Here is a 72,089-nt window from a genome sequence, read left to right on the forward strand (position 1 = left end):
TCGAGAGAAAGCCTGATCTGACCTAGTCTGGTGATCAAATGGCCAAACACCCTAACTGTGGTGCTGGAACTCTCATCCAATAACTGATAGAAGTGGATGCAGAGATCCTTGGCCAGGCCCCAGGTGGAGCTCCAGGAGGGACTGTAAGAGCATGAATTGTTGAGACCAAGATTGGAGAGGCACAGGGACAAATAGCCAAATGAATAGAAGCACATGAATTATGAACCAAAGCCTGTGGAGCCCTCAGCTGGATCAGGCCCTCTGGATAAGTCAGACAATTGAATAGCTTCAAATGTTTGGGAGGCATTCAGGCTGTGGGACTGGGACCTGTCCTTAGAGCATGAGCTGGTTGTTTGGAACCTTGGGCTTACACAGGGACACTTTGCTCAGCCTGGAAGGAGAGGACTGGAGCTGCCTATACTGAATCCACCAGATTTACATGAATCCCCAGGGGAGTCTTGGCCCTGGAGGAGATGGGAATGGAGGGAAGGGGATGCGGGGAAGGTGGGGATGGGGGCGGGAGGGGGGAGGACAGGGGGAACACATGGCTAATGTGTAAAATTAAAATACAAATATAATTAAAAAAAGAAAAAAAGAAAATAGCTAAAACACACAATAATCTACAAATTGCTGCTGCTGCAATATGAGTTGTAAAACCTGAATTTGAGGGGGCTTAGTAGTTAATAACATATGTTGTTCTTTCAGAGAACATTAGTGTGATTTCCAGAAGACCCACCAGATAGTCGATAACTACTTTCCACTTTAGTTCCAAGAGCTTTGTCATGTTGGCTTCCATAGGCACTACACATGAAGAAGTCAAAGTATTGTCATTTGCAGATGATCTGATAGTATACATAAGTGACCCAGAAAGGTCTACTGGGAACTCCTACATTTGATAAACATCTTACGGGAAGTGGCAAAATACAACAATAACTAAAAGAGAAACAAATCATTAGCCTTTATTTATACAAATGCCAAGCGGGTTGAGAAAGAAATCAGGGAACAATACCCTTCACAATAGCCAAAAATATTAAAAAGTATCCTGCGGTAACTCTAACCAAGCAAGAGAAAGATTTGTATGATAAAAATTACAAGACTTGCTGGGCAGTGGTGGTGCATGCCTTTAATCCCAGCACTCAGGAGACAGAGCCAGGTGTATCTCTATGAGTTCAAGGCCAGCCTGAAGTACGGAGTGAGTTCCAGGAAAGGGGCAAAAACGGCACAGAGAAACTGTCTCAAAAGAAAAAAAATTACAAAACTTTAAATAAAGAAACCAAGAAGATATCAAAACATGGAAAGCTCTCCCATGCTCAGGGATCAGTAGGATTAGCATCATACAAATGGCCATCTGACCAAAATCAATCTACAGATTGAAGGCAACCCCCATCAAAATTCTAACACAATTATTTACAGACCATAAAAAGACAATACTCAATTCATTAAAAATAAAAGCCCACAATGGCCAAAACAATCTTTTGGAATATAAAAACTTCCAGAGATATCACCACACCTGATTTCAAACTCTACTACAGAACTATGGTAATAAAATCTTCATGGTATGGGCATAAAAACAGACAGGTTGATCAGTGGAATTAAATTGAAGACAAAGACATTAATCCACTCACATGTGGACATCTGATATTTGAATTTTAAAAAAAGCCAGAAATACACACTGAAAAGAAGGAAGCATCTTCAAAATGTGGTGCAAGTATAATTGGATGTCTGTGTGTATAAGAGCACAAAGTGATCCATATTTATCACCTAGCACAAAACTCAAGTATAATCTGATCAATGATCTCAACATTAAACCAGACACACTGAATTTGATAGAAGAGAAAGTAGGTTATAGCCTTGAAGTTATCAGCATAGGATACTATTTCCTAAACAGAATGTGGATGGTGAAGACTAATAAATGGGACCTCATGAAACTGAAATGCTTCTGTAAGACAAAAGACTGCGTGAACAAGAGAAGGTGGCAGCCATCAAAATGGGGGAAAAAAATCATTCACCAACTCCACATCTGTCAGAAGGCTAATATCCAATACATAAGGAGAAATCAAGAACTGAGGCATCAACAAATTAGATAATCTTTAAAAAATAGAGTACAGATATGAACAGAGAATTCTCCACAGAGAAATCTCAAATGGCTGAAAGACACTTAAAGAAATATTCAACATCCTTAGCCATCAGGGAAATATAAATAAAAACTACTTTGTGATTTCATCTTACACCTGTCAGAATGTCTAAGGTCAAAACACAAGCAATAGCTCATGTGAGAAACAATGTGTAGTAAGGGGACCACTCCTCCATGATTGGTGGGAGTGCTAACATGTATGGCCACTATGAAAATCAACATGGCAGTTCCACAGAAAATGGGAAATAGGTCTAACTCAAGACCCAGCTATACTGCTTGAGGCAATACCCAAATGATGTTCTATTCTACTGCAAGGTCACTTGCTTAGCTTATTCATAGAAGCTTTATTCATAATAGCGAGAGACTGGAAATGACCTGGATATCTCTCAGTGGAAAAATAGATACAAAAAATGTGGCACATTTACCCAATGGAGTATCATTTAACTTAAAAAAAAAAAATGACATCATGAAATGTGCATGTAAATGAATGGAACTAGGAAATACCATCCTGAGTGGGGTGCCCAGACCCAGAAAGACAAACATGGTATGCAGAAAACTGAAACATTTTAAATGTTAAAAAACAATCAGATCTCTGAAGTTTTAGAGAACCAAACCTATTAAGTACTTACAGGGGACACAAACTTAGTCCCTAATTACCTGCTTCAGACTCAAAATACATACAAGAACCTAAGTGAAGCTTATTTCTAAAACTATTTAGTACTCTCAATGACAACTAACATCCTAACAGAATATTTGTGTATATAAATACTAATACTATAGATTTTGAGATAATATTTATACCTTAGGGAATATTTTAAATAGTCAAAAATAAAACCAAAGGATTTTGAGATTTGTAGCAATAGAAATGTCCCTTAATTTTGGTTGTCTTCTCTTCCATAGCAGGTTGCTCTTCTGACAGGTGACAGAAATTTTGGATTTTTCTTTAACAAGCATGTGTGGATTTAGAGAAGAGGAGAGCCATCTTCCAAATCCAAAGTCAGCTTTGATTTTTAATTAAATTTTTACAACAAAAAGACCATTTGCCTTTTATGTTTATACAGAGAAGTAAAAACAAGCATGTGGGAAGATTGGAGTTGTGCTATACCATTAGGCCAGTCTTCCTTCAGACGTTTTCTCTTGATGATTCATCTTTCTTCTTCCAATGTCTCATTTGTCCAGTGCTCTTTAGATTCCTTAGTTGGATGCTTTTGTTCTTCTGAAAAACATAAACAAAACCCTGCCAAAACCCTAATATTGGGGACTTTTTTTTGGGGGGGCAGGTTATATCCTTGTTGAGGTGTGGTGATATATTGTATATCAAATAAAGCTTGCCCAAGTGTCGGAGGACAGAGCCAGCCACTAGATTAAACATGGAGGTCAGGCAATGGTGGCACACCCCTTTAATCCTACTACTTAGGAGGCAGAAATCTGTGGGAATCTCTGTGAGTTCAAAGCCAACTTGGACAACAGGAGATTGATTAAGTCTAAGAGAGAAACAGAGCCAGGCAGTGGAGGCACACACCTTTAATCCTAGCACTTGAAATCTCAAGCCTTTGCTAACAGTATTTAGGAAGCACACAGGCTATTAATCCCAGCACTAGGAAGGAAGTGATATGGCTGGACAGAGAAAAGTATATATGGAGTATTACCCAGCTATAAAAACAAAAACAAACAAACAAACAACAACAAAAACATGAGATCATGCAATTTGTAGGTAAAAGGATGGACCTAGAAAAAAAAATCACCCTAAATGAGGTAACCCAGGCTCAGAAAGACAAACATGGTTTATACTCACTCAAAAGTGGATACAAGATGTAAAGCAAAGGATAACCAGACAATAATCAGAGTAAACTAGGTAACAAAGGAGACCCTAAGAAGGATGCATGGATTGTCCTGAGAAGGGGAAATACATGAGATCTCCTGGGTAAACTGAGTGAAGTGGTGCTGTAGAAGGAAGGAGATGGGGTATGACACCATGAGGGAATGGGATGGTTGAGCTGGGGACAGGGTGTGGAGTGGGAGAGCAATGAAGGAGATATCTTGGTAAAGGGTGCCATTCTGAGGTTAGGGAGAAACCTGATGTTAGGGAATTCCCAGAAATCCACAAGGATGACCCAAGGTAAGACTACCAGCCATAGTGGAGATGGTTTCTGAATCAGATTGATAAATACCATAACTGTCTTCATAGTCTTCATCCAGTAACTGATGGAAGCAGATACAGAGATCCACAGCAAAGCACCAGGCCAAGCACTGGGAGACCAGTAGAAGAGAAGGAGAAAGGATTATATGAGCAAGGGGGGTGGTGTGTCAACATTATAATGTGGAAATCTACAAAGAAAACTGAGCCAAGCTGGTGGAAACTCACAAACTTTAGACCATCAATGGAGCCTGCATGGTGCCAAACTAGGTCCTCTGCATGTGGGAGAGAGCTGTGTTGCTTGGTCTGTTTGAGGGGCCCCTGCCAGTGGGACCTGATATATTAGCTATTTTTTGGAGCCAGTTCTCTATGGTTTGATGGCTTGCTCAGCCTTGATGCAGAGGGGAGGGTTTTGGTCCTGCCTTGACTGAATGTACCAGGCTTTGTTGAACCCCTATGGGAAGCCATTCCTTTGGAGGAGTGGATGGAGGTGGTTGGGGGGGGATAGCAGGTAGGAGGAGGGTTCAGAGGAGGAATTCTGGTTGGTATATAAAATGAATTTAAGAATTTTTTTTTAAAAGAACACATGGATTGATTTTATGCAAATCAAAACGACTCTGAGATACCACCTTACACCTGTCAGAATGGCTAAGATCAAAAACACAGAAGACAGCTTATGCTGGAAAGGATGTGGAGCAAGGGGAACTCTCCTCCACTGCTGGTGGGAATGCAAGCTTGTACAGCCACTTTGGAAATCAATATGGCACTTCCTTAGAAAATTTGGAATCCATCTCCCCCAAGACCCAGCTGTAGCACTCTTGGAAATATATCCGAGGAATGCTCAATCATACAAGGGCATTTGCTCACCTATGTTCATATCAGCATTGTTTCTAATAGCCAGAACCTGGAAACAACCTAGATGCCCTTCAACTGAAGAATGGATAAAGAAAATATAGTACATATACGCAATGGAGTACTACTCAGCAGAGAAAAACAATGACATCATGAGGTTTGCAGGCAAAGGGATGGATGTAGAAAAAATCATCCTGAGTGAGGTAACCCAGACTCAGAAGGACAAACATGGTATGTACTCATTCATAGTAGGATACTAGATGTAAAACAAAGATGACTAGACTGGTACACAACTCCAGGGAGGCTACCTAGAAAATGGGACCCTAGGAAAGACACAGGGATCACCCAATGACAGAGAAATGGATGAGATCTACATGAACAGCCTGGATTAGAGTGGGAGAAATGAAGGGCAAGGTTTGAGGGAAGGGAGGCTTGGGGGAGCAGGAGATCCAAGCTGGATCAGGAACAGAAAGGGAGAATAAGGAATTGTAGACCATGATGGATGAGGACCACATGAGAACAGGAGTGGGCAGAGTGCTAGAGAGGTCCCTTGAGGTCCACAGTGATGCAACCTCTGTAGACTGCTTACAGTGGTCTAGAGAAAGCCTGATCTGTCCTAGTCTGGTGATCAAATGGCCAAACACCCTGACAGTCGGGCTGGAACTCTCATCCAGTGACTGATGGAAGTGGATGCAGAGATCCTCAGCCAGGCCCCAGGTGGAGCTCTGTGTGTCCAGTTGTCAAGAAGGAGGAGGGACTGTGGGAGCGTGAATTGTTCAGCCCAGGATCGGAAAAAGCACGGGGACAAAAGGCCAATGGAACAGAAGCACATGAATTATGAACCAAAGGCTGTGGACCACCCAGCTGGATCAGGCCCTCTGGATAAGTGAGACAGTTGAGTGGCTTAGACTGTTTGGGAGGCATCCAGGCTGTTGGACCTGGACCTGTCTTTAGTGCATGAGCTGGCTGGTTGGAACCTTGGGCTTACACAGGGACACTTTGCTCAGCCTGGAAGGAGGGGACTGGACCTGCCTGTACTGAATCCACCAAGTTTAAATGAATCCCCAGGGGAGTCTTGGCCCTAGAGGAGATGGGAATGGAGGGAAGGAGATGGGGGGAAGGTGTGGGCGGGGGCAGGAGGGGGAGGACAGGGGAACCCATGGCTGATATGTAAAATTAAAACACAAATATAATAAAAAAGGGGGAAAATTGCTATTGGCACACTAAATTTCATCTAATCACTATTTTGATGAAATGAAGGGAAATTACATAAAATTTTCTACCTGTTAGATCATAGTGTACTATTGGAAATGAAATTCTTAGGCATTGCTTCTAGTGAGGTTCTGTCATAATCCCACTGCAGTTATGGTTTGCTTCTTGTTTTGTACTCTACACATAAACCATTTCTTCCTTCCACCTTACCTGGTTCTCTGCCTTCTACTTCCTCTATGTTCATAATCCAGGATTCTTTATTCTGTTCAAGGCAGGTGACTAGCTCTGGTTTTGACACAGAAAGGCCTGTGAATTAGAAGAGATGTATGATGATCTGTTTACATGATGGATAACAGAGTTAGGATTTAGTAGAGGCTTGTACTCAGCGGATATGAAGTTATAGAAGGAAGGACTCAGTAGTGAAGTCTTATTAGTACATACTTGACAGGTGTTTTAGACTTTTAAGAAATCCGTAATTTTGATTTTGTATACATGTAACTTTCCTTATATTACCCCATTACAGAAATAAAACTGTGAGAATTGGACTGTAAAAAAAAAAATAGAAAAGATGAATAGAAAAAGGACCTTCAGCATTATCAGAAAAAATATAACTCATACATTTTAAAGAATATCAAGTGTTAATGTTGACTAAATTTAGAAAAAGAAAAAGGAAAACCATACTTTATAAACTTGTTTCAGACTAAATGTGCTAATTTTGAAAAAAAAATACCCACATATTCAGTAGCAAATAGAGATATGCAAACCAAGCTTTCTATCAATCTTAAACAGCTTCCTAAGTGTGAAAAAGAATATTTCATTGTACTAATTTATATTTGAAGAACGTTAATGGACTGATATATAAATTTAAAGAAGCATAGTGGCCTGAAATGCACAGAGATAGCTGAGACTTAGGCACAGATAATCTCATCATAGGACAAAATCCATCCTGTCAGTATTGCCAGCGTCTTCATTAAGAAATAAAGCTGAAACCTTGACAAGACAAGAAAAAATGTTGAGAAAGGAGACACGCTTAATAATGAATATTGTATACATGTTCTTATAGTAAGACATAGCCACTAATTGTGAGTATTACAGTGGAGGGAAATGGCACAATTACCATTGATTTACTTAAGTAAAAATGCTGCATGCATGGATCCCTTAATGTAGAGATCTGTAACGCCTCCTCACTGCAAATACCTTATGTGACTTGTGAGAACACCTGCCAGTCCTGAAAAAAAAAACATTATTAGCTATCTGATTTTAAAAAGCTTTCAAGTACCAGTTCTGAAAAGCTAGTTGCTCATTTCTCTATCATTTGATCCAAAATTATATCCATTAAATAGTACTGCATCTCCTCATCACAGAATTATCTCAATTAGAAATGTGAACTGAACTAAAATATCTTTGCCATTTGCATAAAAGTTTACCATAATTGGACACTGACTTTCATTAGTCTCTTTTAAAATTAAAAATAACCATTTTGACAATAAAATAAAATGAAAAATTTATTACTCTTTCTCATTTTCTTAATATCTTTAACCCATTTTAAAATAGGTAACATTGGTGATCGTAAATATAGAAAGACATATTTTATACTAATTAAGTTATAATAAATTATAGCTGTGTATAACTAATAATAAATATTAATATATTTCTACATACAGAAAATTTTAATTAAATACAAAGATATATTTTATGTACATACTTAGTTGATGGTTTTTTTTAAATAAAAATGAAGTATTTTAAAAGTTACTACTAATAGTTCAGATTGGAGCCCAAGATGCACCATGGTGTCCTATGATTTTCCATATTTATATTATAAAGTAAGAGGTCTAGAGATGTAGATTCACATAAAGTCTGTGTTTAAAGTAAGGACACCCAGTTAAAGCCACAAGACAATACTCTGTTTGCTAATACAGACATTTAATTAAATATTCCTTTAGGGGACGCTGTCAGGTAGAGAAGGTATAGCTTTGCACAGTATTTGGAGGTCTTGAGTTTTCAAAAGCATAGGTCTATGTTTCTTCTTACTTGACAGTTGTTCTTAGTACATGGTATCTTTGTCTGAGGAGCAGTTATCAGTATGAAAAATCCTACCAGCTAAACTGTTGCTGACTATCAAATTGATGTTTCCCATATAATGAGCACTCAACTGTTCTTAAGTTCATGTTGCTAATGAAATACTCAGGACCTATGAAATGGCAAAAAAAAAATTAATTTGACTTGAACATGGATAAGATTTAATTGTTCAACTTCTTTGAAAATTTCCATCAAGAACATTCATAAAAGTGTCAGAGTTTATGTTCAAGTCTGAAATTTTACTGTATTAACATTTCAAGAATGTGGCTGTTAATTTTTAAGATAGCAAACTTAGAAGAATTTGTGAAATAAAATGTTTCATGTGTGTTTTTTATGGCATATGAGTTAAAAAGTAAGCTGTCTCTTTGGGGTAATGCTTCCCTTTGGAAGTAAATATAGTTACTGTCTTTATCCATTTATAGTACTGAGAATCAAAGACTAAACCTAATGGGGCGGTGAGGATTAGAGATGTTTGTAGGAAAGTGGATTATCCTTAGAGAGAGCTAATTTCTTCTAATGAGAAGAATGTGATCACCCCTGGCAGGCAGTAGGCTTACTTAAGGCTAAATGAAGGAGACAAACCAGGAAACGCAGGCTAACACTCACCTCTCATTACTTCTGTGTAGAGAGCTACATTAAAGAACGATTCCCACTTTATCTACATTCCTCATTTATATTCAAGTTAGTCTGACTTATGTAATTGACTTTTAAAGATGAAGAAATTGGCTGCAAGCACCTTTATCATTAACGAAAGCTTATAATCCTCAAATTTGTCCTATTAATCCAGAGGCTTTGTTTAAACATTGGGGATAATATTTATCATATTAAGTTAATTCACTGGCAATTTGTAATCCATGCCCTTTAACTCAATACATAAGAAATAAATGAGCAGTTTGATCCTCACCAGTAGCTCACCTGCCTCTATTTCTCAAAATCAATGCATAGAACAGTAGTTGAAATAAGTTATACGAAACATAAAAAAAAAAAACCTTACAAATAATATCAGAAATAGTTCAATTCTCTCTGTCTAGAATGCTTTCTCACTTTTATGTGGTGAAGTGTTTGTTCTATGAAGGGTATATTTGTGTTCTACAATATTCCAATCTGTCAAGTATGGCTGTATTTTGAGGTCATGAAATGCGGTGGCCATGATTGAATGAGTACTCATGAAAGCATACTTGCTTTCGTACTTCCCCTCTATGTATCAGGCAAACATAGTGTTCCTCAAGGCACGAAGATAACTTTCCAGAGAATCCAACAATGGTATCGTGCTCTTCTCAAGCCTCTGGCCTTCTCTATTGTTAGAAATCCAAGATTTGCAGTTCAGTCTATCTAGTTCATGGTATTGTTATGGTAGTTTAAACCATAAAGACATATTTCTCTGCTCTTGATTTTCTTCACACCCATTTCATTGTTTCTATTTAGTTATATTTATCTGTGATGACGTTTTCATTTTTCCATAAATGTTAGGTGTTTGCTATGCTCATCATCTAAGTTTTTTTCAACATGTACAATTTATTTCATCAATTATATTTATCCCATATAGTTTATTTTTCATAACTATTGTTTGAAAATATTCAATTTTATAGCATCAAAACAAAGCCAATATTTGGTGATTTGCAGAGTAAATAGTGAGCATAAATAAAGGAATATATTCCTGTTCCTAAAAAAGGTAACTAGTTCTGCCTCATCTGGCTGACTTTCCATGGCCTTTCCTAAGGTTGAAATTTTATCACTATTATTACTGTTATTCACATCACTATTAAAATATAAAACATGATGCCCTAATTCATGACTTAAATATTTTTAAGTATTTTCACTAAAATAAAATGTACTAATTTTATTCTTAGATGCATTAAAATATTTTGATTAAATTAGGATTTTTAAATACATAAAGTTATATATAATTTAGAAAATATACACAAATTGAATTTAGATAACATGCTAAGCCATATTCCTTAGTGGTACAAAATACTCTGTAGTAAGACACCTTTTATTTTATTTACTTTTATTTATTTATTTATTATTTTTTGGTTTTTCAAGACAGGACTTCTCTGTATAGCTGTGTGCCTTTCCTGGAACTCACTCTGTAGCCTAGGTTGGCCTGGAACACACAGAGATCCTCCTGCCTCTGCCTCCTGAGTGCTGGGATTAAATGCATGTGCCACCAATGTACAGCTGTAAGACACACTACCAGATATGAACACAGATGTCCAATGTAGTGAGAGCAATGAAACATGTAAGATAAATGCAGAGAAAGCCAGAAGAATACAGATACAGGTCCAAATACAGAAGATGCTTTAGAAAAATATGACTTTACCAATATGAGTAATTCATGCTGTTTCCCTCAGAATACCTAAGTGAATTAATAATTATCCTATGTCTTGACATTACAGGTCAGATAATATGAATAGGCCTAAGAAATAGAGGGGAAAATGTACCTGCTCATTCTTTTCCATGCTCAATCCATGCTGAATAAACTTTCTTTCTTTTTTTTTGAGACGTTTTCTCTGTGTTGTTTTTGGTGCCTGTCCTGGCTCTCACTCTATAGCCTGGGTTGGCCTTGAACTCACAGAAATCCACCTGTTTCTGCCTCTTGAGTGCTAGGATTAAAAGAGTGTGCCACCATTGCCCGGCTCAAAATCTTTCTGTCCATTCCAGCTCACTGGTACTAGAGACACAGGAGATCGGGAACTACAGAGGTCTCTGAAGTATATGCTACCAGTTCAAAGACATGCAAGTTAAATTGAATGAATGATTTGATTATTTTCTAACATCATAAAATAGGGCAATTCCTGGGCTACCATATTGCCCCATGATTCAAAATACACACTAGATATAGAAACAATGGTTTTCAAAACAATGGAGATGACAACTATTTCGTGCCACTTTTCTTTAATATTTGTGTTCATAGTCGTATGAAGCTAAAAGCTAGACTCCATCTCTGGAAATATTAAAAACCCAGGTAGCCCTATAGGCAGGCTAAATTGACCCTGAGTCCTAGATTATGTCTCACATGCATGCATATATTGAGCCTGAAAGCATTTAGTGATTTGTTTTAATTAGCACATTCATCATTTTGGCAAGATTCCTTTTTCTCTTGAATGTTTGTAGCTTCCTGTGGTTTATAGCTTTTATTCAATAGCAAACTATTGAAGATCTTTACACTTCTATTTAGGTACAGCCATGTCATAACCAACAGCGTTTCAAAAGAATCATTTCTTCAGTAGGGCATGGTATACACATAATTTTCACCAGAATCAAAAAAAAAAAAAAACAGAGTAGAACATATATACTAACATATATAATCAATGTTAGTGATTTCAATTAAAATCTGCTTAGTAGTATCATTCAGGTGAATTAAAGGCTTCTTGCAAACCCATATCTAGCAAGAGACGTATGTATAAGTTGTAAAGAGAGTGTCTATGGTAAGTAAAGCAGAGAAAAATTCAATTAAAAATTGGCAAAACATGAACAAACTGCACTGATGAATAAACAGATGCAAAAATAAGCAAATGAAATGTTTCTCATCCATCTACATTAGTTATGAGGAAGAAGAAACTTTATCCTTGAAGAAACTCCATCACATGCTGAAAAAAAGTGGCTTTCATACTTGAACACAATACAGGGACAAAGCTCAGTTCTAATCAGAGATTCAGAAAACAAGCACAACATAGAATTTTTGAGAATAGCAATTTGTAAGCATTTAATAAATAAATATAGTATAAAAATCACACACACACACACACACACACGCACACACACACACACACACACACACACACATATACACACAAGAAACATATTTCCCTTTGGTAAAGCATTGCGGTTTTAATTTAAACCAAAGATTTACTTTGGTTTTTAATATTCTAGGCAAAGAAATACAAAAGACTTTACTGTCTTGTTTTGTAGAATTAAATTCAGGAAATTAAAATGATAGACTTTGTAAATATTCATTATCTTATGATATTCCATAAATAGAATGATATTGTTTTTCTAGCTCAGAATTTTTAAACTTTATGTATTTTAGCCTTTATGTGAATGGTCCCTGGAGAAAAAATATATCATCTAAATGAGACTTGTAGTCATTTCCAATAATTTCATATTCAATGTAAGTACTATCTGGACACAAGACTCATATATTGTCATTCCAGCAAAGAAGAGTCAAAGCTGTCATCTCCCTACAAAAACATTAACAGAGAACTCGCAGGATAAATCACCTATAAAATGGACAGATGGCAGTTCACAGGAATGATGCTGTGTTTCTTTGCACTCATTAACAATTATAATTATCAATAAAGGTGCAATTTACCTTTAAAATTTTATAATTATAATATAATGGCAACATTTCTCCTTTCCATTTTATCCCTCTAGCACTTCCCAACACCCCTCCATGCTCTTCTTCAAATTCAAGGTCTCTTCTTTCCATAATTATATATATATATATACATATACATATATATATATACAAAATAATTGTATTCATTTTATTGTACAATATCCAAATCATTTTCAAGGAAATGAAAAATAATCAGTGATAGAAAATATGAAATTACTTTTAATGTTTCTGTAAGAATATATCATTATACCCAATCATACTACCTAAATCATTGTAAACGTTTTTAGAGTATTTATTGCTGTAAACACTCACTGCCTCGGTATGGACAACAATGAATATATTCACACACTAAACTTTATGAAGAAATATTTGTGTGAAGTATGAAATTATTTCGAAACTTTAGTTTCCATAACATGTTTGTTTTTAAGCTCTTCATTCTAATTGTCCTATATTTATTATAAATAATTTTGTAAAGTTGAAAAATTATAATACTGCTGACTTAAGCAGAAATGTTTAGTCTTGCCAATGGCAAATGCTTGCCTAGTGTTTGTAAAGATGTATGGTTTTTTTTCTATTGTTGAACATAAATAAAAAAATATTTTAAATATCACTATAAAAATGTTTAAAATAAATTTATACTAATTACTTAATAATAAGCAAGAAAGAAAATGAATTATTTTAACACAGAAGCTTATATCACAATACCATTGCCAAAAAAGCGTGTTCTTATGATTTATGACATCTCTATTAGTATGTTCACAAATCAGTCCCTGCGTTTATAATTCTACATTTAAGAGTGGCTTTAAAAATTGTCCATGAGTCTTCAATTCGATTCCTTTGGTCCACATGTCGGGTTTTATGCCAGTACCATGCTGTTTTTATTATGGTAGCTCTATAGTAGAGCTTGAGGTCAGGGATTGTGATGCCTCCAGAGGTTGTTTTATTGTACAGGATTCTTTTGGCTATCCGGGGTTTTTTGTTTTTCCATATGAAGTTGAGTATTATTCTTTCCAGGTCTGTGAAGAAATGTGTTGGTAATTTGATGGGGGTTGCGTTGAATCTGTAGATTGCTTTTGGTAAGATCACCATTTTTACTATGTTAATCCTGCCTATTCATGAGCATGGGAGATCTTTCCATTTTTTGAGATCTTCTTCAATTTCTTTTTTCAGGGACTTAAAGTTCTTGTCATATAGGTCCTTCACATGCTTAGTTAGAGTACCCCAAATGTATTTTATATCATTTGTGGCTATTGTAAAAGGGTGATGTTCTCTGATTTCCATCTCAGCCTGTTTGTCTATTGTATATAGGAGGGCTACTGATTTTTTTGAGTTGATCTTATATCCTGCTATGTTGCTGAAGGTGTTTATAAGGACATTTTGCTCAGCATGGAAGGAGGGGCCTGGACCTGCCTGTACTGAATCTACCAGGTTGAGCTGAATCCTCAGGGGAGTCTTGGCCCTGGAGGAGATGGGAATGGAGAGGAGGGGGTGGGGAGAAGGCAGGGGCGGGAGAGGGGAGGACAGGGGAACCCATGGCTGATATGTAAAATTAAAATACAAATATAATTTTTAAAAAAAGATTTAACAAATTAGAAAAAAAAATTGTCCATGAGGAAATCCTTCAGTGAGCTTATATCAAAGCTTAATTTTTATGCCAGGACAGTGAAGCATGATCAAATTATTCTTACCCATTAACACCAGGAGTCAAATATCAGGGAAACAACCTTAAAGATCAGAGATACATAGGTGCAGCCACTAGTCACCGCTTTATGAATTCCCTATTGTCTAACAAAATCTGCTGAGATTACGGTGAAGATGAAGGTAAAGTCTGAGGCTGACTGCTGCTGCAGAATAGCAGAAGCTACTATGTCAAGACAGCTACCTAGTGTGGCAGCAGTCAGATGAGGGGGTCCAGGAAAAGCCCACAACCCACCACCAGAGAGAGCCTGCTGTCTGAAAAATGCACACAGGGGATGGTGGGACATTTAAATTCAATTTGTCTTTTTTTGGGGGGGGGGTAATTTTTTCCTTGCTGTTTTCTCATTCTTTTCTTCTGCATGACCGTGTTTATTCTTGTCAATGTCTATTCAGGGCATGCAACAAATACTTTAAAATTTAAAATGGCACCACTTCCCCTTTCCTTTCTTCCCTTCATCCCTGACATGTCCATGCCTGCTTTGTCCCTTGAACTTACTGAGTTAAGTGTCACATATGAGACAAGCCCCTGGATGGATCTACTGAGAATTTTTTTCAGAAAGGTTTCACTGAAGAAGGAAGACTAACCCTGAAATTTGCCCAAACCAAAAATAAATAAATAAATAAATAAATAAATAAATAAATAAATAAATAAATAAATGAGAACGTGAGCTCAACACTATATCCCTCTCCTCCTTCCTAATTTGGAACACAGACAGAATATTTGCCTCGTGACCCTCCTGTCATGCCTTTTCCTCTGGGATGGACTATGCCTTCCCAGATTGTGATCCATAGAAACTCTTTCTTCCTTATGCTGATTTTCTCAGGCATTTTCTCACAATACCAAGAAAAATAACTGCATGCATGTCATAACTTGCCACCCACCACACTGGATGGTAGGGGCACAGGCCTTTAATCCCAACACTCAGGAAGCAGATCTCTGTGAGTTCAAAGTCTACAGAGAATTCCATGTATTGGTGATATTCATAAGAGACTGGCCCTTTCCTAAACAGAAAGGGAGGACTGTAATTTGGGTGGGAACAGAGGAGGTAGGGAGGGAGAGACTGAGAGGAAAGGAAAGGGGGGAAATTGTGCAAAATAAATAAATAAATTAGAAAAAAAGGGGGAAAATGAAAACAGCTGTTGCTGTTATACAGAGAAATTGTTTCAAAAAAAAAGAATGATTCCCAATAATCAATTTTTCTCCCTTTATGTTCTTACGTGGTATGGCATGATCATGTGATGTACCTGATGGCTGCATCACTCACACAACCCTGAAGAAGAGGCAGAGAACTGAAGTGATTACTTTTCTGAAACATCCCAACTCACTGCATCTTATGCATATTTCACTACCTTTGTATCAACATGGAAAAAAGAAACTTGGAGATACTCAACAATAAGACAATAGATATTTCCAATTAAAATGACATAAGATCAGACAAATGCCTGACCAAAAAAGGAATATTGGTGGGAAATAATCAAGTAAAATATGTCGAGCAAATGGCACTATTTAATTACCAATTAAAATAACCAGATGTTTCTCTAAACTTCACATACATGACAAAATCAAACACTGTATTCTTATGAAAATGTGGGGGAAAACACTGAGGTTCATTGAGTGGGGGAAGCAAATTAGTATCACTACATTGAACGATTACATGCAAATTTTTATTAAAGTCACTATAATTTACTATAAGATCCAGAATAGCAATTTTCTTTGATATTCTCCAAAATGAAGTAAAATGTATATATGCATACACACACATGACTGAATATAGTCATTTATAGAGGTTTTATTTATAATTGCCATTGTATGAAAATAAGGTATTTTTCAGGAGGTAAAAAGATAAATAAACCATGATAAATTTATACAAAGGGGTATTATACATCACTGAATAGAAATAATGTCAAATAAAAAAATTAGAAATGTCAACTACAGAATAATAAGTACAAGTGTATCCAATTTGAAAAGTTTACTACTTTAGGTTTATGCCTGTCAGTTGAGGGAAAAGAAAGTCTGTGGAGATAGAGATTTGTGGTTCCCAGGGCTGAATAAAGAACAATGCACAAATGCTGTCCTGTGTAATACATTAAACTCTAATATACTATATGTCACACTAACTATACTAGTGGTGGATCAATTTGATTACACATTCATAAAAATGTCATAGAATGTCAATCACGGTGACACATCCATGTCACAACTATGAATTTGAATGCTGCTGCTGCTGCTGCTGCTGCTGTGTCAATGTAAGTCCAGAGCTGATCATACTAAGGTGCTCCATGGTCAGGTTCTCAAAGTCTCCCAATGTTCATGGTGAAGGTTGGCGCATATAAGGTTAGGTAAGGGAATATAAAAGATACATTATTATCTAGGCTACATTTTATTGTGATGTTAAACTATTTAAAGCTGTATATATAAACATCAATGTAAAATCTGCCAACATGAAATAATTTTAGTATATCATTTATGTTTTGTCATCTTTATACTTCTACGAAGACTATTCATAAAGATGGGGTTGGTTGTTATCAGCTGTGATTTAACATATTTTCCCCATAATAGCCCATGCATAATTGCAGAAAAAGCCTGTAGGTAAAGAGAAATATTGGGAATTAATTACTTCATTTTCCTGGCATCATACCACATTCTGTGCTGTCAGCTTATCTGTTTTCTCACTCCTGGTGGCAAAATGCCTTTGTAAAAATGTGTAAGGAAAAGGGACTTTCTCCAATAGCTTTGCACACATTTGTGCATATGTACCTTATTTATTCATGATTAACAAATGCAATGGTTTAAACACATGGGTGTCTTTTAAAATAATATACTTGAAACATATCTTTAAGTAGGGAAGTGCGTAGAGGTCATCTCTGGAACAGTCTAACATATAAATATGTTGTTCTTGCTGCAACTCCAAAAATATGCCAGAGAAACATCCTATGTACCCACAAGCACTTGAAAGCAATTAGTGGGATGAGTCTATCCAATATACTTTCTGTCATAGTTGTTGTTCCGTTTGGCATTTCTGCTCTTCAGTGTCACTTCTCATTAACGGATGTGTGCAGTTACGGTCAGCTGATGACATCTTACTGTCCTTTTACTTCATTAACTGATCATTTTCTAATTGCTATTTTATGCATCCATTTGACTCATCAGCTTTTAATGTTCCACTGAATTGGCTTCTTTGTGTGAATGATATGGAAGGAAATGTGCCAAAATTTATCATCCACTTTTAAAATTCTGATATGGGAAGAGTTTAATTTTTTTCTCTATCTCATTAAAAATTCACATGGCAATCATCAAGTAAAGAAATGAAGCCACATTCTACTCAAGCTCTTTTCACTGCTCTTGGCTTTTTGGATTTCTAGTTAAAGGAAAACAAATCCAGAGACTTTGAAATATGCCTTTTATTTTGCTTATATTTAAAATCCATGTGATTTTTTCAATTTTATGATATTTCTGTTAATGAAATTTTATGTGAAGTTTCAGATTATGTTTTATTGTTATGAATATTGTAAATTACACATTTATAAATAAAATAAATTAGTAATTAAAGCATTGATGTGGTGTGAGATTTGTTAGTTAAGCTAGGATTTTCAATACAAATTTGATTACAGAAACTTTGGAAATATATAAAAATGTCATTGTTTTCACTTTTATAAAAATTTCTTATAATAGTTTCCATTAACAAGGTAGTTTAGAATACTGTTAATTTAATATGAACCATATCAAACAAATACAAATGACAGAACTGGAACTCAATGTCGCCCTGACTGAAATAAAGATTGCTGTATATGTATATTCTTAAAATATGACTATGTCATGTGTAAGATTATACACGTTGTGGGCAAAAGATAGAAAAGCTGCTACTCTGTTACTCTTCCATCTATTATGTCCATGTTTGATATGACAAAACCCTGTGAGATTCAAACAATGACTTCTTTGCCAACTGTGAATATAAGTAATCAGTCAAATTCCTTAACTGTATACAAAGAGAATATACTCTTAACTGTGTACAAAGAGAATATACTCTTAACTGTGTACAAAGAGAATATACTCTTAACTGTGTACAAAGAGAATATACTCTTAACTGTGTACAAAGAGAATATACTCTTAACTGTGTACAAAGAGAATATACTCTTAGGGCTATTAATTTTACTCGCCTTGCATTATTGCCACTTCCTTATTTTTACAGGCAACAAAAGTTTCAGTGCATACAAGTCAAAAATGATGGGCCTTTTCTTACTTTCTCCTTTAAAACTGATAAATTTCAAATAGATTGGAAAACAACGTTAATTCCAATAATGACAGAATAGTACCTTAAAATCAAGTGATTAGAATTTTCTTTGAATATTGCAAAATACTTTATATGCGTTGCATAACTATATACAATTTCATTTTTACTTTAAGAGCTCTGATATTATTTGCATCTATTATAATACACATAAAGGATAATCCTATGAAATTTCAACCTCTTTCATATTGGGTGATCCAGACATTAATCTAATAACATACAGTGTAATATATTGAAAATGATGGAGGAATGAAAATAACTTTATATAATGTTATATAAGCCTAATTTAATTCAATAATTTTAGCCTAAAGTTTAAAAAAGATGTTCTGCAATATTTGTATTTACTTTTCCACATATGAAGCTGGTTAAAGCCGATAAGTTCAGAAACTTAAAATGCTTATAAAACAAATAAATCAGAACTCTAAACTGGAGGAAGTTTTGAAGAAAAATTTGTTAATTAAATGCTTCCTACATAAATAGTAAAACAGTTCACTCTTTAAAATTTAGCTTATTTATTTATTTTTGAGAAATGCTACATTGCATATGTAGGGGTCAGAGAATAACCATGGGACTGACTGGCTTCTTTCTTTTCTGTGGTGGTATTGTGTTCCCCAAAATATTGTGTACCCTAATAAACTTATCTGGGGTCAGAGAACAAAACAGCCACTAGATACAGAGGCTAGAAAATGGTGGCTCTCATGCCATTAATCCTAGCATTCCAGAGGCAGAAATCCATCTGGATCTCTGTGAGTTCAAGGCCACATTGTTCAAGGCCAGCCATTGTGACACTTGCCTTTCATCCCAGGAAGTGACCTTTTAATCCTAGGAAGTGATGGCAGAAAGCAGAAAGTTATTTAAGGCGTGAGGACTAGAAACTAAAGCAGGTTAAACTTTCAGGCTTTTGAGTAGCAGTTCACCTGAGACCCATTCAGATGAGGACACAGAGACTTCCAGTCTGAGGAAACAGTATCAGTGGAGGAACTGGCGAGGTGAGGTAGCTGTGGCTTGTTCTGTTTCTCTGATCTTCCAGCATTGATCCCAATGACTGGTCTCAGGTTTGTTTTCATTAATAAGAACTTTTAAGATTCCTGCTACACTTTCACCATGCAGGTTTAAGAGATTGACCTCAGATTGTCAGGCTTAGATGCTAGCAGCCTTAATATAGATTCTTCTTTCCTTCCTTAAACGTTTCTAAACTAAGTTTAGTTTAGTAGAGACGGATGTGCTAAAACCTGTATGCAAAAAAAAAAAAAAATCCCAAACATTCTTTGGAAGAAACAAGATTTCCCTGACATCAATATCTTAAAAATTTATGGAAAAGGTAAATGCCATTTTCAGAAAATAATCATTAATAGATATGTGTCAATGGTTTTGATAATGACGATCATCCTTTACCCTAGACTCTTGTGCAGACTAATAGGAAAACAGAAAAAAAATGCAAAGATTCACAATTTCCACATTGAAATGTTCAGATAAAGAATCCTGAAACTTTGGGAAGTGACTCAGATATTTTCAAATATTTAATATTCCCCTTGTCTCTCAGTCTAACCTAGGCAACTATTCACTCATTAATGGACCAATATGAAACAGTCATAGAGATATTCATCAGAGTTTCAATCAACACATTTTTTACCACACCCACCATACCATTTGTATAGAAAATAGAGTCGTTAGAGAAGCAATATGTATAGTAAATAGTGGTTAAATTATTTCTACACTTAAGTCCACATAAGTATATATTTTTTAAGTAAGCTCATTTCAATTCAGGCATCCATTAGTGTTGCTATCAGTATATTGTTCTTATTTGTATATTGTTTCTACTTGCTCATGAACTTTTCTAGCAAGAATGCTTTTTATTCCTCCCCAATAAAACAAACACTCACAGGTCCATATTCACTGTTTCTTAACAGAAACCAAATGTCTTTTCTATTGTTCCTGTAATCAGTACATCCTTTTCACCTCTTTAAACTCAACTAGTATCAATATTTATTTACTTCAAATTCCTACAAAATCAATTGCACATTTTTAATTCCTAGTAACTTTCCAAAAAATGTAATCTTTTTTACAAACCTCTAATCAGACAGCCTTGATTTATATATTTGTAAATTAATCCAGGAAGATGGTAAATATGGAAACTTTTTACTTACCTGACCTCTTGAAAGCACACTCATAAACTATTATTGAACAGTCTCTTCTCTTGCTTAACCATAAAACTGAGTTTTATATGACACTCTAATTTTTGAATTCCTTATGTAGGATTTGGATGATCATATTTGTTTGCTCATCCTTCTTGCAACTGGATAGATATCATTAGCTTAAAATTTAATTTTTATTTCCATGTTGCCTACACTTTTTCTAACCAGCTAAATTTCTTAGCATTGGAACTAAGTGTTTTTCTAAAAATAAACCACCTAATCCAGACTTCCTCTGTGGACACAGAACAGCATGCCCAATAATGCATACACTTCAAAAACCAGATTCCCAATTTCCTCTTAACTCTTTCCTTTTAGAGACTATTAACACAAGCAAGCCTGGGATCTAAACCTCTTGCTTTTTCTTGCCCTTACTTCTCCAAGAAGATAAATTATGTAACGAAATCTAATTATTCCTTACCTTTCTTTTTTGTTTCTTTTATTTTGGGATTAATATAATTACATCATTTTCTTCTTCCCCATCAACCCTCAAAAACCTCTTATTTATTCCTCTTTGCTCTCCTTCAGTTTTATTACATTAATTCTTCTCAAACACATAAAGGTATAACATACATATATGTAATCTGTTTTGTCAGTATAATGTTAATTATATAGAAGCCTTAATTGTTTTATATTTTATTTATTTATTTTACATACCAAACACAGTCTCTCCTCCCTCCTCTGACCTGTCTCTTCAGCTCACCTCCCCTCTGTCTGCCCCTCAAACCTCTCATAATCTTTAACTGTTCTAAAAGGAGAAGGCCTCCCATGGGCAGCAAAAAAGCAGGCACATCAAGTTGTAGTAAATTTAAGCATGTGCGTTCTGTTAAGTCTGGAAAAGGCAATCCAGTATGAGGAATAAGTGTTGTAGAATATTATTTTAAGGTGTGTTACATTTGTTTATTAATTAATTTATTGATCAATTGATTTAATACCAAAGTACTTATGTTTTTGTGTATTGACTTACAAAATCATAAATTTCTTTTCCTTCTTTATGCTCACCTTCAACCAACATACTTAATGCATGTCAGGTGGTCTTGGCTGATCAAACCTGATGTATCTTAATCTGGAACAAATCCACAGCCTCTGGCTTTCTGTAGAAACAAAAGCAGAGACTCTTTTCCAAAGCAACATATCCTTATATCCAAATTTTGAAGTCAAGGTACCTTTAAAATTTACATATTTGTTTAACTCAACAGCTTTTATGATCAAATCTTTTTCTGCAGTTAAAAATCCCAAAGACAACAGAAACCAGATTCTCTGTGTAATATCTATCTTTGTAAGATTGAAACACCACTGTGGCTGCTCGCTCCACCAATCTCAGCTTCCCAACATGGCAGTGGTACAGTTTACCGCCAGCTCTGGGTCTGGAGCCATGTGTACCATCAACTATCAGAAGCAGTTCTATCAAAGCAGCGCATAGCCTAGAAACTTTTTTTTTTTTTTTTTTAACTAGCAAAGACTAAATCCACCATGCAGCAGAGTAAAGTGCCGCTTGTAGACTCCTCATTCCCGCCACACTGCAGGTCAGTCGCACATGCCAAGAACCCTCCATAGTAGCTCAAACCGGCAGGCTGCTGCTAACTTGAGAGAGACAACTAGGAAGCTGTTTTTAACTCCGCTTTAGAATCTTTTTTCTCAGGTTTTAGGTGGAAACTCTTGCCCTATGTTGGGCGCCTTTTGTAGTTAGTGTTTTCCTGCCTGGCCCACAGTCAGGACAAATCTCTCTTACCTGCCAGTCCTATAGTCACTCAGACCCAACCAAGAAAGCACATAGAAACTTATATTGCTTACAAACTGTATGGCCATGGCAGGCTTCTTGCTATCTACTTCTTCTATCTTAAATTAACCCATTTCTGTTAGTCTATACTTTGCCACATGGCTTGTGGCTTACTGGTGTCTTTACATGTTGCTTCTCATGGCAGCAGCTGCCAGTGTCTCCTCCCAGCCTTCCTGTTCCCAGCCTTCTCTTCTTCCTTGTCCCATCTACCCTATCTTTCCTGCCTGGCTACTGGCCAATCAGCATTTTATTTAGTTTAACCAATCAGAGCAACACATTTGACATACAGAACATCCCACAGCAATAAATAATGTTTGGACATTAATAAAACAGAGAAGAATATGATTCTTTTGGTATATTTTCAACCTAATCACTAAGCAAAATTTCATTAATTAATCAGACTGTATTTAACTTTTAAAAATAAATCTCTGTAAAGGGTATGAATCCTGAAATTTTCTTACCATTAATAAAATATGCAAATATATTGTCAAACATATTTTAGATAAAATTATATCATTAATTTTTAAAGACTTGTCAAGTCTGTTAAGGAAACTGCTGAGATAAATCTAGTCAAATTTCTGTTAACCACAATTTTGAAAATTCAATATAAAATATAAAATGTAAAATTTTCAAGTGAAATTCAACATTGCTACATGTCACTGGAGATTAGAACACATTATAAGACATATAGTTTATATTATATGTTCTATTAAATAAATGGCCTTATGAAAAATAACAGATACATGTGATGTCAAATCCTATTTATTCAGGCCTCTCCTCTGAACTTCATGTTCCCATACAAGTGATTTAACCTATTGGACAATTAATTTCAATGGTACAATGTTCAATAACATAACTAAAATCATCTACTTTCCAAAAGATGTGTTGATGTTCTAAGTCCTATTATCTCAAACAATGTTCTTATCTGAAAACAGAAGCAAACACCACAAATATAATTTGTCAAAATTGTGTCATAGTTTAAATCACCATACCTAGAGCCCCTACTTTAACCAGCAACCTTATAAGAAGATGGACATGGGAATCATGAGGAACCCCAGTAATGCCAAAGATGGAGGCAGGGACTGATTAAGTGCATCCACAGCCTATGCAATACTAAGAGCACTATCTCTCAGCAGAATGGAAGGGGGAGACATAGGAAAGATGCCCATAGGAGTTCCTGGGAGCTTCAGGTGACACTTCAGTTGCATGCTTTCAGTCTTCAGAATAACAAGAAAAGGATTGTATGCTGATTTAAACTACAGAGCATGTCTTGCCCTCTTAAATTTTCCCTAGAAAACTAGTACATTGACTATACTGAGCATGCAGGTATACAGACTTATGTATACACCCATTCACTTGTGCACATGTATACAACACATGTATGCAAATATATATATATATATATGTTCTTAGTTCAGAAAATTCTTTGACAAATTGTAGTTTCATAAAGAATGTTTAAATTATATTTAACTGAAAATTATATTGTTCTATTTTAATAACTTATCTAATTACATTATCATACAAAGTTGCTGCTTTGAACTTCCTAATACATCAGTAATTATAGATAGGACAATCCCACAGGTTTTCTCAGTCAGAGGCTCACATCCACCTGAAAAGCAGAGACTGCATAATTTCTTTTGGAAGCTACAGTATTGACTATTATAATTTGAAATAATAGACATTCAGCACAATAAGTGAATCCTTGGTCATTCCTATAATCCCAGATTAAGGAAATTCAGGAAGAAGTAATAGCTAAGAACTAAACGTGGCTCATGATGATTTTGAGGTCAGACTATATTAAATGAGACAATGTATCAAAAATAGAATGACATTTCAGATATAACATCACTTTCTCTATACTAAAGACATTTGGCCGTAACTGTTCAAATCTGTAAATAAAGGAATGCAATCAAGTTACAAGAATCATTTTGAAAAGTGTGGTATTTTTTTCCAATTTTTGGTACATATTTACATTATCATAGATGAAAAATATTATAACTAAAATAAAAATATTAATTTCAATTATAATGTAATTAACAAATTGTTAATTTCAAAATTAATCACTTCAAATTCTACTTACATGAAAAAATACTCTGAGAAACAGCATTAATTATTTAGAATTAATGATCATAGGAATGATAATCAGAACTTTTTGGAGTATTTTAATCACTTGAGTTTTTATTTATATCGAAGAATCCTGTACAAAATGCACTAACATTTTCAGATAAGTAGATGTTGTTAAACCTAATTCACTAGGAACACTTTAGAAAACATACACTAAAAAGTTATATGCCTGAAATATGATCATTGAAAAATAATAAAACAAAAAAAAACCTGCAACAATTTTGTCACAACTGAGGAAGACAACAGACCTTAATAAATATACAAATTTTTTCTAAATATAGAAGATAACAAAAAGTGTATAACACACTGTAATCATTATGCAGAAGTATAGATTCCTTATACATAGTAATATATAAACAATTTGAAAGAAAAGAAGATAGATATAATGATGAAAGAAATATATTTAGGTATAGAGGGAAGGACAATAAATTGACTTAGTTATTTAAGAAATTGTAAGAACCCATAACAGGAAGAAGATTATATAGCTTTCCTAGGTGTGTTGAAATGACAGAAAAATCAATCAAAACAAAACTCATACAATCTTGAAGAAGATACATAAAAGGTGACACATGCCAGGATAATAATGATTAAATGGAGTTTTATAATGGAAGTAGAAGTATCAAATGAGAAGAAACAGCATCTCAAAGACTGACATTAAGCCACCACAAACTCAGTATTCCTGAGTAGTCAACTCATTCTCTTAGAGGAAATACAGGTGTTGACTTGATTGAGTGCTTTTCCAACACTTCTGTCAATGAACTGACATATTTCATCTGAGCATCTGCTAAGAAACCCTTGATTTGATATGTGCTGCTGATTTACTAACTTGAAATTCATTCACAAGTACAATATAATTCATGCTTATATGTACAATCTAACTCTTGTATTTTTTTTCCTTCTTCAAAAAAAAACCCCACATTGCAGCCCTCTTACAGTTAGGATACAGTACTTGACATTATATTTGAGAACCATTTTAAAGAGTTAATCGATTAATTTAAAGTAAAATGTGAACTGAATTATAGTTTACATACACATACACATACATACGTGAAGTCCTAATGACATAAAAGTACTGAAAAACATTAAGAAGTGTGTGTGTGTGTGGGGGGGGTACCACAGAAGGTCTGTGTCCTCCTTATCATTTTTAAATATGGTCTCCATAATGACATGAATGGCAAATAATTGTGGAATCTAGACATTTGAATTTTTGTGATCCACATTAGGTCTATTGTTTTCAATCTGACAAGAAACTAATAAAAAGACCTGCCTGTACTGAATCCACCAGGTTTAAATGAATCCCCAGGGGATTATTGGCCCTGGAGGAGATGGGAATGGAGGGGAGGGAATGGAGGGAAGGTAGGGGTTGGGGCGGAGGGGGGAGGACAGGGGAACCCATGGCTGATGTGTAAAATTAAAACACAAATATAAGAATAATAATAAAAGAAAAAAAGAAATAAAAGTTCTATTCATTTTCTTTAAAAAAATACTTTCCCCGTTATGAACTAATAAATAAGCTCATTTTTCCAATACTTAGTGTGTCATTTTCAAGACAAAGAAGAACTGATGAGGGATGATAACTGTCTTCTCTGTCAAGTGTACTTATTTTCAAAAACAATTTGCTTAATACCTGGAAGTCACTCATGATCCCTAAAGCCTTTCTATTATTGTTGTGTGTTTGTTTATTTATTGTTTATCTTGTTTGTTTTTGTGTGAAGTAGTAGTAGAGAGTTGAGTTTGATGTGAGGAACACTTAGCAGTCTCATGACACAACATATGAAGATATCATAAATAATCACTGTTGAAACAAGGTCTCCTGACTTTCTTTTGCATATTCATATTTTTTAATGTGAGAATATTATTACCTTTAACACATATTATTGCTTGTGGTAGTGTGTATTGGTTAAATTAACTCAAAATTTAGAGGTTGATTCGTTTAACTTAATAAACATCCTGGTGTCACTAATGTTGTGTGATTTAGAATGATATTATGGGAGTTAATCTCAAAATACCACTTTCATCATCTCTTTAGTCACCACTGTCTAATTAGAGAACATACTGGGTAGTTATTCCTTTAACTGAAGATCAATTTCTTAATCATTGAATTACATAAAGTCCAGAGAGAAATCACACTATCTCCAGCTTCTTCTTGCTAGAGTAAATGTTAAATGCAGTGGCTTGTCTTCAAGCTCTGAGTACATCAGACATCAGGGATCCTATGGGTCACAACTCTATCACCTCTCTTGTATTATTACAAAACGGAGAAGTGAAAATTTCCATTGCTTAAAAGTCAGTTTCTTTTAATGAATCTCTGGACAATAAAAGCAGAAACTTTTTTATTTTATTTTATTTTTGTATTATATTTGTGTTTTAATTTTACATATTAGCCATGGGTTCCCCTGTCCTCCCCCCTCCTGCCCCCATCCCCATCTTCCCCCCAAGCCCTCCCCTCCATTTCCATCTCCTCCAGGGACAAGACTCCCCTGGGGATTCATTTAAATCTGGTGGATTCAGTATAGGCAGGTCCAGTCCCCTCCTTCCAGGCTGAGCAAAGTGTCCCTGTGTAAGCCCAAGGTTCCAAACAGCCAGCTCATGCACTAAGGACAGGTCCCAGTCCCACAACCTGGATGCCTCCCAAACAGTTCAAGCTATTCAATTGTCTCACTTATCCAGAGTGCCTGATCCAGCTGGGTGCTCCACAGCCTTTGGTTCATAATTCATGTGCTTCCATTCGTTTGGCTATTTGTCCCTTTGCCTCTCCAATCTTGATCTCAACAATTCACGCTCTTACAGTCCCTCCTCTTTCTCAACAAATGGACTCCTGGAGCTCCACCTGGGGTCTGGCTGAGGATCTCTGCATCCACTTCCATCAGTTATTGGATGAGAGTTCCAGCATGACAGTTAGGGTGTTTGGCCATCTGATCACCAGACTAGGTGAGATCAGGCTTTCTCTCGACCATTGCCAGCCGTCTACAGAGGATGTATCATTGTGGATTTCTGGGGACCTCTCCAGCATTCTGCCTATTCCTGTTCTCATGTGGTCATCATTTACCATGGTCTGTTATTCCTTGTTCTCCTTTTCTGTTCTTGATCCAGCTGGGATCTTCTGCTCCCCTAAGCTTTCTTTCCCTCAAAACTTGCCCTTCATTACTCCCACTGTAGTCCAAAGCAGAAACTTTAAGAATACTTTATTTCAATGACCTAAACAGAAAATCATAAGGCTTGGCAAAGTGTCAACAGATAAATTCCCACACATAGAACCACACAAACCTTAGATCCTTACTTGTGTGCTGCTCTTATTGGACCTGTTGCGATCACAAACATATGCTAGTGGGTTGTCCTACAAATTAACTGATTTACCACTCAGAAGCATGCAATTATTTTGCAGAGAACTTTTGAAGTTACTAAGTTCTCCTACTGCTATTGAGAGATGAAAACAGGCTCTTTCTGATAATCTTCTAGCCAAAAATTGGGTGTCATATGGACACCAAGGCCTGGGTACTTTGGCCTCAATGGAACATTTTCAAGTGCCAGAATTCTGCTTAAAATCCCTTCAATGGGTTGGCCACTGCATCTTCAGAATGCAACACATAAAGATGTTTTCTACTTAGTTCTGTTTTGTCCCTATTTTTTGCTAACGAGTGTGATATCATTCTTTTTTTTCTGACTATCAGTATTTTCAACCAATTAAACTTTTGCCTTTCACTCTATCTCACTTTCCTTAAGGGTTCAAATAAGCAACGGCCTGGTCAGGAGTTTTTGATTGTTTCTTCTGATTGCCGGAAAAGCCTCAATGTACAGTTGGCATGAATTTTTGTCTGTTACTAGATGCAACATATTTTTCAATATAATTTCATCTATATTTTAAAGAAAACAAAATCTGAAGGCTTTTTTTTCAGAAATCACTTTTTAAGGGAATTATTTAAAATAGTCATTAATGTGTTTGCTTGTTCTGGAGGACAGGATCTGTTAGACAAACGTTCTACCACTGAGCTATAACTTCTGTCATGTCATTTCCAATATTTGATGATGGACCAGACTCAATAAAATGATCAGACAAAATAACAAAACAATTCAAAGAAAATTAAATAAAAGGATAAGAGCCAATGGCATCCCTTATTCTATAGGACTTAAAGAAAAAAATCTTCCCTGGCAGAGATTGAGGAGTCTTTTACTAAAGAAGAGAAGAAGCTTCCTTAGTGTGTAGACAGCTCTTTTTCTAGTAGCTCTCCCTTAGACATGTCCTCAATCATCTCTCTGTGATGCCTTTTGCTATTCCTGGACAAACAGAGGATATGTGAGGAGGAATTCTCTGAAGCTCCTTTTTCCCTTGATCTTTGCCAGGAGTCAGTGTAGGCTATAGGTGGCCAGAAGTGGCAGCAGGTAGCAGCCCGTGTCAACCTGTAAGGCTACTTCCTTCACGCCTGTGGTGGATACTGGCTATGATATGTACTAATGGCCATGGGAAGTCAGACCTAATTACTTTTTCCTAGCAGCCAATGTCACAGTATTTTTCCCAGGTTCTCCTAGGCCTTGAAGGTTAACAGTGTTTTTCCTCTTCTAAAGTTTGTTGCTAGTTTCTTTATTCTAAGGCTCTGCCCTATCTTGTCCCCTGATTTCCATTTGCCTCCCTTGTGGTTGTTTGAGCTCAGGCAATTACCAATGAAACTGAACACCCACTGGTAAGTGGCCACTATGCTGCTCCTCCTCTTGGACTTTTCTAGTTACTTCTCAAATGTTCTCAGTTTAACCATGAGAGAATACATACAAGAAAAAGACACTTGACAAAAGCCTTTTCTTACTTCTAATAATGCAACACGAAGAAACAGCACAAGAGAGTCTGTTAGATATTGGACAGAGTGGGCCTTAGAAATTTGCTTCTGGGTTGGGGATTTAGCTCAGTGGTAGAGCGCTTGCCTAGCAAGCACAAGGCCCTGGGTTCGATGTGGTGGGTATTGTGTTCCCTGAAATATTGTGAGTTCCCTGAAATAAACAAATCTGGGGTCAGAGAACAGACAGCCACTAGAACAAAGCCAAAAATGGTGGCTAGAAAATGGGAAGAGTAGCAGAAGTTGGGTGGTAGTGGTATATGCCTTTAATCCCAGCACTTGGGAGGCAGAGCTGGCCGGATCTCTGAGTTCAAGGCCACTTTAGAAACAGCTAAGCACGGTGACCCATGCCTTTAATCCCAGAAACCCAACCTTTAATCTCTGGGAGTGGGGGCAGGAAGAGAAAGGTATATAAGGCGTGAGGACCAGGAACTGAGGAGTGAAGCATGTGGTTAGTTAAGCATTTAGTTAGTTAAGCATTTTGGCTGGAGAAGTATTCAGGTTTGGATCAGCACAGGTCAGCTGAGAGCCATTGGGATGAGGACTTAGAAGCTTGCAGCCTGAGGAAACAAGACCAGCTGAGGAACTGGCGAGGTGAGGTAGCCATGGCTTGTTCTGCTTCTCTGATCTTCCATCAATCACTCCAATAACTGGCCTCAGGTTTGATTTCATTAACAAGTACTTTTAAGATTCCTGCTATAGTTTGATTCTCAGCTCAAAAAAAAAAAAAAAATCATAGAAATTCGCTTCTATGACTTGGAAAGGATGTTTGATCCAGTCACAGCCATTTGTTTCCTATCAAACATAGTTGTTTGCATGAAATTTGCCCTTGCTTCTTAGCATGAATCAGTCTTTGATTCTTGTGTTCTATACCATCACAGCCTTGCCTCTAAATCATCACTCACAGAAATCCCTCTTTTAGACCACCAAGGGAGCTTCTCCTCTGTTGCCAGGAAGCAAATCTTTGCAGGATCACATGAAGGCTATGATGGTCTGTGATAGCAGAAATCCCAGTACAAACTGTTTTGAACTGCCATAGCTGGTGCTGTGACTTCAGGAGCTGAGACAATCAGCTGAAATTGTCTTATCCTCTTCTGATGGTGCCCACTGAGTGTTCCAGACAGGTGGTGCTGGCATAAGCATTATTTGGCTGACTGCTTGACTTATCTTGCTCAAGGCAGCAGGGGCATAAAGAGAGTCAAATGGTTGCTAATTAGCAAGTCTATTTACCAAATCCATCAAGTTATTTTTTTAATTTCTTTATAAGAACATAAACATCACAAGTAATACTTAGAATATAAAATTGAAGCAGTATATTATTCAAACTATTAATGAAATTTACAGATGCTAAATGTGTTTTACACTTGCCTATTAATCTATGTAAGGGAGGTGATTACTGAGTTTTGATCTCTAGATCTCTGACATATGTTATCTAGGAAATTATCACTTCATTGTTTTGTCAGTTCCTGTAAAAACTATGGTAATAATGTTTTTCATTTGTCTGTTTTATTATGTTATACATTGATGCACAACAAAGTGTTCAAATATCAGGAAAAGCAAAACAGCTCAATAATTCATAGATGTAATTTATAAAGAGTGAAAGATTACATTCCCATTGGATATTTTAGCCAAACAATTAGGATTTGGATAATAAGCATTTTTTCAAAACTTATATGTTAATCACTCATAATGCACAACTTAAAAAGTTGCTAAAAAGCCATGAGGATTAACTCATTGAGTTCATAGCTGAGTGGGATTGGGTTAGGGATAGTTACAATGGACCGGTGACTTGGGACAAGCCTGTGAAAGTATGATCTTGTCTGAGGACTCTCCCTTTATCTTGCTGTACTTGCTGTCCAACATGGTTGCTTTTGTCTGCTACCTTTAGCCTCACCACCAGGAGCCAAATGAACATGAAACAAAGGCTCTCAAACTGGAAACCACAGAAAACATTCTTTCGGTAAGTTGTTTATTTCAAGTGTTTTGTACCACAGTAAAAATTGTTGTGGGACACCCAAGCAACTGTAACAGGCCCTTGTAAAAGAGAATGTGCTTCTCAACATTTCTTTTTCTTTCCTCTAATTCTTTTATGTAGATGATTGAATGCCAGCCCTTGCTCATCCTCGGCAAGCGCATTAAAGTTGCATTACATCCCCAGACATTGAAACTAATACTAACTGTTAGTCCTTAGAGAACAGAAATGATTGCTTTTCTCAACCAATAAAAATTTTTTTATGTCCAGAACTGTCTCAATTTTCTCCATTACTTTTGCAAACAAGCAACATAAAACAATGATTTATGTTTTCCAAAGAAGATTCTGTTAAAGAACTTACAATTATAGCAACCTAAAATAACAATATCCTCTTTTGTAGTTTCCTTCCCTAGGGATCCAAGTTCTTTAGCACATAGTTGGCCTTTCTAATGTGATAAAATTTCAATAGTTTGTCATAAAATAGGTTTCCATATGTCCAAGTTTTAGATTAGTTTCTGCTCTATTTTACATGTCTATCTAGAAGCTCTTAACATTTTTGGCTTTATTAATTCTGAATAGTGTTTTTTTTTTTTTTTAATCTACTGATATTCAAAAGAGTGACCTTAGAGAATGGGAAACTTTAACTGCTTCTTGCTAGGATCATGTACACTTTCATTTTTGGGTAATTTTTTCCTTTCTAACACAGAGGCTCAGCAGTTCAGTATTTCTAACTTAAAAAAAAGGTTCTTCCATGGAAAAGGAATCATTGCACTTACTGATGAACGATATTCTGACTAAAATATATAGTTTTATCTTAAATTAAGTTTTCACTTTTTAAAGTTCCTTTGCTCCTTATTCTTTTCCTTTCATATATATATATGAAAAGGGAGAGTATATATATTTACCTGATATACAACCAAATTTGATAATCATTGTTGTGTTTAATTTTGTTTAACAAATCCTACAAAACACAAACTCTATTGAAGTTAGCAGAAAAAATTAACCAAATTCAAAAGAAGTATATAAGGATATGGATAGTCAAATTATACAAATTAAACAATCATACTGTTTGGTACTTGATGCCTTTTAAAAAAGACATATTTCCACTCATGTTTCACATTAATAAGTCTGAATTTACACTACACCTCTCTAGATCTTATGAACACACTTTTATATAGGTAAATGGTTATATAAGATTGAGATTTTATTTATTTAACAAAATGCTATAACTCTGCTTTAGCTTTAAAACCTATATATGCTTTTGGATTTTCTCAAACAGTGTCCATTTTACTCTATCCTTAGTTGTGAAGGTTCAGTATTGCACACCTACTTGAAAAGTCTGTGCAAATCAGGGTGTCCAGAACAATACTGAGACAAATTTGTTAGTGAAACAGAGTCAAGGAACCAGTGCACATAGGTGCACGAGATACAGAAAGTATAGCCTTGAACATGTGACTTCTATTATTATTAAACATCTATTGAATAGTATTTAGTCAGGGTAATGAGATAATAGTCTATAATAGTGTCCCTGGGCCTGATTCTTTATTTACATAATGAATTTATATATTATTTAATTAGTCATAATATTACTCTTAAAATGGGCTTAGAGCCTTGAATCCATTAAGTTCTAGACCAGTTAAGTTCCTTAATTCCTGTAAATGTTTCTCTCACATCCACACTCACTGCGCTCACAGTAGCTAATATACCATTGTTTTTATTTTATGATTCAATTATCTCTTAATCACTATTTGTGCAATTATTATTGGTCTTCACTCTGTATTCCTACTTTGTCTTTGATGACAAAAAGATCACATAATATATCAGGAATAAAATGCAAGGAAAGTGATGTTGTACCTGTGTATAAGATAGCCACCTATTTTTTATGTTTTTCTACGAAGCATCATGGAAGGAACTAACAACTAGCTGTTCTTGGAACATCCACCCACCTTGCATGCATACATGCATTCATTCCACAAACATCCAAATGACAATTTCTTCTTCATTTACAATTCTTAATTGGTTTACTTTTAACACCTTGGAGAGGGTTATATAATATCTTCCCTAGAGAATAAATTTCTGATAAAAAGAGAATTACAGGGCCAAAGTGTGACACCTACATTTTGGACAATGTTGAATTTCTGAACCAACAGTACAGAACATTGCTTCTTTCTTGTAAAGAAAAAATATATACATGGCTTGTGAACTTGTAAAAGGTCATATGAACTTGTGAAGGTCATAAGGGGTGTAGTGTTTATTATTTTGCAACACAATGTACTGTGAACAGTGAGATTTGCATCTCCATACTTCTTTCAGCTTTTCCAGTGACTATGCCTAGTATTGCAGAAACAACCCAGACGTGTTCTGTCATGGTTGTTGCTCCTGCTGTTAACTGTACATGGATACCAGGCCCTTCTATACAACACTAAACGAAAACGATTTCCATCCTCCAAAGTTGAATTTAAACAAAAGGCATTTCCAAGCTTCCCTTCATTGCTCTTACTTGATGTGCCCTCTCCTTTCTTTAAATTTTCACACATTCAGAATTTTGAACTTGCCTGAGGCATCTGTCAGTGTGGGCAGAATGCAGTTTTGAGTTTCCACTGAATTGAGTTTCCAGTCACACTGCTACTTAGGAAAGTGTGGTTTTTAGCAGGTTTATATAATCCTTCATGCCCTCATATAATACATTTTAAAATAGGCATGGAAGGGCATGGGTTTAGTTTGGTGATAGAATACTTTCTCAATATGCATGAAGCCTGAGCCCTATGGAACACAATCATGTTTTTAAATAGCTCAATAATACTTTATATGATGTTGAGTTCTTATATAAATTAATTTACAGTATCTTCCTACAAATTATAATTGTGAGGAAATGCTGCTTAAGCCTCTTGATTTGAAAAAAAATATGGATAAAAATAGAATCTATAGCTTTGCTTTTGGCAGAGTACAATGGTTTAATGAAGAAATTACTTGCAATATCTGCTTGTTAGTTTTCATATTGTTATGACCAAATACTTGATAAAAGAAATTTAAAGAAGTTATGATTTATTTTGGCCCACAGAAACAGTTTGGTTTCCAATCCAAGAAGGTATGGTGACAGACGCATGTATTTCTTGGTAGTATTATATCCAGATTCAGGAAGAACATCCACACTTTCTACTTTTTATTTAGTAGGAGACATTGTCCCTTGGAATAGTGCTACCCACATTTAGGGTAGGTCACTGAAGATTAATTAGCCTAACCTAGAAAATGCATTACATAAATACCTAGAGATTTGATTCTATGAAAGATCTAAATACCACAAAGTCGACAATGAAGATTAACCTTCATATAATCACTCTTGCCAGATGGAGAAAGCCATCCCCATTTTATATCCTATTATTAACACCACAGTGGCAGACATGCAATCTATTCTTGGTAAATTATAATTATTTTTACTTATACTGTGCTTCTCTTCTATTTAGTTTATTAATACTTTATATGGTTGTTTACCTAAGAAACAATTCTTGTTTCACTGTAAATTGTTCAGTTTTAGAAACAACCACACCTATACCTCAGTGCCAGAATACATATAAAACAGAGCACATGTATCACTTGTCTTTCTGGGTATAGGCTACCTCACTCTGTAAAATATTTTTCTTTCCATACATACGCAAAGAAATCTCATGATTTCATTATTCTTTGCACTTGAATTTAATTCCATGGTGTATATACACACCATTTTCACTAATTAATGAAAAATATTTAGACTACTTCCACTTCTAATTATTACATCTAGATTAGCAATAAACAAGGCTGAGTAAGTATGTGTATGTTAATCATATGTCAGATGTGTTGCTGGCAAAGATCCATTCCCATTCTGTGGGCTTTGCTTCACTATATGGATTATTTCCTCTGTGAGAGTTGAGCAGTCCCCCCAAATAATATACATTGTTGTCATTGCCCTTAGTTGCCTCCAAGAATTTGAAATTTAAAATCATATTGTAGGAGATACCCCACACTATAGACATAGACCTTGGAAGAATAAAGCTGAAATTTATGTAGAATCTTCTTCACTGAGGACTAGTTTTCACAATATTAGAAGGTTCTAAGAAATCTACCAAGGGAAAAATAAAACAAACATGCATACACACCTTTGAATGCTGTGTATCATAATAGTAATCTGATTGGCAAGATATTCCAAAAAAGGGAAATAGTGGCCCCTATCTCTTGCAACTAAGGAGAAGCCATCAAGTTGAATTCAGGGGTTGCTCATTAAGAAGGAATAATGAGACAGAAAGGGAATGGATCCATATGGGAGGGAAATGGGGAGTTTCTGCGAGAAATAGAGGGAGGGGAAACTGCAATCAAGATATATTATGTGAGCCAAAAATGTTTTCAATAAAAGGAAAAAGAATAAAAAAGAACTCAGGCCTGACAGTGTAAACCCAGCCAACCTAGTGGTTGATGATATAATGGCACATAGAAGAAAATATACAAGTGATACTTTTATGAACCAGTATAATTTCTGACTGCATTCTAAATGGTTATCATTACACTCACAGATATGTGTGTAGATGTCACCCATGAACAAGAACCTTCTTGTTTGAAGTAGAGATCATTACAGAAATCCACAAGAAGTAAAAATGTATTGAGCCATTGACCATGAGGTGTACATTAAAAAAATGGTACATCTTCAACACAACCCATGCAGTCAAGACTCAGGGAATATCAGCAAAGGTTGGAAGGGAAGACTTGAAATCAGAGAGATGATGTCTTTTTTGAGATAGAGCCTTAATATGTAACACAGGAAATATCACAAGATCCAGTCCATAAATGAAGAACTATAGGAAATAAATGGCTACAAAAGAGGAGAATCAAACCTCCCCAGGGACTAGGCTTCAATTCAATACCAAGTGGTTTGTTCTGCACAGATATACATGTGAGTAACAGTAAATGGACTCAGCAGATTATAAACTTAACTGATTTTACACACACACACACACACACACACACACACAGACACACACACACATAACATTTTATATCTATCACCTGTCTATCATCTATCTATCTATCTATCTATCTATCTATCTATCTATCTATCTACTCATCAATCTATGTAAAACATATAGACATATAGATGTTATGTAAAATATATTAGATATAATTTTATATATTTATATATATATATATATATATATATATAAAACAATTGAAGAAAAGTCATGAATTTGAGGAGGAACTAGAGCAAAGAGATGGTAAATGGCAAATGACACATGTATGAATTTCTCAAAAAAGTAAATAAATAAAAGGCAGTTATTTGGTACACTGTAATTTATAGCAAATAAAATCCCAGTGATAAGGAGGTAGAAACAGCTGCCTCGGCACAGGCTAACCATCCTAGTTTAACAGATAAGCCCCAGACAACAGAGGTACTGCCTCACAAGACAGGATGGATAGTTCCTAAGGGACAACAAAAGAAGCTGACCTCTGGCATCTGCACACACCTGTAAACCTGCATATAGATACCACTCCAACCTTTTCCTGCATACACACACAATGTGTAATTAATATATTGATGATGTTGAATATTCTAAAATTATAGAGAAAATAAGTTAAATAAACATTGTGACTAACAGGACTATTTTGCCATATATTCAGTTATTAATAAACAAAAACTAAAATCCCATACTGAAACATAAGGTATTTTCTATACTTCTATCATATCTGCCAAGCTTATTATTCATTTAGGGAAGAAACATCCAAATAAAAAGATTATAAGATATGAAATGTACATATAAGAATTATCTAGGTGTATCATAATCCTCCTTAATAAATAACCTGGTATTAAGTGCAGGAATCATGGATGTGGAGAATGGGATATTTTTGGATTCAGGATCTAGAAGAGGATATTGTTTCTTCCAAGTAAAGACAAAGTTAGGAATACCCAAAAGCTGTATGCAAAATTTGCTGTTTGTGGGCCATGTAGCACAATCCATATGAATGCAGACTCACATTCAATTTACAGAAGTAAAGGTAAGGCTTCACATACAGCAAATATAACTAGATTTAATGCAGCCAGATGTTTAAAAAAAAGTCTGTATGGAAAAGTGGAAAGGAGAATCTGCAAAAACAATGTAATATCAGGGTATACCAACAATGTTCAGTCTCCACCTGTGTTGCAGAATAATTAGGTCTGTAATTGCTGATGCCTCTCTGTGGGTGCCCTTTATGCAGACAGGAAAAAGACAATGGTTTGTGTTCAACAGGGTTGTTTACAAGGCAATCATGAAAGGCATGGATTTAAGAGCTGATGAATAAGAGGGTGGGAAGAAGCTCTGTGCATAAGACTCAAAAAGAGTCTGATTTCTCTCCAAATCCAATCTGCTTGAGAAAGAATTCCAATGTCTTGCTCCTATATACTTGTTGCAAATTTTTCCTCTGGTGCCAGATTTGCATCCCCATTACAGTCTTTCAGGACAATGTTACCAAAACCACCCCCATTCCTTTTTACTAAGTGAGTCATTCATACTCTCCAGGAAACAGGCCAAGGGCATGCACACAGTATGTTGAGCTGCTGCCAAGTTTTTCTAAATGCCTTTCCCTGGGAGTCTTTGCCTTGCTATTAAGTGTACAATAGACTTTGAACCTTGTAGTTTCAGAAGAATACAGTTCTAAAACAAACCAGTGGTTATTTTCATTATACTATGAATCTCTTCCCTTAAATTTTGGATCAAAGTGTTCAGTTAGTCACAATATTTGCTGAGATTTTCTTTTAAAATTTCCTAAAAATGCACTCAAGAAATGTGGTCATGTTTTTTAGAATGATAAAACTTTAGAGGACCTTTGTGTTCTGTGTATTGCAGGTGATTTCCCTGAATACACAACATTGCCCAAAGTTTATGATTCATGCTTAATCTACTACATTTGTATAATTTAAGACATGATGATTTAATTTTTGAGTGATTCAGTCATACAGATTATATCACATCACATGGCTAACTTATTGAACTGTTATTCATAATTGCTGTAATAATTTTTTTACTGGGATCCCTTTTTTCAATTTTAGTAATACTTTTTCATTCATTTGTCCAACATGCAAGTTCCAATATTGTTATTTTGGTTACTTATTTTTTGAAATTAAAATATATTACATCATTCCTTATCTTCCCTTTCCTCCCTCCAACCCTTCTAATGCTTTGCCCTCTTGCTTTCTCAAATTCATGGCTTCTATTTCTTCATTATTGTTGCATATACATGCTTATTCTTTTGTGTGTATATGTGTGTATTTCTAAATATATACATATAACATGCTCTGTGATATAATATTACTACTATGTATACAATTTTTAATAAACACTTGATATCAGATAGTCAATTGGTGTATGCTTACCTCTGGAAAACTGCCTTTCCAGCTCCCACCATTTCTTAGTTGCCTATAGATCTAGGGTTGATGACCTTCCATATTAACATGTCTATCAGTGTCATCTTTTTGTTCAAGTTCTGTATAGACAGTCATGGTGATGAGAATTCCTCAAAAACAAAATTTCACAGCAAACTTCCTGTTCTTCCAATTCTTCTTCCTACTCTTCTGTTGCAATCCTTGAGCCTCAGTACCAAGAAAGATTAAAAGTAGCAGTTATAAGTTGTCCTCCAAGTTCAATGATTTTACATGCCCTGGCTGTTTAGCTAGGTTTCCAATATAAGGCATCATTTTACTCTTGTTAAATAGGATTTACATTCAATTTAAGAGCTGTTTTTTATAACCACATTATGTGTGCTAATATTGTACCCTTAAGGATATGGTACCATGTTGGTTCTTGCATTAGGTCATGGGTATTGTAGATAGATTGGACTACTGGTTGCTTATGTCTTTTAAAAGTTTATGTGGTATCTTTTGTTACCATGAAAATTAGTCCTCAGGAAAGAGGCTTTCAGGTCAGAACTAGCTGTGATCCTTCAAGTCATAGTCTCAAATACACACTGTCTTCATCAATACGGACATACATTCATTTTCTTTGAAGATAGCCAAGAACAATAATAACAGCCTATGTTTCATGAGTCTTTTGGACAACATTGACTAACAAGGCAAAAGAATACTTGTCATGCCAAGCAATTATTTTAATCAAATAATGGATGGCTCTTTAGAAGAAGGCATTCTCAGCCTATATGGAAATTTTTATTTTAACTATGTGTGTGTATATACACAGACTTCTATGTATCTACCTACCATTTGAGGTAGGTAGATAGTGATTTGTTTTGACTTTTGCAGACATATAGTTTTATTTTAGCCTTCTCCTTCATTCTTCTTTATTAATCTCCCTCGACGCTCTCTAGTAAAAGTTCACCTTCCGTTTTCTCCTTCAAACACTCTGCACCCTGTTGGCCCCCTCTCTGTTGATTCCCTTCTCCGGGTTGCTTTTTTTGCTTTCATGGTTTCTGCAGTTACTCCAACTTATATATTCTTATGTGATGATTTGGAGCTAAGAACCACAAAGGACAAAGTACATGCTGATTTACAATTGTAAGTAATGGTCCTAGTATAATGAAACTATCTATGTGAATCTACGACTGAACAAATTTTTGTTGTTGTTGTTATTGTTGGTTTTGTTTTTGTTTGTTCGTTTGTTTGAGTAGGGAAAATTCTGTGTGAAACAAACGTGGTATGTACTCCTTATAAGTTGATAATAGGAGTAAAGTACCCACCTACAATCCACAGCCCCAGAGAGGCTAGATAACAAAGAGGGCCCAAAGAGGGATGCATGGATTTCCCTGGGAAGGGGAAATAGAAAATAAGTCCTGCGTGAATAGGGGGGGTTGGATAGGGAGATGGGAACTTGGGGGAGTAGCTTGGGCAGGCTGGGCACAGGAGGTTGGTTAGGGCAGGACTGAGGGGGAGAGTAACAGAACAGACATCTTTATGGGGGGGTCACTGCAGGGTTAGGGAGAAACCTAGTCCCTGGGAAACTCCCAGAAATCCACAAAAATGACACCAGCTAAAACTCCTAGCAATAGTGGAGAGTGTGCCAGAACTGGCCATCTCCTGTAATCAGATGGGTGACTACCCTAATTGTCATCAGAGAGGATTTACCCAGTCACTGATGGAAGCAGATGCAGAGATCCATAGTGAAGCACCAGGCTGAGCTCCTGGAGTCCTCCTAAAGAAAGCTCAAACCAGGTAGGTAAAGATCATCACAAAGGACCCCACAGAGCCCACAGAGACAACTGACCTAAGCTGTAGGAGCACATGATCTCTGGACTAACAGTTAGGAAGCTTCTATGGGACTGACCTAGGCCTTCTGCGTGTGTCATGGCTGTGTAGCTTGGTCTCTTTGTAAGACTCCTAGCTGTGAGATCAGGATCTGTCCCTGGAGCTAAGCTGGCTTTTGGAAACCTGTTCCCCATGCTGAATTACATTGCCCAGCCTATATACCAAAAGCTGGTTCTTACCTTGACTTGATGTGTCATGCTTTGTTCAAGCCCATGGGAGGCTTGAAGGGAGATGAAAGAGGAGTGAATGGGTGGGGGTAGATGCCAGAGGGAGGAAGTTAATGAGAGGAGAGGAGGGAGGGAAAACTGTGGTCAGTATGTAAAATAAATGAATAAATGTTAATGAAATAAGAGTAAAAAAAGGAAAAACATAGAAATCAGCTTGAAGGGGACAGTAGCAGGCATGCTTTGGCAGAGTAAGAGGTAGTTTATGCCATCAAAACAGAGTATACATTTGAGGACAGAAGATCTAAAAGCACAAATTCTTAGGTTCAAAGATACCTATGATGTTCCAAGGATTCTTGTTGGTAACAAATGTAATTTTGGAGATGAAAGAGTAGCTTAGCAAGACAACGGAATGACTATGAATTCTGTGAAACTTCTGCAAATATTTAAAAGATAGCAATAGCAAATATTCATGAGACATTTTATGACCTATTAGAAAAATTGAGAGAAAAACTCCACCTCTTAAGGTCTTCCAAAGTCCTCTAATCAGCTGATTTAATGTATCAAATCCATGTGGTTCTGAGTCAAATCTGAAGAACCTTTGCTCTATTCATCAGTACCAGAATCCCAGGTTTGTATTGCACATATGTGAAAATGGTACATTGGATATTTTGACATAAAGAATAATTTGTATTATGGTGTAAAGAAATGTATTTCCTAAAAGCACCATTATCAACAAAATAAATGAAAGTCCAAAAAACTCTATATAGACTACTCTGGATTACTTAGGTTTTTGATACTTTTAATTTATTGTAATTTGTTTTTTTTTTTAAATAAAGGTCATTGTCCTTGTACTATAAAATTAAGCCTTTTTATTAACACACCTATTTAGCTTTTTAAAAAAATCTATTATAAACAGTAATTTTATGTTTAAATGTTTTAGCCCTTTCAGTATATTCTTAGATTGAAGACACTGCCTTTAATGCATGTTGGGAAGGAAATATGTTGCTTTTAATTTCCCTGACTGTAGGCTTCCATTACAAATAAGTAGGAGGAAACAATTCTCAAGAGTAGGCAAAAGAGTCAGAGATACACCCATCCCACTGCTAGGAATCTCATAAGAACACCAAGCTATCAGCCATAACATGCACACAGAGGACCTGGTGAAGACCCTTGCAGACCTCATGCTTGTCATTTCAAGCCTCTGTGGGCTCACATGAGCCCTGGCTAAATGATTCAGTGGGCCATCCTCTTCTGGCGTCCACTATTTCTTCTGACTGTAGCCTTTTCTACTCCTCTTCTGGGGGTTTCCCAATCTCTATAGTGAAGAACCTGATGGAGACCCCTAATTAGATTCTCTTTTTCTAAATAACATTTAACAGTTGGCCTCTATACCTGATCCTGTCTATGGCTGGAAGAAGTCTCTCTGATGATGACTAGACAAGAAATTGATCTTTGAATTAGCACAATATCATTAGGCATCAATTCATTGATTTTTGTTTTTGTTGTTGCCTGTCATGTTTGCTTCTGCCCTAGGTCTCTGGGCTATCCAGTCTCCAGTTTCTGACCATATAGGCAGTATAGGGCCTGGGCTCCCTTTAGTGCTATGGGCCTCATGTTAAACCAAACATTGGTTGCCCACTCCTACATGTTCTGTACCACCACTGCCCCAATACAACTTGCAGGCAGGATGGATATTGTAGATGGAGGGTTTTGTGGCTAGTTGATGTTCTGTTTTCTTTTTCCATAGATTGCATACAATGCTTTGTTATTGTTTAGAAATCAATGCATGGGTGTAAATATTGTGTATCTATATAACAGGAAGGCACCATACTTTAATTGGCCAACCTAATGTTACAACTATTTTGAAGTTGTCAAATTAAAACTAAAAGCTGCAGTTAAAATGGAGCAAATTTGTATCGCCTATTATCCTTTGTTCAATATTTATGGATTGCTATTCAAAAATATACAGCAAACAAATAACCAAATAAAATAGCAATTTAATGGCTAATGAATATAAAACAAATTAATATATTTGAAAGGCAAAACTGCATATTGTTGCAATTTTGTGCTTCTGCAAAAGTTTTGATAGTATACATTCATGAAAACAACATAACTGAGACAGTGGTCTCAAAAAGAACCCACACAATTCTCCAATATCTACCTAGATGTCATTTCCTCTTGTTTCTAAACTTTCTTCATCTAAGAGAATCATGGGTATTTTATCAGAGAACATTGATTGCCACTTCTAAGAATTCAATGCAAATTTCATCACAAAGAATGAATTTTTTAATGGAAGAAAGATGGACTTATTTTCTTCTCACCATAACTATTTAGAGATCCATTTATATTTATATGCATCAATACCTAATTTATTTTATTGTTGATAAATAATATATTCTATGATTATGCCATAGCTTATTTTCTCTGTTTACTCATTGTTGGGGATTTGAGCTAAAGGTGCTATAAATATTCATGCACAAATATTTGTTTAAACATATGCCTTCATTTTTCTGTTATTCAGAAAACACCCAAGAGGAAGATTGCTGGATCAAGTGATAGTTACATGCTAAATTTGAAAAACAGCAAGATGTTTTCAACCTTGGTAGTATTTTACTTTCCATCTATCATGATTAAGAGAACCATTACTTCCAAATATTTCATTATTTACTTCATTTATTGTTTAAATTTGTATTACTTCAGTATGCAATGATGTCTCACTACACTTACAAATTTCATTAAATAATTAATTACAGTTAATGTTTTCTGTCTTCTTGATTAATGTCAATATAAATAAACTGGGTATGTTTTATGTTTAAGTAGAGTTCTTTTCCTTTCAACACATCTGTAATAACATATATGATTTGCAATTGGGGTCTCTTCTCTTTTATCATTTAACTTTTCTTTTGAATTACTTTAATTGTTGTGAGTTATTTGTTATTAACTTCTTGCATAATATACAAGAAATTTGCTTTAGCATATATAGCAAGGTTCTTTTATATATATATATAAATATATATATATATTTCTATAAACTTTATACTGTCTAGTACAATATGCAGTATATTTTTAATTAATTTGCATGTTTGTGTTATAAACTATTCACCAATCAACTCATTCCAAACATATGATTAATCAATATTATGAAAAAAGTCTTTCTTTTTACTATATTGCTTATACATTCATTAAAAAAACACGTTTCATATGTGTGCACATATTCAAGACATTTATCTTCTTAGGCTTTTCAATCACTTTTGTATTCTATGGAAATTTTATATGTAATATAATGTCTTTTCATTGAATTCATGCCTTTAATTAATCTCTTATGCCTTCACTACATTACTCTTCAAATTCATGTGCTTTTTTTTTTTTTATTTTGTAAGCCCACTGTGTTCACTTAGTGCTTCCTGTGTGTTCATAGGAACAGAATAGTATACAGCAGCACTCTATATAAAAATGACTCTCCAATCACCAGCAACCATTAACTACTGCCTTTAGCTCTTCAGCAAGTGTGAGATATCATGGATACCACTTCCATCCACACTGGTATTTGACTAGCATGATCCTTTGCAGGCTTTGTGCAAACTTTAAGGAAGTATTATCCAACACCAATTCCCTTACCATTATAATAAAATTGACATGACTCTAATTGCTTTCAAATAGAGTTTAAATAGATATATATTTTCAGAAAGATGCACATTTTGTATAATCCCTATTTACTTCACATTCAATATTCTGCGTTGACAATTTAAAATTTTCATAATCAAAGTAGAAATCTTTTGTCCTAGCCCCACTTTCTGGATATCACGTTATATTAATCGACTCTTAGGTTCCTGTTACTTGGCACAATCACAATATTTCCAAATATTGTGGTATCTTTTACACTAATAAATTGAAACAATATTTGTCTTATGTTTTGCACATTTTTTTTTTCCAATTGGAACTTCATACTTGACTCAATTACAAAACAAGTAAGAATTTGGTGGAAAACAACAGATGCAGAATATCATTCTCGTACGACTATTACAACATGCAATCAAAATGGCCTTATGTTTTAGTTCACTTTTAGGTTATTTACCTTAATTTTCAAGTAATTAATAAGCTGGTACAATATAAATATTTAGGTAATTTGGGCTTAAATACTTTTTTTTTGGTCTGAGTCAGTTTAGTTAACAAACAAAGGAAAGGTTTATGTCATTTACAAATGCATGGAACAAATATAAGACATACACAGCATATGCATGAAACATATATAATGAACATACACAATGTAAATACAACAGATACAAAAACACATAACATCAACATATAATGCATAAGATAATAGTATGTAATGTACAGACTGTTAGTGTCCTCTCCTTTTCACCGAGCCACTCCATTTCTTCCACTCTCTCTCCAAACACTCTTTATATCATCCATGTATAACATAATTTTTCAGAATAACCTTGATCACCGGGGTGACATGGTCTTTGTCAGAATTGTTCGGTGTGACATCACATCTAGGGCTCCCTATTGCCCTCATTTTGGGGTTTTGAATAAAGGCAGTGTATGCAGACCACATTAATGAGGATGAATTAATGGTTTTGTCCTTAAGGGTATAAAAGTTATACAAATTGTTTGGAATTCTGTGCATGAGTAATTTACAAGTTTTCCCACATATGTTGAAGCATTTGTTTATGTTAGTACATGCTTATGAATATTTATTATCTGCTCAGAGTTAAAATTGATGTTGCCTTGTGTATTCTGCCACATGAATTATTTCAGTTTGGTATGTTGGAATTCTGCCAGTGCCTCCTCCATCCTACTACCCTTCATATCACTTTCCCTTGAGTCTTTTCTTAGTCTCTGTCTCTACAAACTTTGAGTTATTGTTTTTATATTTCCTTACAAGCCCCTAATACAGATATTTCTGCAAAGACACATGGAATTTTTCATGAACAAAAGGATTAGGAATCAAGTTGAAATGCTTAGAGTGGTTGACATATTGTGCACCTCAATAAAACTTATCTGGGGAGCAGAGATCAGAACAGCCACTCTACTAGACTTAGAGGCCAGGTAGTGGTAGCACACATGCCTTTAAACTTATCACTTGGGAGGCAGACACCCATCTCGATCTCTGTGAGTTCAAGGCCACAGTGGGAACAGAGTCAGGTGTGGTGGCACACAGTTTTAATCCCAGCAATTGAGATCTCATGTCTTTGCTTTGGAGGGACACACACCTTTAATCCTAGGAAGTGATGGCAGGAAACAGAAAATTATGTAAGGTGTGAGGACCAGCAACTAGAGGATTTTTTTTTTTAGCATCAGTTCAGCTAAGACCCTTTTGGGTGAGGACTCAGAGGCTTTCAGTTTGAGGAAACAGACTTAGCTGAGGAGTTGATGAGGTGAGGTTGGCTGTTGCTTGTTCTGTTTCTCTGATCTTTCAGCAATTTACCCCAATATATGGCTCTGAGTTTTCTATTAATAAGACCTTTTAAGATTTGTGCTACAGCTTAGTGTTCTTCTTGCTGTTGAAGTGTCATTATTGTGGGGATTCTCAGGAGATATTGCAAGCAACAGAAGGCATATAATGATCCTAGATAAACATTTTTGTAAATCTCTGAATGAGCTTCTTATGATCATGCACAAAGCTTTTATAAACATTCAGATGATAATTTTTTATTATTCAGTTATTCCATAAATTATTTAAACTGCAAGATGAGTGGAACATATTGTATAAATAACCACAATTTTCTAAGACAGTTCTAAATCATCTTCCCAAGTGGTTACATCATTAAGAATTCTTATGAAAAGTAATTGAAGAGAATCTCCTTTAATATTCTTGTCAGCAATTAGCATGCAATTTTTTGCATTTTCATAATTTCTTGAGACAAGGTTTGACTCTGTAGCCTTGGCTGGCATGGAAATTGTTAGCTATGTAGACATAGCTCCCTAGATCTCATAGATATGACCTGCCTCTACTTCCCAAGTACTGACATTAAAAGTGTGTGCCACCGCATCTGGATTTATGATTTAGTTTTCTATCCTTGTTTTTCCTCATAGATTAAATTTGTGTTTTCTCATGATATCCCCTTTTATATTTACTTATTTATTATTTGCATACTTACTTTTGTAACCTGTTCATAATTTTTACCTGCTTTTAATTATTATTCTCTTGTTATTGCCTTAAGAGATCTGTTTGTACATTTTGCATGCAAGTATTTTATCAAACAGGTGTTTTGCAATACTTTAACCTTTTAGCATCCCTTTTGATTATTTTAGGCAGAACAGAGTCTTCATTTTATTGTCATATGCTACATTGAGAAATCTCAGCCAGCATAAGACTTCATGTCCTCCCATATTGCCTGACAGCATCTCATACAGCTGGGACTCTTTACACCACAGCATTGCAAAATATTCTCCTGCTGCTTGGTTTAATTTCTTGTTTTGATTATCATGGCCCATTGCTAATTTTCACAGTTGGAAGTCACAGAAAACAACTGACCTGGAATTGAGATCAAAAGTGATTAAGGACTATGAAGGTTGACATTCAGTAGCAGATATCTCACATCAGAAAAGCCAGTCTAAAGAAATGCAGTTGCAATAGTGAAAAATAAGAACAAAGAAATGAAAGATTTTCAGCATAGTCCACAGAAAACAATGGAAGATGAGAACCTTGTAAAAGCTTTAACAGATACAAAGGCTCATTCCTCACCATGAGGACCACAAAAAATACACAGTTTATCTTTTATGTTGAAAGAGGAGGCTGGACCTGACAAAATATCAAATTAATGCTAGTTCTGTTTTTAATTATCTGGAATCATCATTTATTATATAAGGGGAAATGAATTGATAATGTTATTATGTTAAGGAAGTTGAAAACTTTTTGGAAATGCTAAGCTGACCAAATAACAATATTACCTTCTTAGAAAATTTCCACTTTACACTTTTAGCTAAGTTTCACAACCTTTGGCTGTATCACAACTATTCACTAATTCTCTTTTCCTCTTCAGTGTTTGATTTAACAGTGGGTATATGATGGAACCTGGTTAAGCTAAAAACACATGAATGTAGGTTTAGGTAGAATGGGAATTTCCTATTCCTCATAATATTTTAGGCTAGGTAAAGTGGGAGCTGTCAATACAAGAATGAGCACAAAATCAGTGTCAAGAATCATGAAAGAAAGAATTTGACTGACCAACCATGATCCTGATAAAATGATTTAAGAGACTAGTTCCATCTGTGGTTGAGGGCACCAACTTTCCTTGGACTTTTAGTTACAGTAAGCACTTTCTTTAGTTATGTTAATGGCAGCAGAAATAAAAGGTTGTGTCTATTTTGTTTCTTTGTGCTGCAGTGTAAATATTCCTATTGACAAGATGAGTCCTGCAATCAAATCAAGTAGATGTGGGGTATTGTAATATATTTTCTTGCAAGCTTAGAAGCATAATTTTATCAGATGATATTTATAAATATCCTATCAAATGAAAGATGACTCTGGGCAATAGTTTTGACAGCACTGGCAGTACTACATCTTGTGCTTTGCCGATGGCATAACACTTTATAAACTTTCAAATAATTCAATGCTAATGTAAGTTCATGATAATGATTAGAATAATGGTATGTCTGACAAATGGTTTAGTAAGGATTGATAGCAGGTAATATTTAATTCTATAACAACTTCAATGTCCTTAAGCTTCTTGATAAGCAAATGTATTTATAACTCAAGTGACAGCCAGTTTATTGAACTATTTAAATGCTTTTAATTGGTAGAAACATTAATTTTCCAGAATGATATACAACAAAGTTTTCACTTTGAGCACCAAGTATTTCAAAAGTCTCTGTGAGCAGTTGGAATGAGGACAGGGCAAAGAGTGGAGAGGGAGGCTTTAGCATACCTTCCTGTCTTCTGGTCCATCTAGGTGATCCAGGTGATCTCATTTCCTACGCTCCATTTCTCCAGCTTCTAATTAAGTCGAATATGACTCCCAGTAGTCTTTGAATTTCATTACAAATGCCACAGAATTGATAATTATTACCTGTAGAAATTAAGACTAATTGATACCAGAGGCCTTGTCTCTAGAGCTCTAGCCTTTCATCATTATACTTCAAGGACTCATGGAGTGTTTTAACAACATTCTCATAACTTTTTTGAAGTTTACAAATCTCAGATCTTTAAGACACTATTCTTTTACTGAAAGCAGAAAGAATTATGAAGTCATGTACTGGCCATCACTTTTCTTAAGTTTGATCTTTAGTATATTTCAAATACTAGGTCTTTAGAGATGTGGCTGATACGACTTCTTAATAATATGTATTCTAAAATCATCTATATGTAAATGCCTAAAATTATGTTTTAAAAATATCGGTTTCTATAAAAGATAAAATAAATTAAATCAATGAGATTAAAGTAAAATTAGAGACTTCTTGGACTCATAACTTCTTTACCTATCTGTTGAGCTTGATTATTTTGTACACTGATAGATATTATTTCTCCATTTTTAAGTTCTACTCTTATGGAATATATATCCTAGTGAAATTATGAATAATAAACTTGTTATTTCTTGATATCTTTATTGTTGTAAAAACATTTTAGTTTTGGAAAAGGAATAAACATTCATTTGGTGCCAGTAGCATATCTAGGAAGAATCGCTAACCCAAGATTCCTAAACAATTTCAAAAAGTGTTTGTACTTTAGTAATGTGTGCTGCATATTCTTCCAAAATCTACTAATTAGTGGAGCATGATAGAAATGACAGCATGGGCTAGGCCTCATGGTATGAGACAGAGAACATGTTCCTAACAAAATATTGCCCGTGCTCTGTAAAAGTTTCCCTTGTATTGGAATTTCTAAAGCAAGTAGACATATAACTTTTCTGAAGGACCTTTTGTGTTAGTTATCTCTCATTGTATTCCATCCTCTAACCTGAGCCCCATACCCCACCATGGTGAACCACTCCTGGTTTGGTATTCCTCTCTAGAAATATTTCCCACATTCTATTGCTTGTCAATAATTTCCTGACATCTATGGGTATGCCAAATGCATCACAGTTCTCTAATATTTCAAAGCTAACATCTACAATGAGAAAAAAAATAAAATGTGTCTTTTAGGCCATGGTTACCTCACTTGTAAATTATAGTTTATAGCTCTTTCCATCTACATGGGAATTTGATAATCTTTCTTAATAGCTGTATGACATTTCATTATGAAAATGTATCACATATGTGTAATTTGTCAGTTAATAGACATATTATATATCACTGGTGACATGAAAGGAATATAATAAGGATAACTAACCATATCTAACTGGATTTAAGACCTGCAAAACAAAGTATGCGTATCCAAAACTTGTGGCTAGATAGGTCATAACTTACTGGGCAACATACTCTTGCTATTCTGCTAAATTAACATAATAGTAAAACAACTTTTAACTACTGAAAATATCCCTATAGATTATACATACATAAAGACATACATATGCACATACACACACAAACATATGGAGATATTTTATTTGTGCTGAAATGTGATTTTATTTGTATGTTAATAAAGTTACCTGCAGATCAGAGCTAAGAGAAAGCCATTAAGCATAAGTCTGTTAGCTGTAGCACATGTCCTTAATCCAATTACATGTCAAGTAGAGCCTCTGTGTGTTCAAGGACACAGCCAAATGGTAACCTGAACCTTTAATCTCAGTATGAGCCATAGAGACCTGGAGGTCTGTATAGACAGGCAGTGACAAGGAAGTCACATGGTTGGGTTTACAGCCAATGAGAAGGCAGAGTTAATGGCAATAAAAAGACAGGACACAGGAAGAAGGTCTCTCTCTCAGGGGAAGGATGGCAGCTAGTGGTAAGATAAGTTGGTCTTAGCTTTTGGCTACTGCTTGATCTCTGGGCTTTTAACTCTTTATTTGGCTCTGTGTTTCTTATTTAATAAGACTATTTAGAATGACATCTACACACACACACACACACACACACACAATTTCAAATAAACCTATTCAACAATGACACGATTAGACATCACAAGTTAACAAGTAAAAAAGATATGAGCAGGAATGTGATACATCTTTAGAAGTTATTGGAGAGTGAAGTACCATAGCTACCCTTTATAGGCAACTGCCATTGTTCTTGGTTACTCTTCAGAGTTTTATGGTAATGCTCTATTGCTTAAGAAAACATGTACTTGACTCATAGGGCATGGAGAAATCAAATAAGTATTCATTTCATTCCTACAGGGTCCCTTTCACAGTGCTGGAAGGTGCTATGCATCCTCTCAGAGAATGAAAGTAGACATCAATCTTTCCTATTGTGAACTATGGGTACTACAATGACAAAGATCCTGGAGAGACATGCCCATTGGTTAAATAGTGGCATGCATATACTAGGAGTAACTAACCTCGTTTTAATTGTGTTTAAGGCCTGTCCCAGAAGTTGAAAACAACCTGGGGGGCCATTATTGATACTCAAACCTTGCTGATTTTCTATAGTCCTCTAATTTCTTGTAAATTACAAGGTTTGTACTTTCTATTTCTTTACTGAACAGCTCTTCTTTCTAAAATTGTCTCTGATAACCAAATATAAAAAAAGAAGATATGTGAAATTATTTGACTTTACCCAGAGTGTGAATCTTGGCTCTGAGAAAATTAAGAAGGGGGTCATCTGTCACAGCAGAGCTGAGAAATATGCTTTTGTGGAATACAGCAGGCTGTTGGTTCCTGAAAAAATCACCACCACAGCCTCCTCATAATCATGTGACAGTCCCATTGTGAAGGATCACTACCACAGTTACTTATAATCATGTGACAGTCCCATTGGGAAGGAGATCCAGGCAAAGGATGGTGAGTTTATTTTCCTTGTAAAAAAAGAACAAATAGAAATCAAAAGAAAATAAAATATATTAAAAGGCAACAAATAAACCTAAATTTAAAAATATTATTAAATTCTTGATAATTTTGTAAAATTGCTAAAATTTCATTTATAATTTACTTCTAAATGTCTCTCATTTTTGATATTTGAGAAGAAAGAGTGAATGAAGTGGGAAGGTCAGTGAGGTCTCTGCATGGACACTTCAAATTACTTCCTGGATGCTCATCTGCATTTACTAAATAATATTTTATTGTTCCTTAGAAAATACCTCAGAGTTTATTACTTTATTATGTTGAGAATATCATACACTACTGCCTCTATATTACAACTGCCCATCCTCCACCTCCAAATTCTTTTATCTCCTTCAACTCACTGTCAAATTATCTTTTATTTAATTAATATTTTTACTTCTTTAGACATCTGTATATACAAATTAACCAATCAGTTTATGTTTTTAAACATGTGTCCTGGGCTGACCACTAGGGATTGGACTGACTATGTGGCAGTTTGACCCTGGACGAGACTTACCCTCCCACTATATGTAGCCATTAGCAGCTTGAGGTTATTCATCGAGTGGTGAGACCATGTGGATTTTCACCTCTCCTGGCTGGTTTTTAAGCTGGTATGTCACGGTGCTTATCTTGTTCAAGCAACCATATTGTTGAGACTTCCTCTGTGCATTTCCCCATCATGTCCAACAGACACCACCTGAAATCAAGTATCCTGGGACTACAGCATCTCCAATCCTCTGCCTTCTCTGTAGTGATGTTCCCTGAGCCTTAGGTGTAGGGCTTGTGTTGTAGATCCATCAACTGTTGTGGAATACTCCAAAATTGCTGATGCTCTGCATTTTCACCAGTTGTTGATCTCTGTAATTGTCTGTGTTACAAAAAGAAGCTTCTTTTATAAGGGCTAAGAGCTACACTTATCTGTGGGTACATGGATAAGCATTTAGAAAACTGTGAGAAATTATATTGGTTTAGGAAAATGGCATTCTTGACCTCAGATGCAGTTTTGAGCATACGCTTATGGTTTTTTTTGCTAGAAAAGGAAACTCTTTTGTATGAAATCTCATTAATCCAGTACTTCTGAATGTCCTAAATCATCTTTAGTTATTTATATTAAGTTTATAATCTTACTGACTCAGTGAAAGAGTTCAAGAAAATGAAATAGACTTAATACAACAATGCAACTTGAATCAGAAAAGAAATGGATGTGTTGTTCTGTCAAATCCCATTGCAGCAATAGCTCCACCAATTTATTTGAAAAATGCACAGGCTTGGAGTTTCAGCACCACTTAACAGCTGGGGAGAACAAAGTATGTACAGTGAGATACAAATCTTCCATACCATTAGTTCAATATATTTCTGCATAGAAGCTTTTCATAGTCTAGAAGCATATTTTGGGACCATGCTGTTTCAAAATAGAAACAAAATGTATGAGCTATATGCCAAAAGCTGTCACTGACTAGAAATATTGTTTGCAGTTGCATTGCAAAATATCTGACGGCCTCAGTTCTTAATAATCCGTCTAAGTTTTATGAGCATGGCCTTGCCAAGTAAACTTAACATGTTTTAACTGTGTTTGTGCCTTGTAGAACTTTGCATAGAATGAGTCAATCACTGATAAGTTACAAATTTCCTGACTGAGGATATGAAAACAAGATCTTTAACTTATAAAAAAAAAAATTCAAGGAGAAGAAAAGCAACAACTGGAATGCAAGTTAGCCAAGGAGATCAAAACAGGCAGTATCTGCATTTCTCTGATAGGCGTGATTTATCAAAGTCAATCAAAGTAAAAAGTGAAGGTAAAATTTTCACTTGACTTACTCAGTAACACCTTCTAAAAAGCTTTATTTATTTTTATGTGTATTCCCTTCAGGTATGAAAATGCCTGGTGTTTTTCCAAGGCCAGAATATGATTTCATCTCCTTTGGAGTTAGAATTTTAGATTTCTGTGGGCCACCATGTGGTGCTGCTAACTGAACTCAGGTTCTGTGCAATATGTGCAAGTGCTCAAACCCAGTGTCATCCCTCTAGGCATTTGGTGTCACTTTTCGATGCAATAGTTCACCTGAATTTCTACATTATTCACCAAAGAAATAATACTAGTAATGCAAAATAAATCAGGAATAAGCAATGTTAGTCTGTCAAAGTGGAAAGTGTACTCTGTAGAGTATAGCTTGCAGGCCATACAGCATGTTTGCCCAGTCCTGTCAACCTTAAAGCTGAACATGCTAGGAGAGAAGCAATCACAGACAACCAGAGGTCATATTGTCAGGTGCAGAACTGTCTTTCATGTATAAGTGGTGGCAAGAGAAAATAAATCAATTTCTGTGGGATGTTCTGTATGTCAAATGTGCTGCTCTGATTGGTTAATAAATAAAACACTGATTGGCCAGTAGCCAGGCAGCAAGTATAGGCAGGACAAGCAGAGAAGAGAATTGGGGGAAGTGAAGGCTGAAGTGGAAAGACCTACCAGCCGCTGCCATGACAAGCAAGATGTAAGGTACCTGTAAGCCATGAGCCACGTAGCAACTTATAGATTAATAGAAATGGGTTGATTTAAGATAGAAGAAGCAGATAACAAGAATCCTGCCACAGCCATACAGTTTATAAGTAATATAAGTGTCTGAGTGATTATTTTATACATAGATCGTGGGACTGTGGGGCCTTGGTCAGACCTAGAGAGAAGCTCTCCAGCAACAATCAATAACAAAATTTACACAAATGGTATAATTTATTATAGACCAAACAAAGGGTTCTGAGTTACAGGGAAATGTCTAGGTTCCTACCGAACTAATAATTAAGAATTTCATTTAGGACAAATAGTCTAATGACATTTTCTTAAGGAGGTGAGGTGGTGAGTACCTGGGATTATTTGAAGGAGTAAAAACCATGATCAGAATATATTGCATAAAATATTTTGAATAAAAAAAGAACATATGAGTTGTCAGAGCCATTCCAAGTCCTATGAAATTAGAAGTATGTTATTTGATTCACTTAAACATTCTCAGCCAAGGAAATGTATACACAAGGGTAATATACACATTAATATAATAATAGACAATATCAAACATTATAAACTCTGGGAAAACTGAAAATATACAATTTTGCCTCTACAAAAATTTCTTAGGCGACATTTTCTCACAAAATTTGAAAGTGCATACATTTAACAAGTGATGATTTATAAATGAACCTGTATATTTTTGATGCTTCTATTGTGTCTCACTGAAAGGATGTGTCACTAAGAAGAGGATAAAATTGAAATAAAAGTTATTTCTTCTGGGAATAGGACACTACCCATGAATGCATTTTTCTTATATGAGTTTATTGATTCAGGCAAGATTTATTGAGCAGGCAGTATGTACTGAGACCCACACAAGACTAAAGATCTAAAATAGCTGCTTTGGTCCATACCTTTAACACCAGCACTTGGGAGGCCAAAAAAAAAAAAAAAAGGAAGATATCTGAAGATACATGTGAGTTTGTCACATCGTAAGTTTCAGGCTAGTCAGAGCTATGGAGGCCAAAAAAAGGAAGATATCTGAAGATATCTGTGAGTTTGTCACATCGTAAGTTTCAGGCTAGTCAGAGCTATAGAGGCAGACCATCTTTCAAGACAAAACAAATGAGCAAAAAATTCAGACAAAGTGTATAAATATAGTACCACATTATGATTAGCCTTCTAGGGTGGTCTGATATTATCCTTGTGAGCTGGACAGAAGTGGATAAATATTCAATTGATGGGTCTAAAGAGTTGACACTCTTCTGAAATTACCAAGTGGAATGTATCCTTTAGATAGAAATTAAGGAAAAATATCCATAATGCATTTTAGAAAAGTGAAATGTTTCACAACATTTTTTTTCCTTTTTTTAATAAAAACTTGATGTGATGTGATAACAGTAATTCACTTTAAAACAGATGAACATTAGCTCTATCTACCATGCTTTGTCTTAAAGGATTAAAATTAAAATATTAATATTAAATATTATGGTATTTAACAAATCAGAAAAGTAGAGATGATTCAAGTGGTCATCTAATGATAAATTGTTAAAGTGTCTTCTGTGCAGTGAGATATTATTGTTCAAGAACATCAAAGACAGGCTCCAACCTGAGTAAAGATTAGTGGTGTGATGTTTTAGAAAACTAAAATGTCAAAAAATATTAATACCCAATGATACTATTTAGGCAAAATATACTGAAAATAAAAAGTTGTATTTTATTTAGATTTTTTTTTTTATTCCAGTTAAAAAGTATTCTGACATAAGCAGCTTAAGGGAGGAAAAGTATATTTGGACTCAGAGGGTCCTGTCCATCATAGTAGAGGTTTCATGATAGTAGGATATTGAGGCAGCTATTGTATTGGCAATCAGGAAACAAACAAACAAACAAAAACAACAAATCCCCCATGTTTCAACTCGACTCTCTTATTTATTTCTTACAGGACAACAGCCAATTGAAAGTTTAGGCCTACAACTAAGGTGGGTCTCTGTACCTGAATTAACCTAATATGTAGTATTCCTTACAAGTATGCCTAGAGGATAACTCAATCTAGAAAATTCCATAGAGGTTCACTTGGAAGCTATCTTCCAGGGATTTCCATGTCTTGTCAAGTTAACAGTTAACCCTAACCATCAATTGCAAAGATGGAAAGTTAATTAGTAGTTTTGTGAATCTATTGCTTTGGGAATAAACAAAGGTAAATGTTAAAGGAGAAGTAATTTTATTTTAAAGTGATAAAATATTCTAAGATAAATAATGATTGTTAGCATTTGCTAAAATCTATGACTATGAAATCGAATTGAAGACCCTGACACTAACCCGCATATCTATGAACATATAATTTTTGACAAGGAAGCCAAAAATGTACAATGGAAAAAAGAAAGCATCTTCAACAAATGGTGCTGGCATAACTGGATGTCAATGTGTAGAAGGCTGCAAATAGATACATATCTGTCACCATGCACAAAACTTAAGTCCAAGTGGATCAAAGACCTCAACATAAATCCAGTTACTCATAACCTGATAGAAGAGAAAGTAGGAAGTACTCTTGAACACATTGGCACCAGAGATCACTTTCTAAATATAACACCAGTAGCACAGACACTGAGAGAAACAATCAAACAATGGGACCTGTTGAAACTGAGACGCTTTTGTAGAGCAAAGGACACAGTCAACAAGACAAAGCGACAGCCTACAGAATGGGAAAATGTCTTCACCAACCCCACATCTGACAGAGGGCTGATATCTAGAATATATAAAGAACTCAAGAAATTAGACATCAAAATGCCCAACAGTCCAATTAAGAAATGGGCTATAGAACTAAACAGAGAATTCTCCACAGAGGAAGTTCAAATGGCTGAAAGACATTTAAGGAATTGCTCAATATCCCTAATTATCTGGGAAATGCAAATCAAAATGACTCTGAGATACCACCTTACACCTGTCAGAATGGCTAAGATCAAAAGCACAGAAGACAGCTTATGCTGGAGAGGATGTGGAGCAAGGGGAACTCTCCTCCACTGCTGGTAGGAATGCAAGCTTGTACAGCCACTTTGGAAATCAATATGGCACTTCCTTAGAAAATTGGCAATCTATCTCCCCCAAGACCCAGCTGTGGCACTCTTGGGCATATACCCAAGGAATGCTCAATCATATCACAAGGGCATTTGCTCAGCTTGGTTCATATCAGCATTGTTTGTAATAGCCAGAACCTGGAAACAACCTAGATGCCCTTCAACTGAAGAATGGATAAAGAAAACATGGTACATATCTACAATGGAGTACTACTCAGCAGAGAAAAACAATGACATCATGAGGTTTGCAGGCAAATGGATGGATCTAGAAAAAATCATCCTGAGTGAGGTAACCCAGACTCTGAAGGACAAACATGGTATGTACTCACTCATAGGAGGATACTAGATGTAAAACAAAGATGACTAGACTGCTACTCACAACTCCAGGGAAGCTACCTAGAAAACGGGACCCTAGGAAAGACCCAGGGATCACCCAATGACAGAGAAATGGATGAGACCTACATGAACAACCTGGACGACAATGGGAGTAATGAAGGGCAAGATTTGAGGGAAAGAAAGCTTAGGGGAGCAGGAGATCCCAGCTGGATCAAGAACAGAAAGGGAGAGTGAGGAATAACAGACCATGATAAATGATGACCACATGAGAACAGGAATAGGCAGAGTGCTCGAGAGGTCCCCAGAAATCCACAATGATATATCCTCTGTAGACTGTTGGCAATGTTCGAGAGAAAGCCTGATCTGACCTAGTCTGGTGATCAGATGACTAAACACCCTAACAGCTGTCTTGGAACTCTCATCCAATAACTGATGGAAGTGGATGCAGAGATCCTCAGCCAGGCCCCAGGTGGAGCTCCAGGTGTCCAATTGTCGAGAAAGAGGAGGGACTGTAAGAGCGTGAATTGTTGAATCCAAGATTGCAAAAAGCACAGGGACAAATTGCCAATTGAATGGAAGCACATGAAGTAGCAACCAATGGCTGTGGAGTCCCCAGCTAGATCAGGCCCTCTGGATAATGAGACAATTGAATAGCTTGATCTGTTTGGGAAGCACCCAGTCTGTGGGACCAGGACCTGTCCTTAGTGCATGAGCTGGCTGTTTGGAACCTTGGGCTTACACAGGGACACATGCTCGGCCTGGAAGGAGGGAATAGGACCTTCCTGTACTGAATCCACCAGGTTTAAATGAATCCCCAGGGGTGTCTTGGTCCTGGAGGACATGGGAATGGAGGGGAGGGGCTAGTGGGAAGGTAGGGGTGTTGGTGGGAGGGGGGAGGACAGGGGAACCCATGGCTGATATATAAAATTAAAACACATCATCATCATCATAATCATCATCATCATCATCATCTATGACTACTCTAAAAAATTAATTATGGAATTTAAATGAGCAACTTTATTACAAAGAGCTTCACACACACACATAAACACACACACACACACACACACACACACACACACACACACACAAACTAAACAAGCCACTTACTCTAGGACTTTCTATCAAAGTTCTTTGTAAAAAAAATGATAGTGATTGATTCACAATGAGAAGTTACATTTTTTCTTTGAGTAAGGTAATGAAATTATTATATGCACATTCTGCTCAATTCAGACTAATGGTATTGAGATGGAATATGGGTCTTACTACAAACCTGATTACTATATATTTCCACATTGGATGAATATCAGCTTTATGGTAAGGATATAAGATCATTATACATGTACCAAGAGATTGACTATAACTACTTCATTTTTCCCCATAAAGTCCTCAGGATGTGAAATCTGCAAAAGGAAAAGGGAAAATCTTTAGCTATTATAGTGTCTATTCACTTTTTTATCCTCACATCTCTGTAAAGTCTTGATTTTGGCTAAATGGGTCATTAATCTTTAACATATCCACCTAAGAACCCAATTAAAGCCAAACAGAATAATGAGTGGTATTACAAAGTCTTCAAAATAGCACACTCAAGAAAGCGTTCAACTTTTCCATATGCTGCATAATTACACACACCCACTAATTTGCATAGTGCCAACCCTAGCAAAAGTTAACTCTTTGATGAATAAGAATCAGGATATCTGAACTAGCCAATTTTGGGAGCAAATCTAATAACCAGAGAGTGGCTCATAGCATTAGATCTCCTGGGAGATCAATTTTACTGTGAGGCATTCATTATATTCTTGGCATGTTCTTCTCAACTCTCATTTTGATTACTGTAATCTTGAATTTAGTCACAAAGATTCTGGTTAAAAGTTGAAAAATATTGATAAGTTCTTAGCAGCCATATAACTCAATTTCTTGAACACTTGAGTGAGACACTATCACAAATTTTTATTACTCAATGACTTACAAAGTCACGTGGCACATGTTCTTTCTTATTTGTGGATTTTAGAACTGAATCATTAACTTTTAGAGCATAATATGGAATAGCCACAGCATCTGGGAAAGGAGTAAGAATCCTTGGGTGCTAAGTGGTAAAGGGTTTCCAAAAAAGGGGAGTAAGACAGAAGTGAAATAAAGGGCAGAAGGAGGGGGTTAATGGGGAGACCAAAGTGAGGAGGGGACTAATGCTGAGAGACTGAGATGAAGAGAGGTAAGTAACAGTAAGGATATTTGAACGGCTCACAGTGAAACGTTATTTCATAAGTTGAACACACAGGAGTGCTTCTGCATGCATAAACAAGTGAACATATGTACATATATGGTGTTATGTCTTAAGTACTGATTTATTTTTTACCCTGGAACCATAGACTAGCAAAAACCAAAATGCCAGATAAGAAAATTTCCATTCAAGTTGTTGACCAGGGGGATCCAGAAGATCAACATTTACCTCACCATGTATTTGGTTGAAACCCATAACTTGAAGGTGAGACCCTATTATTGCTGATGAATCATGTGCTTCAGACACAGGATGTAGAGTAACCAAGCTGGAATTTAAATGAACACATCCTCCCCAAGGAATACCTTTCACAGTAATTGAAGGTGCTAGGTAAGATGCCAAGGAAGAAAAGTAACCAAGATAGACTGTGGGGCATTTACCCACCAACCCCACAGCTCCCCAGAGTTTTCTTGAGTGTGAACAGTAGGAAATATTAGATAGAAGGATTTATAGTGTGGAGATAAACAGATAGAAAATAAAGGATAGCCTCAAAAGGGCCTGGAACCTATTCCAACAGCCCTGACTGTCTCTGCCCCAGGGTATTTACCTGCTGGGTAAAGCCACAAGGAACCTGAAAACGGGCTCCCACAATAGGCCTATCCAGTAGTAACCCTGCAGAGCAAAGCAAATGGACTGCCACACTGTCCTGAAGCATGAAAGAGTGGCACCTGTATCTTGGAAGACATCGTCAGGCATATAACTGGACTCAAGGCTGGCTCAGTAGAAGATAACCCCTGCAAGCTTAATCACATACCTGTGGCTAGAGACATCATAGACACTAGAGGAAAAACTAATAATAAAATGATCCTAAATAACTATAGTTTCTAATCACATTCAAAATACTTTCCCTAATACCAAAAGATAACTATTGCCCTCATCCATTTTCAAAGAATCTTCTTTTGTATGAAATTTTTGTATTTTGCATGAAAGCAACTACAGTGGTCCACCCTGGGCAAAATGCCAAGAAACAGTTACCATGAGTTGTCCAATCATCGTTACTACATCTACAAAACAACCTCCCAAGGCTCAGAAAACACCATGAAATGGTGTGTTTACAATTTTTTTTTTTTATTTTAAAGCTATTCACACATCTATTTTTTTTTTTTTTTTTGGTCAGTACTTACAAATAGATCCTAAAGAGATCATGCCTGTAAAAAATATTTGATGGTTAATATTTTCCAAAAAATATTAATTTAACTTCTTACCCTGCTATTATTTCCCCCAGGTCAAAAAAGAAATCATCTCAAATCTGTGTTTTTCTCTGTAATGTATTGTCAATACTGTAATCAAACTAAAGCATACATTTCAAAATACAGCACTGAAGTTACAAAGTGTTGTGTATATTGCTCTGGTTTCTACTTAGACAAACCAGTGACACAGAATGCAGTTTGTATCCAAATAGGATTTGTTTTGTGCAGCCTTGTTTTCTCTAAGCAGGTGATAAGTTAGAAGCAGACAGTAGGTTACTCAGGACTCTACCATCTACCAACTGCCTACTGCTTCTCAACACACCACAGCTGTTGAAGTCAAGGAAAACCACTTGACTCTTGATTTTACTTTCCGAGAATAGTAGGGCACATAGCACAGACCTTAGCTGTTTACGCCTGCAGCCCATCTGTGGTTCACAGCAGCAGGTATTTGGTTTTCCCACTCCTGATTTTAGATTTTAAAGAATTCTTACACCTCCAATTGTATGACAATATCTAGGGGCAGTGAACCCCTTCATATACAAACATTACAGGCTAATGAACAGTACTATTTATATGCAAAGTGGATGAGGGCTCCCTCACACTGGGAGCTGGAAGCTAACTATAGATCACATCTCTTCATCAGAATACAAAACTTCACTTTCAAGAGGATAAACTTTTATTTATTTGGAATAGGTCAGTTTGCATGGGGATGAGTTTCAACACAGTTATTAGAAAAAAAGAGTCCTACCTCCATGAGACATATATAACATCCTTCACCTGCCAGAGGATTATGAGCAACATTAAACACAGAACATTACTCCTGGACAATATTTGATAACTATTCCTTTGTATATAGTCTTGTATTAGGTTAGAACCTTCTTATTTAGACAAAAGGGGGAGATGTAGTGGGTAGCCATTCAAGCTTTGATCTGGAAGTCCCAACCCCCATTGAGGCTTCAGTAACTGTCACACCTACAAGGCAGGGCCAAGAGAGGACGCTGAAGACCCAAGATGCTTAACACTGATGGACTATGCTAAACCTTTCCCAGACCCTGTAGCCTATCCCTTCACTTGTAAGTTACCCCACAAAATGAACCTCCCTTTTAACTACGTGGAGTGGCCTTAATAAATTCACCAATACGATTCTAACATGCACATACTATACTAACCTTTTAATTTTTGAGGAAGTAAATACTTTGAAATATAAGTATGTTGGTCCATGTCAGATGGCTAGAAAGAGTAGAGCTACTAAGAAGCCTAACTTCAAAACAGGGTTTCATCTGAAACAGAACAAATAATATAGGTCTTTATGTCTTTGGGTTTTATTTGTTTACTTTTTTACCCTGAAATAAATAGTAAAAAGTGTGTGCATGTGCTTGTGTGTGTTTAGAGTTCAAGAAGCCTCCAACTCACTCTTATTGGTAACAATCTTACAGAGTTCTCAAATATTTGTTGTTATATTTAATTCTTCAAATCTTTATAAGATTATATATAGAACAACAACCATGGTTTTCATTGTTAAGTTAAATATTTCAAAAGCATTTTAAGCTGTAAATTTTGTTCTATGGAATTTACTGTAATGCAGGCTCCTTTACATTTTGTCATCAATGTTGCATTCTGTTTAATATTTTCATTTTCACTTGGGATCCAGGACTATCAAGTAGTGTTTGTAGAATGTGGTAAATAATTTATGCCATTTTTTAAAACAAATAATGACAGTTTCTTGAAATATTAACATGAGTAGCAGGATGGTTCAGAAAATAAATGTTGTTTTCTCCAAGCCTGATGACCTGAATTCAATCCTTGGAATCCAGACAGTGGAAGAGAATAGACGCCTGAAAGTTGTCCTGTGATATCCAAACCTGCACCATAGAACACATGTGGTCACACACACACTCACACACACACACACACACACACACACACACACACACACACACACACACAGAGACAGAGACAGAGACAGATTTAAAAATCTTTAAAAAATTTAAATACTGATAAACTAAAAAAAATAATTAAATTCAAGATACTATATGCATATTTTCTAGATGATAAATACTATAACTCCATAATTTAAATGATATAGCAACCAGTTACAGGCAAATCCACTCTGTGGCCCCAGGCTGCTGTACAGAAAGGTAGCTATAAGCATGCCCCAATTCAAAATTAAACTTTAGATATCTTGGGATGTTTTTGTGATTGTTTTGTAACTTGGTTGTGCAATGCTGGTATGCGTATTGTTGATAAAGATGTAGAGTCCTGGTGTGAAAATTATTGGTGCACATGAACCCTTTCCAAAAGTTGTCGATACAAAATATATCCAGTGTTTTATACTTCAATGAAGGTCCTGAGGAATGTCCTGATATTTTGAAAATAATGTTTCACTTATGTCTGACCCAATAATGTTTGTTAATTCTTAAATATTATCCATTTTAGATGATTGATACTGGTATTTGTACAAATTTCAATCACAGATTTTTATATATGGTATTTTAAATAAAAGTGACTATGACTGAATTTAAGGCAACAGTTCTATCTGAAGCATTACTCCAAAGATGTTATGTGTACAAACTTCTATGAATGCTCTCAGCAAACATTGTAAAACAAACATCACATGAAATGACTACAGTTAGAAACAGAGAAAATATACATTAAATCAAATGTTTTAGACTTGGAAGTCTAGAATCATTACAAAAATAGAGTGCAAATATGTGCCCTCTTGTTTGTACACAGTCTTGGAATTTAGATAGTATTGGCATTAGCATTATTCTCCTCTACCTGAAATCCTCAGAGTATTTTCCAACCTTTTACAATCAACTGGAAAGGAAATTCCCTTTATTCATCAATCATTTCCTTTCATATGTGATGTTTTAAAAGCATGTCCTTCAAAATCATTATGTATACCAATTTTATTCCAGTTCATTTTGTTATTAATTATTGTCTTCTCTTCTAAACCCTGATAGAAATGTGTTTTCATTAAACTTGTTAGTTGTATTCTGATTAAAACAAATTTGACAATGTGTGTGAAATTTCCCACTCACCATTTAAGTATAATTCCTCCAAATGAATAAAAATACAATTCAGAAAAATAAATACAATTCAGTTATTAGTTACAGAAAAGATTATTAGTTACCAAAAATAAAATAAAATAAATTGTTCTGGCCATTTTTTAAAATGGCACTTTAGAAAAGTTATTTATTTTGGGAATATTTAGAAATTAAGGGTTTGTTTTATTTTATTTGTGTGTGTGTTTGTATGTATATGTTTTATGTTATGCATGTTGTTGAATATAATGTACAGGTATACTTGCAAGCTAGAAGAGGACAAGAAAGAACTAGTAATACACTGAACAGGAATTATGGGCAGTGAGCCATTAAAAGTGTGAGGTACTGGGCAGTCCTCTAGAGGAAGAGCAAGTTTTCTTTACCACCCACCTCTCTCTCCATCCTTGAGATCTTTTATTGAAGTTTCCTCAGTGCTCCAACTCTTCAAGTATTATCTTGTTTACTCAAAATACCCCTGTATATTAACATGGAAAAAACTCAATACTAGTTATTTTCACTAGTGGAAATCAACTATAGAACAGTTAATTTTTTTTTCATGTCATTAAAGAAAAATAATAACTGCTTTTAGAAGCAGATATTAAAATTTCCCCATTCATTGAATGGCTCTTACTTTGACAGTTTTTATTCATTAACAAGACACAAATGGCTTTTTTTGTATTCTTCCTAACGCTGCTCTTAAATCTAATTGAGAATAGTCTATTCCCATCATTAATGTCTACTCCGTTTAAATTTATTTCTTAGCATTTTACGGCACCTTCCCTCCCTCTGACTTTGTCTAAGACAAACCGTGAAGCAAGTTTAATTACGTCCTAGTTTCCAGGTCCCACATGTTCTATAGATTACACCTTCAGCCCCCAGCCTCCCATTTTTCTCTTGCAGGTGCTGACTACACAAGACTCTGACAGAATGCTCTGACTGATTAAGCAAATTGCTTACCAGGACCCTGCAATTTAAAGGGAGTAAGAAATAAATCAAATATGGCAAGTTACAACAAAAGAACATTTTGCAGTAAATTTCTAAAAATTAATAACTTGACTTTCACTATTGACTCTTCTTTGTATTGTGATCTTTAGAAGTTGTGCAGTCCTGAGTTCTTTCATTCAGCATGGCTATAAAGAGGACCATAATTTACCATCCTCATTAGTGTAGCTTCTGCTTATGAAGTGAAGAACCCACAAGAAGGGTAATTTTCTCTTTTAAAAGTAATATTTGTTATTTTTGCGCATATCTAAAGCTTATTCTCATGTTCCACATTCCAGATAGGAAATTTAATTTACATTAGAGCATGTATTCCTCTTAATAATGCTCCACTGCTTTTCTTCAACTATGAGACAAAGGCCTTGAACAGGCTAGCGTTTCTTCCACAAGGAGAAAAGGTAATCTGAGGTTTGTGAAATCTGCTCCAAAGTATGCTGCAATTGACTGGAGCTCAAGATAGAAATGTAATCTTTGATGTGCCGCCATCTTTGGTAGGATTGGGCTTTGAACATAGAAAGGGAAATTCAGTGATTATTTGTCTGAAGAATCATTTAGATAGGAAAAACAAAATTTGCTTAAAAACAACACATTGACTGATTCTCAAGAAGCTGGAAAATAAGTATATTTTTAAAAAGGTAATAATCTAATTAAATCTATTTTGATTATTTTAAATATTGGTTTATATTGAAATATTTATATTTTATAATTTTAATTTAATTAATATTTAATTTATTTAATATTTTCAGGACAATTCACATATTTAATACATTTTGTATAATAATTGAAATAAATTAAATCTAAAAATGAAATCTTATCGTGTTAAATGTAAAGGTTTAAATCATATGTTTACATTACCTGAAGATTATATAAAAACAATAACTTGATTGCAGATAGGAGGAATCAAATATCATAACTTTAAAAAGTTCAACAGGAAAAAATATTAATAATAATGTGGGAGAAAGATAATAATAGATGAAAGAATTAGGAGAATATATAAGGTGAGGAAAGTTCTGATTCCTTGGATTAAGAAATTAACTGTTATGAATCTACCAGGTTGAATTGAAGCCCCAGGGGAGTCTTGGCCCTGGAGGAGATGGGAATGGAGGGGAGGGGCTGGGGGGAAGGTAGGGGTGGTGTTGGAAATGGGTAGGACAGGGTAACCCATGGCTGATGTGTAAAATTAAAACACAAATATAATAAATTTTTAAAAAATGAGAAAAAAAAAGGAAATTAACTGACCAATTTTTGGGAAGAACTGAGCAAAAATGAAGCAAATTTTGTTGGTGGTAAAATTGCATATACAGATGATAAAAGACTATATGAATGTACAAAATAATAATGAACATAATGGAGAATAATCAAACTAAGGAAACATTTTCGATATCAGATACTAGAGTCTGATAACTATGTCAGGAGACAGAAAATGAGGTGTTCTTTTTCTTGAAAATTGTGTTTTAATAAGACAATTTATATGACAGAAAACACAATTAAATTATATCATCAGTATGTTAAAGTTCCCTTTATATTGAAAATAGATTCCTTTCTTATATAATGCATCCCAGCTTCCCTACCCTCTAGTCCTCCTAGCTTCCTCCCATACCTCCCCACTTCCCGGGATCTACTCCTGCCCCATCTTCCTTTAGAAAAGAGCAAGCCTTCAAGAAACAACAACAAATATGACAAAACAAGATACAATAAGATACGGCAAAGTCTTTACAACAAGGCAACCCAACAGGACGAAAAGAATGCTAAGGGCAGGCAAATTTGTTCAAGACACAGCTGATCCCAGTTAGGAGTCCTACAAAACACCAAGCTAACAACTTTAACATGTACTCAGGTGACCTGTTGCAGACTCCTGCAGGACCCATGTTTGCTTCTACAGTCTCTGTGAGCCCATATGAGCCCTGCTTAGTTGATTCTCTGGGCCATATTCTCTTGGGGTCCTCTGTCTTCTTTGATTCCTTGAGCACTCCTAACATCTCTGGGTGAGGCATGATCCTAATTAGTCTTAGCAAATAAAACTTAGAGTCAGATATTGAGGGGGAAAGCAGAAAAATCAGAGAAGCAGAGCAGCAGCCATGAGAGAGTTCTTACCTCCACAAAAATCTCAGACCAGAAAGGGGGATGAGATCCTGTCTCGACCCACCTTATATTCTTATTTCCACTTCTCTAGTGCTTGGAATAAAGGTGTGTTACCCCACTTGCTGGCCTCTGTGGTTAACTAGTGGCTAGTTCTACCCTCTGATCTCTAGACAAGCTTTATATGTCAGAACACAGACAAAATATTACACAACATCTGGGTCTACAGAATGTATCTTGGTTATATGTAGTTGGAGAGCTTCCCTCCAGCCCCAGCCAAGCACTGTTAGTCCAACAACCCCCTTATAAAATAAACACACAGACATTCATATTATTTAAACTGCTTGGCCATTAGCTCAGGCCTACCATTGTCTAGCTCTTACTCTTATATTTAGCCCATTTCTATTCATCTATATTTTGCCACGTGGCTCGTGGCTTATCATTACCTTATACCTTCCTTGTCATGGTGGCGGCTGGCAGTATCTCTCACCCAGGCATTTACTTCCCAGAATTCTCCTCCTCCTTGTCCCAACTACCCGATCCTTCCTGCCTGGCTACTGGGCAATCAGCACTTTATTCATTTTAACCAATCAGAGCAACACATTTGACATACAGACCATCCCACAGCACTTCCCCTTTTCTTTTTTTCAAAAAGCAGGTTTTTAACTTTTATATAGTAAAATTTCAGATAACAAAACAATTATCAACAAGAATTACAGTTACAATATTAAAGAATATACCCTGTCTTATATTTTTGTGAGTCTAAGGTTTTATATCTAACTTATCTTTTATCATAACTGAGGAAATTATAACTATCTAGTCTTCAACTACATCAAAGACCTCAGAAGGATATATTATTATCTGAGAACCGGGAGAAGGATGCAAGCAACTTTTGGGAGTCTTGCAGGGTAGACAGAGACAGCTGGCAGCCTGGACAGTCACTTAATGTTCCTTTGTAAATTTGGGGCAGATATCTGTCTTCAGCCCACAGGGCTAAAGTCTCTTGGTCACTTTTTTCAGGGTCCTGAAGAATGTCTGGCAGTTTCCTGTGCGAAGCAGGAACCTGAAGGACCATAGGGCTGGAGAGATGGCTCAGAGGTTGAGAACACCTGCTGCTCTTCCAGAGGTCCTGAGTTCAATTCCCAGCAACCACATGGTGGCTCACAGCCATCTGTGGTGAGATCTGGCATCCAACATTCATGGTACGAATTTTCGAAAAAGCTGCTTGCCTGTGACCTTGTGGTCCCCTGCTCAGACCCGAGCTACCCTCAGCTGGTTGTGGTGGTGCATGCCAGTTGGATTTGCTGAAGGGAGGCAGAGGCAGAAGGATCCTGAGTTTGAGGCTGGCCTAGAAGGCTTGCTAAGGAGAAGCTTCGGCCTAGCTACAAACGGTGGCTGTGGGACAATGGAGGCATCAGCTGCTGCTCTGAGTTGCAGGCTTCTTCTCATCATGTTTGTGACTGCAGTGATGCTGCTACCTGGGATGAAGTATTTACTACTGCTTGTTCAGAGAAGAATTGGCCAGACCATCGTGTTATAAGAAAGCATCAATAAAGGTCAGTTTGGAAAAGTTTGGCAAGACAAATGGTGTGGAGAAATTGCTGTGAAGATGTTCTCTTCTAGGGAAGAACATTCATGGTTCTGAGAGACAGACATTTGTCAGACTGCAATTGCTCCAAACCACAGAGGAGGCACAAAAAAACCTACAAGGAACCATGACCTGGTCAGGACAATTTCGAGATGGCTAGCTGAGATGATCCAGCCTGACAGACTACTTGAACAAGGACTTAAAACAAGCCCTGCACTTTCTCATTATTAGCAGCTAGACAAATGATACAGGACTTGACAATTAACCACCAAGTAGAGTTTTTGTTTAAAAAAGAAAAAGAGAATATAGATATGAGGTAGATCACTGAATCTACCCTGAGAAAAGAAGATAAAGATATAATAGGATAAATGGGTAGATCATTAAATCTACACTAAAAAGAAAAAGGAAAAAAATATAAAAATGACAAAAGGTAGATTACCGAAGCTATTATGAAAAGAAAAAAGAGAGAATATAGTTATGATCAGATAAAAAGGTCAATTATTGGATCTACATTTAAAAAGGAACTACTTGTTTTACATAGGAGAAGTAACAAATTTTTTTTTGTCTTAGTTTATCAAATGTTACTGCACTGGACATTGTATATATATATATATATATATATATATATATATATATATATATATATATATAATGGAGTTTTTTGTCTGAATCTGTCAAATGTTAATGGACTAGACATTACTGTAATCTTGACTATGTATATTGTATATACTTATTGGATATGATTTTTCTTGTATTAGTTATAAGCTTTTTTTTCAATTTTAGACAAAAACAGAGGAAATGTGGTGGGTATTGTGTTCCCTGAAATATTGTGTGTTCCCTGAAATAAAATTTTCTGGGGTCAGAAAGCAGGACGGCCACAATATTAAACATGAGAATAGGCAGTGGTAGCATACTCCTTTAATCCTAGCATTCCAGAGACAGAAATACCTATGGATCTTTTCGTTCAAGGCCACATTAGAAACAGCAAGGCCTGGTGACAAGTGCCTTTAATCCCAGAAATCCAGCCTTTAATCCCAGGTAGAGATAGCAGAAAGCAGGAAGGTATATAAGGCATGAAGACTAGAAACTAGAAGCATTTGCCCGGTTAAGTATTTGGCTGTTTTAGCATTCAGGCTTTGGAGCAGCACAGGTCAGCTGAGAGCCATTGGGATGAGGACTAAGAAGCTTGCAGTCTGATGAAACAAGACCAGATGAGGATCTGGCAAGGTGAGGAAACTGTGGCTTGTTCTGCTTCTCTGATCTTCCAGCATTCAGCCCAATAACTGGCCACAGATTTGATTTTATTAATAAGAACTTTTAAGATTCCTACTATAGTTATAATTTACTTAATGTCTAATATCTACTTCTAAGTGAATACATGCCATGTGCATCTTTCTGGGTCTGTGTTAGCTCACTCAGGATGAGGTTTTTTTGGTTTTTTGTTTGTTTGTTTGTTTTGTTTTTTTCTAATTCTGTCCATTTGCCTACAAATTTCATAACTTTATTTTTTCAGAGCTGGGTAATATTCCATTGTGCAAATGTAGTACATATTCTTTAAACTTTCTTCAGTTGATAGACATTTAGGTAGTTTCCATTTAATGGTTGTAATGAATAAATTGACAATGAACATAGTTGAACAAATTTCCTTGTGGTAGGACACTTTTGGTGTATTTCCAAGCATGATATTTCTGGGTCTTAGGTAGATAGATCACCAATTTTCTTAGAAACTGCCATATTGACTGACATAGTGGCTGTACAATTTTCCAATCCCATCAACAATAGAGGAGTATTCCCATTATTCTACATCCTTGCCAGCATGAGCTACCATTTTCTTTTTATAATATCATATAATATAATGTAATATAACAATATATAATATAATATAGTATAGTATAGTATAATACAACACAAAATAATACATAAGATTAACAAAAAAAATGAATAAAAGGAAAAGAGACCAAGAGAAGGCACAAACAACAGTCTCAATTGTTCATAAACTCAGGAATCCCATAAAAATACTAAGCTGGAGGCCATAACATATTCTCAGAGTACCTGATGCAGACCTGTACAGGCTCTGTCCATGCTGTCTCAGTCTCTGTGAGTTCATATGACCTTTGATCATGTTGATTTAGAGTGCCTTGTGTTCTTGGCATGTATGTTCTATCTCCTCTTCCACAGGGTTCCTGACACTTAGGGGGAAGAGTGTGATGGAGACCTCCTGTTTAAGGATGAGTTGTCACTTGTGTTTTTGATGTTAGCTATACTGACAGATATAGGAAGTCATCTCAAAGTAGCTTTGATTTGCATTTCCCTGATGACTAAGGATGTTGAACATTTAAGTGTTTCTCAGACATTTAAGATCCCTCTATTGAGATTCCTCTCTTGAGATCTGTTTCCCATTTTTAACAGGATTATTTCATTTTTTTGATATCAAGTTTCTTGTATTCTTTATATATTTTGGATATTAGTCCTCTATTGCATATGGAGTTGGTAAAAATCTTTTCTCTATTCTGAAGGCTGCAGCTTTATATGATTCATTGTGTCTTTTGTCTTACAGAAGATTTTCATTTGATGAGGTCCCATTTATTAATTGTTGTTCTTAGTGTGTGCAATACCTGTATTCTGTCCAGAAAGTCATGCAATGTGCCAAGGTGTTCAAAGGCTATTTCCCACCTCCTCTTCTGTTAGGTTCAGTGAATACGGTTTTATGTTGAGGCCCTTGATCCACATGGGTTTGAGTGTTGTCCCGGGTGATAGGTATGGAACTATTTTCATTTTTCTACATGCAGATACCCACTTTGACAAGCACCATTTGTTGAAGATGCTGTCCTTTTTGCAGTGTTCATTTCTGGCCTCTTTATCAAAAAGTCGTGTTCATTTGTATGGATTTATGTCTGGGTCTTCAGCTTGTTTCCATTCATCAATGTATCTGTTTTTATGTAAATACCAGGGAGTTTATATTAGTATAGTTTTGTAATGCAACTTGAAGTGAGGGATGGTGACGCCTCTAGCTGTTCTGTTATTGTTCAGGAGAGTTTTCACTACCTTTTATTGTTTTGTTTTTGTTTTTCCATATGAAGTTGAGAATTGCCCT

Source organism: Onychomys torridus, chromosome 12 (assembly GCF_903995425.1).
Source record: "Onychomys torridus chromosome 12, mOncTor1.1, whole genome shotgun sequence".
Taxonomy (NCBI): Eukaryota; Metazoa; Chordata; class Mammalia; order Rodentia; family Cricetidae; genus Onychomys; species Onychomys torridus.